Source organism: Bos mutus, chromosome 22, assembly GCF_027580195.1.
Source record: "Bos mutus isolate GX-2022 chromosome 22, NWIPB_WYAK_1.1, whole genome shotgun sequence".
NCBI lineage: Eukaryota > Metazoa > Chordata > Mammalia > Artiodactyla > Bovidae > Bos > Bos mutus.
Genome location: NC_091638.1, coordinates 10,290,321 through 10,349,637, shown reverse-complemented (window position 1 = coordinate 10,349,637; position 59,317 = coordinate 10,290,321). Strand labels below are relative to the sequence as shown.

The 59,317-nt window shown below is 41.5% G+C and overlaps 1 non-coding gene across 1 annotated transcript; it reads right to left on the bottom strand.

Moving 5' to 3' along the window:
• Positions 1-37,088: 37,088 nt before the first annotated feature.
• On the bottom strand, positions 37,089-37,194 carry LOC138984822 (U6 spliceosomal RNA). Its single transcript, XR_011462106.1, has one exon. It is a non-coding gene; the product is annotated as a U6 spliceosomal RNA (small nuclear RNA).
• Positions 37,195-59,317: the final 22,123 nt, after the last annotated feature.

The following is a 59,317-nucleotide window of genomic DNA, read 5'->3' as shown; positions in this document are numbered from 1 at the left end:
GTGGCAGGCAGATTCTTTACCACTGAGCCACCAGGGAGGCCCTCAGCAAAGCACTTTTACTGGCAGCCTGAGGGAGGGGCATGGTTAGTTGTAAAATTTTTGTTGTAAGAATTCTCTATTCTTGTAGCAGTCCACATGTTCACAATGTTCATGTAAACCTTCAACAAGGCAAATGTTATTCTCTATTCTGCAACTTCTTATCGCTATATGGATGGACTCTTAGAGGTCAGAGCCTCGAGAATAGTCTCTCCTGTATATTTCAGCCTATAGGCAACATTCTTTTACAAAAGGCGCAGGGCCACCAGGACTAAGCTCCTGGGCAACAGAACACAAAGATTAAAGTGAAAAGGAACAGATCTAATATGGAGTCAGATGTTTTCTTCCCTATTACAGTGGGTATACGGTCTGTGCAGTCACACAAGGGCCCTGCACTTGCGTTAATGCTCTTCTGTCACTATCTTGAAATTCTTGATACTTTTTGAGCAAGAGGACTTGTATTTGCATTTTGCACTGGATCCTGTGAATAATGTATTTGGTCCTGTGTGTCTGCCATAGCTTATGTCCCTTGGAAAAAACAAACTTATTATTCTTTTCATCCTGGGCATCACTTGAAAGCTTCTGTTCTAAGTGACAGCCTCTTACCTGGCACTTGGCTCTGAGAGCTCTAAATACCCCAAAGAACCTTAACCTTTTATATGACCAGGTCATATCAGCTGACCTGAATGACTTTAGCTTTCTCCTCCTCATAACACAACTCTTGTTTGCTCAATAGAGACAAAATTCTAATAGTGAAAATCACAACAGAACAGTACACAATGGCAGGAGCTGCAGAATCAACACATCTTTATCTAGCATCTATTTTGTGCCAGACCTTGTGCTAGAAACTGATAGAGCAGAGAGAAAACAGATGAAGACTGTACTCCTAGAATGTAGAACAATTGAATCTCACACACATGCACACACCCACACAGACACATTTTTCATGAACTGTGATAAAGAACAGGACAGGACTCTAGTGTGTACAAGTGCAAGGTCTGACCTAGTGTGGGACCAGAGAGGGCTTTCCTGAGAACGTAAAGCCCTCAGGTTCAAGGAAAATTCCAATCTTGTTGGGCAAGCACACTGTGGCTTACAACAAGGCATTTTTCATCTTTAGATTTTTTTTTTTTAAAAAGAATTGAAGAGCAGCTATAAAATGTCATCCTTCATTTTATAAATGCTTACCTTTGATTAACACTAGTAATTCTCCAATAGCTTAAGTTTAAATGTGGTCCCCTTGAGGGAAATGTTAAAGGAGCTAGTACATCCTTCCTCCTCACTGTACCCCCATCCTAGTAACAGAAATCTTTGGTCTGATAAATAATAGCTGTCTTTCCTAGAAGACTGTGGAATTACCCATAGCTGCTAAAACTAATCAAGCCTTTCCTCATGTATCGCTTTCACACAAATCCTTTTCCATCTCACGTTTTGTTATTTAGCTAACTCCTTTTGTTCTTCAAAACACATCCCCAAACCTTTATTCTTCTAAGTCTCCTTCCTTGACTCTTTTTTTCTGATTTAGGTTTCCAAACCAATGCCATCTTCTCACGGCATCCTTCCCTGAATAATCAATGGCAAAGTTGCCTGTCCTCCTACTGGGCTCTGAGCTCCACTGGGGCAGGACCACGCTGTGCTCATCTTGTTTCCTCAGCCCTTGGCTGATGGGAAAAGGAGACTGCTCTTGTAGCCCTGGATCTTTAAGATGGCCTAGGCATTTGTTACTCTAAGTGTCCTACACAATCTGAATGGAGAAAGACTGGGATGCTTCTAGAAAACAGTAGGATTTAAGATCAAACAAGCTGCTAGATAGCAAGGATTTTGTCTTCAATGGCTTAAGAGAGGATCTTACACTGAGAGTCACGCTATCAATGAACATGGTGTTCACTGGTTTGGGGAGGTAGGGGGTCTGCACAAAGGCTGTTAGGTCCACAGCTTGTCTCTGGGATCAGGAGTGCAGGTGGCCAGAACACCGCTTTGTCTGAGTCCGTGGGGAGAGGGCTGCTGGCAGAAATAGGATGCCCTGAGGCCTGGGTCATAGGCCACTTCCACTTTGGGACCTAGGCTACTGGGCCTGATTTCAAGTCCTGGAATGATGAGAGGCCTCCTATGTTGTCATGAAAGCCTGCCCTGACCTGGTACTAAGGGGACATTGGTATATTTAGTAGTTATGCCCTAACAGTGGAGAGGACTGATGGTCTTCATGTACTGGAGTCAGTGGGTGGTGATTCCAGAGGATACCTCATGAAGCTGACATCCCTGAGAAGTGGACTTTTTCACGTCTCCATGTGAGTTATCCTTTCAGGACTCCTAGGTATCCTGTGGTGAGACCTCAAAGAAAACTGGATGGAGGTCCTGCATTAGAAACTGGGGTGACATTTCAGCCATGGCTATCAAGATGACCTCATTTCTACCAGAGGTTGGGAAATTCAAGTTGCAGATAATTATCATAAGTCTAGAGCCTGGAGCAGGACCCTGTGATTTTCGTAGCTTCCCTTCATGGTCCATTTCACTCTGGTTACTGGTTGAATATCAAGGGAGTAGAAGTGTGAGGTGTGCAGAAATGCATCTTCACAAACTTGATGCTCCCTCTCCTGGTTCATTTATTAATTCATTAATTTGTAAAGAGAGCAAAGTCCTCCTCATTATTGCATGCAACTGTTTTTTGCAATAACACTGATAAGGAGAAGAGTGTATAATATTATCAACCTTCTCCCATTGCTGTGCTCCAAGTGTGGATAAAGAGACTGGACTTTCATTATATGGACTTTGGCTTCTTCTAGAGCCAGTAAGTAAAAAGATACCATCAAGACTACTTAACTAAAACAGCCAACTTATGAAGGGTACAAAAAAGTACAACAAGGAGGGAATCCCCTGGAGGTCCAGTGGTTAGGATTCTGTGCTTTCACTGCCGAGGGCATGGGTTCAATCCCTGGTTGAGGAACTAAGATCCCACAAGCTGTGCGGTACAGCCAAAGGAAGGAGAATAAGGACAACAAGGTAAAGGGGAAAGGGAAGATCATCAGAATGTCCTGGGAGTGGAGAATGACAGGAGAGCAGGTCTCAACAAAGGAGTGTTTCTCAATGTCTGATATATCTGAGTCATCATGGGTAATGACATATATGACTAGGGCACCGGGTTAGACGATTAGGTTGTTGATAATAACAATGGCTAATGCATATTGGGCTCCTACTATGTTATAGACATTTTCTATATTAGTTCACTTAATCTCTACAAAACCATAGCAAGACAAAGAGAATTAACTTAGATTCCACAGTGAGCTTGGGAACAGGATTTGAACTCAAGATTTGAACTCCTGCTTCTGGGCCAAGTTTGGGCTTTGCTCTGCTGATATCCAAACAACAGTAAACCCAGATCTGGCGGAGAGGCAGCAGGACTGAAAGGGAAGGACCGACACAATTGAAGAGCCGGAGGCCTATTAGAGGACACAGGAGAGTCCTCAAAAGAATGAAGGATTGCTCACTCCATTCGTTTGTCTTAAGAGTAAATAATAACCACATCTACACTTTGAAAGTGATAGCCAAGAAGTCAAGACAGACTAGGCATTCAGCTTGTGAAGGAGACACTGGGAATCCTAGCACTAAGCCTTATGCTCTGGCTACTTTGTCTGAAAACGTTTGTCTTAAGAGTAAATAATAACCACATCTACACTTTGAAAGTGATAGTCAAGAAGTCAAGACAGACTAGGCATTCAGCGTGTGAAGGAGATACTGGGAATCCCAGCACTAAGCCTTATGCTCTGGCTACTTTGTCTGAAAACCTGCCTTAAAGCCCAGAGAAATCAAAACTTTAATTTTTTATAGCTAACACGACAACAACAGCAGCTCCTACTGTTAATGATAGTCTGCAGCTCTCACAGCAACTCTGGAATGGCCTCTCCTCAGCACCAAAGTGAGTCATTAAATCTGGGGACTCTGATTGTCGGGTGACTAACATCCAGCTTAAGCATCCTCACCCTGTTTTCTCTAAGTACCGATCAATAAGAATAACGGCAATGTGAAGAGGAGATAGTATTTGTCTAGCGCCGTTTGGCTGCCTTGGAATTCATCTTCCACTGGAGATGCTTAGAAAAGGGCACAAGGTCCGCGCCTCATGTAGCTGCTTTCTGGTTAAAATCTGCCTCTTTTCTCTAGAGAGAGCATGTGTGGGCTTCTCCTAGTTGGTTATAATCTGTGAGAAGAGGGTGGCTTGAATCTTTATTCTACATCTACTGGAAAGGCCATGCCCTTGAACTCCAAACATCCAGCTCTTCTGCTCACAAGCAAAGAGATCTTAGACAACTAATTTGCTCTCTTTCAGTCTTGGTTTCCTCAAGTCCAAACTGGGATAACAATCCCTATTTCAATGGATTTCTATAAATATTAGAAGATTTATATTTATATTTATAAATGCCTGGTCCTGATATTATTAGTCCTATGATTTTGGTCAAATATATTAGCTTTGAGTTAGGTTTTCTATTTATTACAGCCAAACGCATAGACAATATCAAAAGTGAACCTTTTCTGCATTTCCAAAATTATTAATATCTCCTTTATGAAGAGTTTGGATTCAGCAGATACCTAAAGTTTCTTATAGATTTTGCCCCTTTGGTTAGTCATTAGCATTGAGCTCTGGGTATCTATTCTGAGTTCAGGGTCACAGTTTAAAAGTCCTAGAGTCCAGCTCCCTCTGGCCACTTTGCTCCTCAAACATGCCGTCTGTTCCCTTCCCCAGCTTCCCTGCAGCTGAGGAGCCCTCACCATTCCCGGTCACCACTGGGCCTCAGCACCTGCCAGCTGAACACATCCCGTGCCTTTCTCTGACTTGGTGTCCTTTACAATGTATGTTCCATGGGGTCACAGGCTTCACCTCAACTCTTCATCACATGTCTCTGATGCTAAGTGTTCATGTGATAGGTGCTCAGTAAATATTTGTTAAATGAATGAAAGAGAAAATGTCAGTGCTGGAGAGGAACTTGTAGGTCTAACGAAAAGCTATTTTTTAGCAAGAAAAACGGAAGCTCATATAGGTTACATACTTACACAGAGTCACCTAGTACGTGGCACAGTGAACCACATATTTTTATTGCTCACCAATCCCAATGGTTGTTGCATATTCAGCTTTGGAATATACAACCAAATTACCAGCTACATATGTTTTTTCCTCCAAGTCTTCAAATTTATCATGATATTATGCATGGAATTCCTGAAGATTCATTTCCAAAACAATAGCTTTATCATTAATCAGGCAGTATTCAAAAAGAATAGTGAAGAAAGTAAGAACTTTCCAGAAATCCACAACCTACTGGTAATTATTATTAGCATTTTGGTAAGCCTCCTTTCACGTATTGCTGAAGCCTGGCTTGGAGAATTTTGAGCATTACTTTACTAACATGTGAGATGAGTGCAATTGTGCGGTAGTTTGAGCATTCTTTGGCATTGCCTTTCTTTGGGATTGGAATGAAAACTGACCTTTTCCAGTCCCTGTGGCCACTGCTGAGTTTTCCAAATTTGCTGGCATATTGAGTGCAGCACTTTCACAGCATCATCTTTCAGGATTTGAAAGAGCTCGACTGGAATTCCATCACCTCCACTAGCTTTGTTCATAGTGATGCTTCCTAAGGCCCAATTGACTTCACATTCCAGGATGTCTGGCTCTAGATGAGTGATCATATCATCATGATTATCTGGGTCATGAAGATCTTTTTTGTACAGTTCTTCTGTGTAGTCTTGCCATCTCTTCTTAATGTCTTCTGCTTCTGTTAGGTCCATACCATTTCTGTCCTTTATTGTGCCCACCTTTGCATGAAATGTTCCCTTGGTATCTCTAATTTTCTTGAAGAGATCTCTAGTCTTTCCCATTCTGTTGTTTTCCTCTATTTCTTTGCATTGATCGCTGAGGAAGGCTTTCTTCTCTCTTCTGGCTATTCTTTGGAACTCTGCATTCAGATGTTTATATCTTTCCTTTGCTCCTTTTGCTTTTTGCTTCTCTTCTTTTCACAGCTATTTGTAAGACCTCCCCAGACAGCCATTTTGCTTTTTTGCATTTCTTTTCCATGGGGACAGGCTTGATCCCTGTCTCCTGTACAATGTCATGAACCTCATTCCATAGTTCATCAGGCACTCTATCTATCAGATCTAGGCCCTTAAATCTATTTCTCACTTCCACTGTATAATCATAAGGGATTTGATTTAGGTCATACCTGAATGGTCTAGTGGTTTTCCCTACTTTCTTCAATTTAAGTCTGAATTTGGTAATAAGGAGTTCATGGTCTGAGCCACAGTCAGCTCCTGGTCTTGTTTTTGTTGACTGTATAGAGCTTCTCCATCTTTGGCTGCAAAGAATATTATCAATCTGATTTCGGTGTTGACCATCTGGTGATGTCCATGTGTAGAGTCTTCTCTTGTGTTGTTAGAAGACGGTGTTTGCTATGACCAGTGCATTTTCTTGGCAAAACTCTATTAGTCTTTGCCCTGCTTCATTCCGTATTCTAAGGCCAAATTTGCCTGTTACTCCAGGTGTTTCTTGACTTCCTACTTTTGCATGCCAGTCCCCTATAATGAAAAGGACATCTTTTTTGGGTGTTAGTTCTAAAAGGTCTTGTAGGTCTTCATAGAACCGTTCAACTTCAGCTTCTTCAGCATTACTGGTTGGGGCATAAACTTGGATTACTGTGATATTGAATGGTTTGCCTTGGAAATGAACAGAGATCATTCTGTCGTTTTTGAGATTGCATCCAAGTACTGCATTTTGGACTCTTTTGTTGACCATGATGGCCACTCCATTTCTTCTCAGGGATTCCTGCCCGCAGTAGTAGATATAATGGTCATCTGAGTTAAATTCACCCATTCCAGTCCATTTCAGTTCGCTGATTCCTAGAATGTCGACATTCACTCTTGCCATCTCTTGTTTGACCACTTCCAATTTGCTTTGATTCATGGACCTGACATTCCAGGTTCCTATGCAGTATTGCTCTTTACAGCATCGGACCTTGCTTCTATCACTGGTCACATCCACAGCTGGGTATTGTTTTTGCTTTGGCTCCATGAACTAAAAAGCCTCTTGATGAAAGTGAAAGTGGAGAGTGAAAAAGTTGGCTTAAAGCTCAACATCCAGAAAACAAAGATCATGGTATCCGGTCCCATGTATTCATGGCTTAAAGCTTAAAGCTCAACATCCAGAAAACAAAGATCATGGTATCCAGTCCCATGCATTCATGGGAAATAGATGGGGAAACAGTGGAAACAGTGTCAGACTTTACTTTTTTGGGCTCCAAAATCACTGCAGATGGTGACTGCAGCCATGAAATTAAAAGATGCTTACTCCTTGGAAGGAAAGTTATGTCCAACCTAGATAGCATATTCAAAAGCAGAGACATTACTTTGCCAACAAAGGTCCATCTAGTCAAGGCTATAGTTTTTCCTTTGGTCATGTATGAATGTGAGAGTTGGACTGTGAAGAAGGTTGAGCGCGGAAGAATTGATGCTTTTGAACTGTGGTGTTGGAGAAGACTCTTGAGAGTCCCTTGGACTGCAAGGAGATCCAACCAGTCCATTCTGAAGAAGATCAGCCCTGGGATTTCTTTGGAGGGAATGATGCTAAAGCTGAAACTCCAGTACTTTGGCCACCTCATGCGAAGAGTTGACTCATTGGAAAAGATTCTGATGTTGGGAGGGATTGGGGGCAAGAGGAGAAGGGGATGACAGAGGATGAGATGGCTGGATGGCATCAGTGACTCGATGGACATGAGTCTGAGTGAACTTCGGGAGTTGGTGATGGACAGGGAGGCCTGGCGTGCTGCGATTCATGGGGTCGCAAAGAGTCGGACACAACTGAGCGACTCAACTGAACTGAACTGAAGCCTCCTTTCTAGAAGCACAGTCATATACGAGTACATTTTAAATTTATATATAGTTACATAAAAATGATCTTGGGACACTAAGTGTTTTTGTAACTTCCTTTCCTTAACATGTCATAGATAGTTCTGTGTCAATAAATATATGTACATATTACCATTTTTTAATGGATGTGTATTCCACTGTATAGATGCATCATGATTTATTTATGAAGGCTCATTTATGCTTTTTGCTAGGAACTGTTAGAGGGCAATTAAAAACTCATTCTCGGGACTTCCTTGGTGGTCCAGTGGTTAAGAATCTGCCTGCCAATGCAGGGGACACAGGTTCAATCTCTGGTCTAGGAACTAAGATCCACATGCCGGGGGGCAGCTAAGCCCCTGTGCCACAACTACTGGCCCACTTGCTGCACCTCGTGAAGCTCGCACCCTAGACCCATGCTCCACAACAAGAGAAGCCTCCTCAATGAGAAGCACCTGCACCACAGCTAGAGCGTAGCTCATGCAGCAATGAAGACCCAGTGCAGTCAAAGGTAAATAAATAAAAATACAAAACAAAACAAAACTCATTCTCTCTTTTATTGCCAAATGTCAACCTGGTGAGGCAAGTACTATTAGACCTATTTTGCAGATGAGGTCATTCGAAGTCTGAGCAGCTTTATGACTCCCCCAGTGGGATACGGTAAGTGGAGAGTAGAGATTTGGGCCACATCTTCAGATTCTAAAGCTCAGGCTCTGGACAACATGTAGGCAAACCATAAAACTTAGTGAGACTGCTGCTGTTTAAGAAGCCTGAACAACACATTCGGGAGCATAGACGGGAAGAACGGTGCCCACCAAGGAGGGAGGGTGTTTGGGAAGCTTCCAGTGGAATCTGAAAAGTGACTACAATTTTTCTGGAAGGACTCTGTGGCAGAATGTCTAGTATCAATACAGACATGAAAGGGTACTTCTGTAGGATCAGTTCCAGCTTGTTACAAAACAGTTGCTTTTCTTCATGAGTAACATTTACCAATCACATAGACAATGCTTAACAAAGGGAAAGGCTAGAGAAATTCTCTGCCTAATAGTTTCAAGTACTTTTATAAATTGCCCTGGGGGGAGTTAGAGCTCAGTCAGTCTGGGAGGAACAGTATTGGTCAGTATTGCAGAGAAGAAAAAAAGCTACCAAAAGGGTTTCTGGAAGGTTAAATGGGTCACAGAGTAAGAAAGGCCAGCATTCAGAGTTCTGAGACACACAGAGAATCATCACACCAGGAAACCAGGCACAGGGAGCCCTAATTCCCTCTGAAGCAGGAACCTATTCGATAGATTCAAAACATATGTGTAACTTGCACATTGTAACCTCTAAAGGATTATGAATATTCAATTTGTGCTCTGTTGATCATGATGTATCTTGGGTTTTTATATGTGTGTGTGTTTTTAGATTTATTTTTAATTGGAGTAATATAATGTGCTTCCTGGGGCTTCCCAGGTGGCACAGCAGTAAAGAATCCACCTGCCAATGTAAGAGACACGGGTTTGATCCCTGGGTTGGGAAGGTCCCCTGGAGTAGGAAATGGTAACCCACTGCAGTATTCTTGCCTGGGAAATTCCATGGACAGAGGAGCCTGGCAGACTACAGTCCATGGGGTCACAGAGTCAGACACGACTGAGCGACTGAGCATACATGCATAATTGCTTTACAATATTGTGTTATGTAAGTTTCTGCTTTGACATCCCTAGAAGTGAGCAGTAAGACTGATGTTCTAAAACACAGACTGGGAACTCCAGCAAAAATACCCAATAGTTCCTGTTCTTTATCCATAAAGCTTTGCACTTATTTTGAAATATGTTCTCAAAGCTTGTAGAGTCATGCTGTGGGCAAATGAATCTCAAATAATTCTCTTTACAGTGTTTTCCAGGCAGGGTTTATATTACTGCTTTGTCCTTCTGCCTTTTGTAACCCTCTGTGTTCCTCTAATAACTCACTTGGCAGCCCTAAGCCATCCATCAGGCACTTGACAATTGGCCTGGAAAAGATGACTCAGGCCTTAGCTTTAAATGCCACTTTCTTCCTCCATAGCCAAGGCAGACTTAACCATAGAGCCTGGACTTAGCAAACATACCTATGTTTCATCTGTCTTTATTCTTGCAGAGATGGCCAGGAAAATGGGGATTCTGTCTCCTCAGTTAATAATGATAACTTATCTGATGCAGGGTATAGTGAGATGGTATCGAGGGAGTTGTTATTCAATAGACCTTTGGAGGTGGTTGTTGTTTACAGCAAGCTAAAATGTCCCGTGTCTACCAAGCAATGGCCAAGAACATTGAGGAAGCCCAGGCCGGCTAGTAACTCTACTGTGCGGGCTCACTGAGTTCCTTAGAATGCAGTTAGAGTTGCTAATGTATACAATGAGATGAATACCCAGATTTTAAATAAGATTGCCCCTAGTTTACCATTTGCTTATCCTCAAAGCTCCCTCCCCGCTCCCCTGATTTGTGAGTGACCGTGTCTTGTTGCCGCTACCTCTTACATGGTCTTGGAGTAGGGAGTTATTAGTCAACTTTAGATATTTGAGATCATTATAAAGTAAGGTAGAGATGTCTACATAAATGAAGTCCTTATTTTATTCACTGACTTACTTATCAACAGTTGCGGAGAACTGCTATGTAGCAGGCACTTTATTGTTCCAGCATATTTCCTGACCCAAAGGAAAAATCCAGCTTTGTGAGGATGGCAGAACTGGGGCAAAGAGTAACCCCTGTGTATGACCAGCAGGCTGTAGGAACCAGAGGAAGAACGAGCTAATTCGGCTGAGAATCAAAGGGGAAGATTCCCCAAAGGAAAGCAAAATTATCAATAATGCTGTAAGGTAACAGTAGTTTTCCAAAAGGAGCAGAAGAAGGTCATTCTTGGTATCTTAAGATAAGTGTACTTTTCTGCTTATATTTTCTGTGACTATTTTATTATTATTACTTTGAGGCTTTGAGGGGGTAGTGAAGGGATCTGGAATTGTCACCATCAATTCTTGCAATTCTCCTTTCTCATTGAGTTTGTTTTAGTTATTGTCCTGATATAACCCAATTCTCACTCAAAATTCCCTTCCTTCCATGACACCCACTACGATGTTTTTAAAGCATATATCTTAGATCTGTATGCATATTGGAAAAGTATGGGCAGTTAATTCGTGTGTATGAGCATTTTAAATTGCATAAAACATATTGCACTGCAGCATATTTCCTCTAACTTATCTTAGGAAACACAGTTTGATTTTTAAAACCAGATTAAAAGTAAAATATGTAAAAATCATTTAAAATGGATGAAGACCCATTCTATCGTAAGACTGCCATGACTGACTTAATCCATCCTCTGTGGATGGTTAGGTTATTTGCACTTTGCTTATCATGAAGAGTGCTGCTTTGAATATTCTTGTTTATGACTTTGGGTGCAAATGCATAAGCATGAATTACGGGTTCCAGTTGTTTTCCCCAATGCGGACACTGCACTATTTTTAAATTTTATCATTGTGGCTTTATTTGCATTTCACCATCACACTCTAATTTTCACACTGTCAGTATTCCTCCCGTTGTCAGTCATTATCTCTTTCTGGTAACCAGATATGGGACTGACCCCCTGCAAAGGAAGCTGTTCTCCACACTGACAGAGACAGCAGACACTTGCCATATTGTATTTTGCAGATGTGTTCAGACACCTGAGTTAACACACATCTCTGGCCATTGTACTCAAATCCATGCTGCATCTCACCTCAGCTCCTCCTTTCTTTCTTGGACCTTACATCCCCATGATTTCATATCATAACAGTCCCAGACTATATAAAGCATCATATAATAGTCTTTGGTCCCAGACAGCCTGACATGAGATCACTGAGTTTAGTCAGCCTCTGTCTTAGATGAGGGTTCGACTACACTGACTCTCGTGACTCATCCTTAAACAGTGATCTAAGCCATGGCATTTAAAACACAGGAAACATTCAGCAAGGGTCAAACGCACCACTCAAGAGCAACAAGCATGTACTGAGTGCTTTTATGACCCAGTCACTGTTCTAACTGCTTTAACATGCATTATCTCACCTAAGTCAGGAAGGTAATAATATTATTTACACTTTGCAGATGAGGGCCCTGTGACTCAGAAAGGTGACATATCTTGCCCAAAGAGCACAAAACTAGTAAGTGAAGGCACTCTGATTAGAGTCTTGCTTTTGTATGCTATACTCCCTCCAAATTGAGCACCCTGTTAGTATTCAAAATACAAGGGGGAAATTCAAATACACTCTTGGGACTTATCTTTCATTTACAGGCACATACAGTTAGGGCCTATGGTATGAATTAGTTCAAACAAATTGGAAGAACTGAGGCTATGAACAAGGCTCTTATTGAAAAACTCCCTCAATTTCAGTTTTGTAGCCCTTATGCATGTTCTTAGAAACATTCATCTTCTAGGTTAAGATGGAACTCAGACTGAAGATTCTATAATCTTCAGTTGTCTACCATTGTTTAACAATCTGCTGTTGTCTAGCAGGAAACAGCCATCTGTAAATGTATTATTGAAGATTTTTTTGATTTTAAGGAGGGATCTGTTACCTTGAACAAACTTTTACATTTCAGAATTACTGCAATTCAGGGGAGTACTGAGGGTCAGGTGGAGCTTGGTTCAAAGGTGTGAATTGTTAGCTTACAACTAATTCAAAAAAAGGAAAAATATAAAAATGTAAGTATTGTACAGTATAATTACAGCTAGTTTAAATTTATGTCAATTTCTGACTTCCATTGGAATATGAATGCTCATGGCTGTCAGATATTACTTGAAGTTACTTAAAGGGGTAAGTAAATTAAACCTACATAATTGAAAAGGGAATGTTCACATATTTTCCTAATTGTGTTCCATTAGGACAGAATTTTCATTTTTAGGAAATTAATTCCATTGAACTTGATGTTTAAGACAGAGAAGTGGAAAGAATCAAACCACTTAGCACTTAATTTTTTCAGGCCATTAGCAAACCCACATATCCTTCCTGTGATGTACTTGTATATTACATTCCCCATGCTTCCCCCATGGGAGATGAATCAGAAGATATTATGTGCCACTGAAGTCACAGAAAACAGAAACTCCAGCTGCTCAGACTTTGTTGTGCAGAGTTGTTGTTCAGTCACCAAGTCATGTCTGACTCTTTGCAGCCTCATGGACTGCAGCACACCAGGCCTCCCTGTCCCTCACCATCTCCTGGAGTTTGCCCAAGTTCACATCCTTTGAGTTGGTGATGCCATCCAACCATCTCATCCTCTGTGGCCCCCTTCTCCTCCTGCCCCTCAATCTTTCCCAGTGTCAGAGTCTTTTCCAATGAGTCGCTCTTCACATCAGGTGGCCAAAGTATTGGAGCTTCAGCTTCAGCATTAGTCCTTCCAGTGAGTATTCAGGGTTGATTTCCTTTAAGATTGACTGGTTTGAGCTCCTTGCAGTCCAGGGGACTCTCAAGAGTCTACTCTAGCACCACATTTCGATGGCATCACTTCTTCGGTGCTCAGTCTTCTTTATGGTCCAACTCTCATATCTGTACGTGACTACTGGAAAGACCATGCTGCTGCTGCTGCTAAGTCGCTTCAGTCGTGTCTGACTCTGTGCAACCCCATAGACGGCAATAGACCTTTGTTACATTGTCTAGGTTTGTCATAGCATTCTTTCCAAGAAACAGTCATCTTCTAATTTCATGACTGTAGTCACCATCCACAGTGATTTTAAAGCCCCAAAAGAAGAAATCTGTCACAGCTTCCACCTTTTCTTCTATTTGCCATGAAGTGATGGGAGCTGATGCCATGATCTTGAGGGTTTTTTTAATATTCAGTTTTCAGCCAGCTTTTTCACTTTCCTCTTTTGCCCTCATCAAGAGGCTCTTTAGTTCCTCTTCACTTTCTGCCCTTAAAGTGGTATCATCTACATATCTGAGATTGTTGATATTTCTCCCGGCAATCTTGATCCCAGCTTGTAACTCATCCAGCCCTGCATCTCGCCTGATGTGCTCTGCATATACGTTAAATAAGCAGGGTGACAGTGTACAGCCTTGTGTACTCCTTTCTCAATTTTGAACCAGTCAGTTGTTCCATATAAGGTTCTAACTGTTGCTTCTTGACCTGCACACAGGTTTCTCAGGAGACGGGTAAGATGGTCTGGTATTCCCATCTCTTGAAGAGTTTTGTGATCCACACAGTCAAAGGCTTTAGCGTAGTCAATGAAACAGAAGTAGATGTTTTTCTGGAAATCCCTTGCTTTCTCTATGATCCAGCAAATGTTGGCAATTTGACCTCTGGTTCCTCTGCCTTTTCTAAACCCAGCTTGTACATCTGGAAGTTCTTGATTCAAGTACTTCTGAAGCCTAGTTTGAAGGATTTTGAGCATAACCTTGGGAAGTGGGTGCAATTGTCTGATAGTTTGAGCATTCTTTAGTACTGCCCTTCTGGGGAATTGGGATGAAGAATAACCTTTTGCAGTCCTGTGACCAGCGCTGGGTTTTCCAAATTCGCTGACATATTGAGCGCAGCACTTTCATAGCATCATCTTTTAGGATTTTAAGTATTTCCGCTGGAATTCCATCACCTCCTCTAGCTATCGTGGCAGCAGTGCTTCCTAAGGCCCACTGGACTTCACGCTTCAGGATACATGGCTCTAGGTGAGTGACCACCCCATTGTGGTTGTTCCAGTCATGAAGATCTTTTCTTATACAGTTCTTCTGTGTATTCTTGCCATCTCTTCTTGATCTTTTCTACTTCTATTAGTTCTTTACCATTTCTGTCCTTTATTGTGCCTATCTTTGCATGAAATGTTCCTTTGCTATTTCCAGTTTTCCTGAAGAGATCTGTAGTCTTTCCCCTTCTGTTCTTTTCCTCTGTTTCTTTGCATTGTTCATTGAAGGAGGCCTTTTCTCTCCTTGCTCTTCTCTGGAACTCTGTGTTCAGTTGGGTATAACTTTCCCTGTCTCCCTTGCTTTTTGCTTCTCTTCTTTCCTCTGTTATTTGTAAAGCCTCCTCAGACAATCACTTTGCTTTCTTGTATTTCTTTTTCTTTGGGATGATTTTGGTCTGTGCCTTCTGTACAATATTACATATTTCTGTCCATAATTCTTCAGGCAAATCTGTTTACCAGATCTAATTGCTTGAATCTGTTCATCACCTCCACTATATAATCATCTGGGATTTGATTTAGGTCATACCTGAATGGCCTAGTGGTTTTCTCTGCTTTCTTTAGATTAAGCCTGCTGTGCAGAGACAATGGTTAAAAATAAGAAAAAGTTGTATTTAGGGGGGAAAACCCCACAGAACCATAGTACTTCACCAAATAGCATTTAAAAGCTTATTAACTGATGTAAGAAATGCCCAAAATAAGCTGAAAAATCAATCAAACAAAAAAATCACCATTGTTTATTTTAAAAACATGTCCCAGGAAATTTTATGACTTTAGTAATTACAGAGCATGAAGCACCCAAAGACCCACTCTTGACCTCAGGAAAAATTAAATACTAAATATAAGCATGTAATTATACTATTAGTCACTATCTGGTCACTATTTTATAAGTACTTTCTATGCATTATTTTATTTAATACTCTCAGCAACCTAGGAGATAATTACTATTATGATCTCCATATTATAGAAGAGGAGACCCAAGTTTCAAGAGGTGAAATAAATTATCCAGAGCCACTGAATATACCAATTAGTTTCTATTCTACAGCATACTTATTCTATAATAAACAGCTTCATTTATTCAGCTCAGAAGTCTGTGGGCAAGTAATTGGGGTGGGCTTAGTGGGCAGTTCTACCACTAACCTTGCTGGGCTCACACACACCCCATCTCATAGTCTCTGATCAAACGATAGGCTATTGGGCCATGCACATGGCAGTCCCAGGAAGCCAAAGAGAGGACAGTCCCAGTGCTCAAGCTTCTGCTTGTGTCACAAAGCAAATGACATGCCAAAGCCAGATGCAAGGAGTAAAGAAAGAGACCCTTATCTTTGACTGAAGAAGCTGCATAGTTACAGTGTGAAGAGGAATAGAAGGATTTTTGGCTGCTTTGAAATCCCTCAGTCAGAGCCAGCCTTTGTCCAGATTTTGACAAGTAATAGAGCCAGCCTTTGTCCAGATTTCAAAATCCAAGTCCCTAATACTGATCCTACAGTGTCTCTCAAAAGTGGATTCCTTCAAAGTTTTCAAGATGACTGTCCCACTTTTTGAAGGGTACTTGACTTCTCTTCTTTTCTAAGTCCCTGCTAGCATTGCTGAGTCAATGGACATGAATTTGAGCAAACTCTGGGAGATAGTAGAGGACGGAGGAGCCTGGTAGGCTATGGTTTTGTAGAGTCGGACATGACTGAATAATTGAACTACAACAATAACAACAATCTTCCAACCCCTGACAAACATTAGTTCTGTGCATCCATTCACTAGAGCACTTATCACATTATAACAAAGCATTTATCATAATACAGTGTTTACTCTCTAGACTAGGCAGGGATTATGTCTAATTATTTTCTATAGGTATGATCCTTGACCCAGTCTTTAGTACAGAGTTTGTGCTCAAAAACAACTTGCTGAAGAAAGTCATGATGATTTACATGTTTATAATCATTCACGTCCATTATAATTGACAATGGCATCGAATAGCTGGCAGTGTTTATTGCTATTGTCTTCAGTTAAACATTTTCAAATCCTTTGAAAAACAGCAATGATAAACATTTTACTTTTGGAAAAGTTTTCAGTTTCTTTGTTATTTTAGGTGTCCCTGATAGTATCAGTGGGCTTCCCACATGCCCCTAGTGGTAAAGAATTCTCCTGCTGGTACAGGAGACATAGAGAGACACAGGTTCGATCCCTGGGTTGGGAAGATCCCCTGGAGGAGCACATGGCAACTCACTCTAGTATTCTTGCCTGGAGAGTCCCATGGACAGAGGAACCTGGCAGGCACAGTTCATAGGGTCGCACAGAGTTGGACAAGACTAAAGCGACTTCCGAAAGCCCCTAAAGGGCTTCCCTGGTGGCTCAGACGGTAAAGCGTCTGTCTGCAATGCAGGAGACCTGGGTTCGATCCCTGGTTTGTGAAGATCCCCTGGAGAAAGAAATGGCAGCCCACTCCAGTACTCTTGCCTGGAAAATCCCATGGGTGGAGGAACCTGGTAGGCTGCAGTCCATGAGGTCCCTGGGAGTCGGACATGACTGAGAGACTTCACTTTCCCTTTTCACTTTCATGCATTGGAGAGGGAAATGGCAACCCACTCCAGTGTTCTTGCCTGGAGAATCCCAGGGACGGCGGAGCCTGGTGGGCTGCCGTCTATGGGGTCGCACAGAGTCGGACACGACTGAAGTGAGTTAGCAGCAGCAGCAGCAGTATCAGTAATATTAATTTTTTTAAAAAAGAAAATTAGATGCACAGAGTAAGAAAGGAATTTGGAACCAATTTCACATCCAGTTTAGTAATGTCGAGGATGGAGTGTACACAAGGTTCCCCACCTTGTCTGAGCTTTTTAAGAAAGCCACCCTCAGCACCCCAAAAGAAACAGGTGGTCAGAAGCCCCCTCCCTTCCTGGAAACTGAGTGGTACCCTTTGAAATACTGCCTGGAAGTCCCCATGGCTTGACTGAAAATCACTGCTTTTCTCATGAATTCCTTCTCTTTAGTAGCCAATGAAACTCTGGGCTGCTTCCATGGACATTTAAGTTCTTTTCTCCCCCACACTCCTCCAACTTCTCCATGCCACCCAGGGCCTCACTCCTCATCTGCACTCTGTTGTTTGAATGTTCCCTGTATACTCTATGTGCACTCAGAGGAATGTTCCCCGCACACTCCATGCACACTCAGAGGCAGGTGTATGGGCAAGTAGAAAGGAATAGGAAGTTGGTGCAACTCACACCAGGTGCAGGAGTGAGAGAGGTGTAAGAGAAAAATACTGAGATCCGAAGCTTAACTTTTCTTTAGTGTTTCTAATACCACCAAAAAGCTGAGAATGCTGATTTATCTATGTTCCCCAGATGATATGAACCAATATTTACTTTGACTGTTATACACATAGCACATCTGTACTCAGCACTTGCCAGCTGGGAGCCCTTGGCAAGCTACTAGTTTGTGAGCTTCAATTTTCTCCTATGTATCTTGTGGAGCACAGTATTGATGGGATGATTAGACAGATTATGCATGTAGAGCAGGCCTAACCCAGGGGAAGTGCTCAGCAAAATGGACTACTGGTTTTTACCATTGTTAGTATTAGTACACCAGTGTTCCCAAGTACATCTCAGTTCTTGGCTTAACTGTCTGTATTTTATTATTTTTGAGTTATAAAGATATTTTAAAGAACAGATTAAAGTGAATTCTTTGGCTGTCCAATGGTTACAACTCCATGCTCTCTCTGGCACGGACATGGGTTTAATAAGGAAAAAAACAGATTAAAGCACATAAAAATAAAAAAAGTAGAACCCAAATTTCCATACCATTAGCAAATCCGATTGTCTTCATTTTCCATGCTGCTGTTCAGTCCTTATCCATACATACATGTAGTTTTTTCCTAGTCGCAATCATTACGAAGGGAACTACTTGGGTGTATGTAATTTTTTTCACTAGTGTTATACCCTGAAATATATTTCAGTTGCCTGAATTTTAAAGGTGCAAGTACCAATAGCTGGCCTGAATGTTAGTTTTGTCATCTACAGTAAGTGACATAGTTCTTTATGTTTAGATACCACTTTGCAATTTTTCATATATGCATTTTTATTTAACATGGTAATCTTGGAAGATTATAATAATGGAATATGAATTACTATAAATAACACTCCTAAGTGCTCACTATGTGCCAAGTATTCTCATCATTATTATCCCTGTTTGACTCTCAGGGAAGCCAAGTGTCTCAGTCTCACAAATCCAGTGAAACATTGAAATGAGTCTAAAGATCCAGATCCTCTAGCTACTACTCCAGTCTTCTTTCCAATTTACCAATTTACCCCCTTCCAGGAAATCCTGCTTGTTGGTCATTAAATCTGGAGCGCTCTCAGTGTAAACAACTGTTTTGTTTGTTCCTATAAAACAAAAGTCAAATTAAACCTAGGAACTCTTTTGAACAAGAAAAACGGGTTTAGGAAGCTTCATTGAGGCCTTCTCAATGGGCCTTACAGATGGTAATAAGAACAATTAAGAATATCAACCAAAAACTTGAAAAAAAAACAAACAAAGAAGCTATTATTTCAATGAGGTAAAAAAATTGTTTTTTTCTTTTAAAAAAGGAGTTACCACAAATGAATTAAACAAATTCTTTGGAAGGTTACTTAGAATGAAATAAATAAGATAGACTTTTATGTGATTAAAACAAGATTTGATATTATTATACTATCTAAAGTTGGCTTTCCTGGTAGCTCAGACTGTAAAGAATCTGCTTGCCAATGCCTGAGTTAGTTAGTTCCCTGGGGCCGAAAGATCCGCTGGAGAAGGGAATGGCAGCCCACTCCAGTGTTCTTGCCTGGAGAATCCCACGGTTAGAGGAGCCTGGCAGGTTACAGTCCATGGGGGCACAAAGAGTGAGACACGACTGAGCAACTAACACACTTTCAGATCCTTTACGGCATACAGTCCCTCTGGGCACTTTTAAAGTTTGCCTTGGCCACACATCTTGGGCACTTATGTTGCCAGGATTAGTTGGTCTAACCTGTAGGCACTTATGGTAGCATTTATCGTCCTGAATCTTTTAGACAAGTACAAGCCCAGTGAGTAAACCAAGAGCAGAAAAACCAAGCATGTCAGCAGGAAATCTAAGTGGAATGGTCTACCCTTCATTTTAAATATGAATGCTCTTTCTGTGGGTATCTTTTCTACATTTCTTTATCTAGGGGCACACTAAGTCCAAATATCATCAGGTCAAGAGTTCTTTCTATGTGCAGTCTTTTCTTCTGGCATTATTAAAACCTCACTAACCAGCTGCTGCTGCTACTGCTAAGTCGTGTCAGTCATGTCTGACTCTGTGCCACGCCACAGACGGCAGCCCACCAGGCTCCGCCGTCCCTGGGATTCTCCAGGCAAGAACACTGGAGTGGGTTGCCATTTCCTTCTCCAATGCATGAAAGTGAAAAGGGAAAGTGAAGTCGCTCAGTCGTGTCCGACTCTTTGTGACCCCATGGACTGCAGCCTACCAGTCTGCTCCGCCCATGGGACTTTTCAGGCAAGAGTACTGGAGTGGGCTGCCATTGCCTTCTCCTAACCAGCACTTCAATCCAATTATTCTAGTAGTAGTAGTATTCTAGTATGGATGTGAGAATTGGACCATAAAAAAGCTGAGCACTGAAGAATTGATAACTGTGGTGTTGGAGTAGACTCTTGAGAGTCCCCTGGACTGCAGGGAGATCAAACTAGTCAACCCTAAAGGAAATCAACCCTGATGAAGCTCCAATACCTGATGTGAAGAACTGACTCATTGGAAAAGACCCTGATGCTGAGAAAGATTGAAGGCAGGAGAAGGGGACAACAGAGGATGAGATGGTCGGATGGCATCACTGACTTGATGGAAATAAGTTTGAGCAAGCTCTGGGAGTTGGTGATGGACAGGGAAGCTTGGTGTGCTGCAGTCCATGGGGTCACAAAGAGTCAGACACAACTGAGTGACTGAACTGAACCAGCATCTGTCAGTCTTGTTTAAAAGGTTCTAGACAGGGACTTAGAGTTGTGATTGCTATTAACATAAAGTCAAAGTTAACTGCTACGGCATGGTGTAAAAACATGACAAATCTGTTCACTGACGTTCATCCCTGTCTCCTTTGGTGAGATGTTCTTTACTTCTTTACTTGCATCCTTCCTGTACTATTCTTGTTTCCTGAGGTATTCACCTACCCACAACTACCTACTTTATTAACTGTCTAGTTGAAATTTAAAAAAATTCTGTAAGTGCCATCACAAAGACATTCCCATGGGAGCATCACATGTGCCCATTTTCCTATTAATATAACTACATTAAAGTGCCATTCAAGTTCTTTAGACTCTCTCTGTGTGGGTGCCTAAAGTATCTTATTCATTCACTCAACACATGAATTAAGTATTAGCATTGCTAAAATTATAGACACAGTGACTAATGCCCAGAGGAAGATATATAAAATAGCATAAATTCAAAAAGGAGACATAACTTCTAAAACTAAATGCTTACAAGTATTTGGCCTTGTAATTTCTACTTTAAGATCCTCAGAAACTGGAAATTTTAGATTTTATCTTTTGTTTGTAATTTACCTTTGGTTGATCTCTCTTACGAGATCGAGAGATTGTCCTATTAAATCCATCAGACTTTTTGAACTTACTAATTTGAAAAAGATAAATGTGGTACTTTTATAGCAATAGAATATATTAAAATGATGCATTAAGTATGAATTCTCTTAATACTGCTATAATTAGGAATTATTTTATGCTTCAAACAAGCGTTAGTTTCTATATATTCTTTGTTTCTAAATTTACCCCAAATTCTGCAATCCAGGTTCTATGAATTCCATTTTAAAATTCAAGAAATTGAGATTTAATGAGTGACTTGAAACACTGATCTCAAAATTGATATCAAAGAGTAATTCAATTTTTCTTTATGAACTGGTATAAAGAAAACCACCACCTGTTTATTAACTGGTTGTATTTTGTTTCCTTGGGTATATTTTTTAGGTCCTTCCCCCCTTTCTTTCCCTTTCCTTTCTTCCCTTTCTCCCTCCCTCCTTCTCTTCCTAAATGCATATAAGATACATGACAAGGATGGCAATTATAAATAAAAATAATAACTACAAACACATGTACAAGTGATTCAGCTTAAAAACAGCTCTATCAACAACTTCACTGACTCTCAACCTACTGCGATGGCTTTCTGGGGAGTTTCCGAAGACAAGTTAATAGAGAAGGAAAATGATAGTATCTTAGTCTGTTTGCACTGCTGTAACAAAATAAACACCACAGCTGAATAGCTTTTAAACAATAGACATTTGCTTCTCACAGTTCTGGAGTCTAGTTTCAGAGAGGGCTATGACTGAATTGACATTACCCAATGATGATATGACAGTTTTTGTGATCTCATGAATTCCCTATGTTAGAGTTCCACACTCTTCTACTTGAAAATCTGGGTGGACTTAGGCAAAAGGGGTGAGTTCATGGCTACGTCAGTCTGTTTCACCTTTGCCCCCCTGTCTCTTATACTTTCCATCCTGCTCTCTGCTCAGGGAGGCTGACCTGTATGGAATTTATCAATGATCTATTATCTAAGATTGCACATAAAATACATGACATAGAGTTAATATTTGAATTTCACATAAATAACAAAATCTTGGTATGTCCTATACAGTATTTAGGATCTATGAAAAATTCATTTGTTGTTAATCTGAAATTGGAATTTACCTATGTGTCCCGCACTTTTAATTTGCTTAGTTGGGTAACCCTACTTCCATCCTTTTTGGTTTTTGGCTGAGATCCTCCCCTGGGGAACGTCAACAGGAGACCGACCCATGGGAGGTAGGGGAGGGAGTCCAAAACATGTACTTTCCTGCCCCTGTCTGTGTGAGTTCCTTCACTGAAGCCCACTGCTCCTTGTAAAGAGACTTTTTCCATGGGACTCTCCTTCCAGGCTCCAGGGACCAGTTTTTCCCCTTGATCCTGAGAGATGGAGATAGCTCTACTGGTGTTCACGGTTTTGTGTTACTGTACCATCCCTGGGATCACCTCAAATCTCATCATAGCTTTGTAGATAGTCTCTTTGTAAATTAACCCTCCTTAAATTATCTTACCAAAAGAGCACCGACTAGACCGAAGTCAAGGTATTTCCAAAAAATTGATTCTGTTGCAGAGTGAAACATAAATAGAATTTAATTTTACAATTTCTTGGTTTCCCTTTGGATCTATTGGAGTCCTTGATATGTTTAGCCAGAGGATGTGTCTCCATCCTCATGGAACTTAAGATCTAATACAGACATCGAATAGGAAGGAGACCAACTTCAGTTCATCTCCAAAGGAAGGTAACTTTTCCAGTGAGGCTCAGAAAGGTTAATAGGAAATTTAAAGCATATTTTCCAAAGATTTACCACCAGAACATGCCAGAACCCTAGTTCTCATGAGGTTCACTTTCTAGGCACCATTCTAGCCAAGATTTATTGAGCATATACTATAAGTCAGGTGTTGTTCTTAGTACTTTTCATGTATTTACTAATTTAGTCCTCTCTAAACTCTGTGATGCAGGTACAGATATTAAAACTATTTTCCAGCTAAACAATTTAAGCAGAGAAAGGTTATTTTCCCAAGTAGTTTCACAAGCAGGACAAGTGGTGGAACCAGAGTTTATGTCCATTTAGATAGGCTCCGGAGCTCACATGCCCACGCATCATGACTCAGGGTCATGTCCTGCTCCAAATGAGGGCTGCTCTTAATTCTTGTTGCCTGATATGGGTATCTGGAGCAGTAGTCTGCCTGGTGTTGGGCAAAGGGTCTGTCTTTTGTGCAATGAGATGCTGAGCAAGCCCACTTATGGCTGCTCCCGGAGTTCGTCTGCACAGGTGATGGATGGTCTCTAGTTTGCCGAGAACAGCAACAGCTGAGGGCCTTGTTTTCCTCTGGCTTTTCAGAGGAGTTGGTTGGCCTGTTGCCTCCAACTCTCCCAGCAAGACTTCACCCTCCAAGCTTATTCTTCAGAAATTGGCTACAGTGAATCTTCTACCTCCCTCCCTTCAACTCCTAAAAGTCACCATGTTATGGGAACTTTGAATTTTTCTCTGAACCTCAATTATTCCCATTCCAACATACAGAGAACATTTTCTTTCTAACGATATGAGACCATCCAATTAAGGAAGGTAGTTAGAACAGGGAAAAGGAGGAGGATGTAAGAGGGAGAGATGTAGAAACAAATTAAATTATTAGTATTATTGTTTTCAGATAGCATAGTTGTCTACCTGAAAAGCACAAGGGAACTAATTTAAAGACTATTAAAATCATTAGAAGATAAACAAGGTCCTACTGTATAGCAAGGGAACTATATTCAAAAGCCTTTAATAATCATAATGGAAAAGACTATGAAAAAGAATGTGTGTGCGTGTGTGTGTGTTGTGTGTGTATCTGAATCACTTTGCTGTACACCAGAAACTAACACAACACTGTAAATCAACTACAATAAAAAAAAAAACGGTGTTGGGAAAGTTGAACAGCAGCATGTAGCATGTAAATAAGTGAAGTTAGAACACGCTCATTCACCAAACACAAAAATAAACTCAATATGGCTTAAAGGCATAAACAGAAGGCATGACACCATGAAACTCCTACAAAACCTCATAGCAAAAAATTCTCTGACATAATTTGTACCAATGTTTTCTTAGGTCAGTCTCCTAAGGCAATAGAAATAAAAACAAAAATTAACAAATGGGACCTAATCAAACTTACAAACTTTTGCACAGCAAGTGAAAGTGAAAGTCACTCACTCGTGTCCAGCTCTTTTTGACCCCATGGACTATACAGACCATGGAATTCTCCAGGCCAGAATACTGGAGCGGGCAGTCTTTCTCTTCTCCAGGGGATCTTCCCAACCCAGAGATCGAACCCAGATCTCCTGCACTGCAGGAGGATTCTTTACCAGAGGAGCCACAAGGGAAGCCCTTTGCACAGCAAAGGAAACTATAAACGAAACAAAAAGACGACTTACAGAATGGGAGAAAATATTTGCAAACGATGCAACTGACAAAGGCTTAATTTACAAAGTATACAAAGAGCTCATATAACTTGACAACAACAACAACAAAAAAAAACCAAGCAGCCCAATCAAAGAATGGGCAGAAGACCTAAACAGACATTTCTCCAAAGAAGAAATATAAGGGCTAATAGGCACATGAAAAGATGCTCAACATAGCTAATTATTGCAGAAATGCAAATCAAAACCATAATGAGGTATTACCTCACACAGGTCAGAATGGCCACCAATAAAAATCCACAAATACATGCTGGAAAGAGTGTGGAAAAAAGGAACCTGCTTATACCGTTGGTGGGAATGTTAGTTGGTGCAGCCACTATGGAAAACAGTATGGAGGTTCCTCAGAAAGCTAAAAGTAGAGCGACCATATGATCCAGCAAGTAGGCATATATCCAGACAAAACACTAATTCAAAAAGACCCATGCACCCCTGTGTTCATAGCAGCACTACTCACAGTAGCCAAGACACAGGAACAACCTGAATGTCTATCAATACATGAATGGATAAAGGAGATGTGGCACATATATGAATGGAATACACCTCAGTCATAAAAAAGAATGAAATGATGCCATTTGCAGCAACATGGATGGACCTAGAGATGATCGTACTAAGTGAAGTCAGTCAGAAAAAGACAAATGCCAAGATCACTTCTATGTGGGATCCGAACTATGACACGAATGAACCTATCTATGAAACAGAAACAGAACCATGGACACAGAGAGCAGACTGGTGATTGCCCAGAGGAGGGGCTGGAGGAGAGATGGAGTGGGAGGTTGGGATTAGCAGATGTGAGCTTTCATATACAGAATGGATAAATAACAAGGTCCTAATGTATAGCACAGAGAACTATATTCAATATCTTATGATAAAACATAGTAGAAAAGAACAAAAAAGAATATACATAGTGGACCTAGTGGTAAAGAATCTGCCTACAATACAGGAGACCCGCACACATACAGCAATAACACCGTTTCCTCCATGCCTGACACACACACTAGGCACTTAGTCTATAACTGCTGAAGCAGTAAACAGAGGGCAAAACTAGAGATTTTAATACGTGGTGAGAGGTGTCTTGTTTCTGAATGGGAAGACATATTATCAAATAGATGTTGAGTGTCACCAACATAATTACCAATTTTATTTTCTGTAGTGCAATGTTTGCAATGTTTGAACTCGGACAAGACAATGAACTCTCCTGAGTTTTCATTTCCTTGTCTTTACAATTTAATTCATCCCCATGTGGTTGTCAAAATGACTAAATAATAAAATTGCCTTTGAAAGCTCTATTTATAATGTGGCTAATTATACATACGCTCTTTGGTAAGAGAAATCAGACCTCGTGCCACAGAAAGGGGTCATTCTGTGGATCCACACTAAGGTCCTGTTCTTTCCTGCCGGGACTCAGGCACTCACGCATGCTGCCACGACTCCCACGGCTGCGCGGGCAGCCAGGAAAACAGGCGTCAGATTTGGGCTCCTTGATGCTGCTTAGAATGACCAGGTAGAACATGCGTTCAGTTTGAGGACCGCCTCGGGGATCTTTGTGCTTTGATGTGCTGCTCTTTCAGCCTCCTCGTGAGTGACAATGGCAGAACATCCTGCAGGCGACGACCCACCCCATGCACATTAAAAGAGAATTGTGACCCACCCCTGCCCAGAGTCACAAGGGGCTTCCCTTGTGGCTCAGAATATGCCAGCAACGCTGGAGACCAGGGTTTGATCTCTGGGTCGGGAAAATCCCCTGGAGAAGGGAATGGCAACCCATTCCAGTATTCCTGCCTAGAAAATCCCATGGACAGAGGAGTCTGGTGGCTCCATGGAATCGCAAAGAGTCGGACATGACTGATGAACTAACACTTTCACTTTCTTTTGGAGCTACTGGGTTTAGTAGAAAGCATAGAGGAGTATGACATCACAGGCAGATATTTTTTAACTTTTTAACATAGGGAAAAAAGTGGGCAGAAGAGTTTGAGAGTCCTGTGCAGAGAATCCAACTGGAGTTTACATGGCTCCTAAACTGTGCTACCCACCCACCCTCCTCCAATCTCCATCCTAATTCCTGCTTCAAGATTTAAGATCACTGGGGAAAGCACTTCCTTGGAGTTGGTTGTGAAAAAGCAGCCACCCCTGAAAAGAAATGGAGCACATCAAATGCGGGACTGTTCCAAATTAGTCTTGAAGCTGGGAGCTGATAATGTAAATTACCTTGGTAGGACCACCTAACGGGAGCTTTCTTTGGAAAGTCTATTTTTAACTCAGAGGCCTAGAGCAACAAAGACCCAGCAAGAAGACTGCTCCCGCCTGACAAATGATGGAACGCACACACCCTGGAGTGGGCTTCCCATCCCCTTCCTCCAGCACCACACCGGGAAGGAGGAAGGTACAGCCTAAGGATTAAGGATGTCAGGAAAGGCTGCACAGCCTCAGTTTCTGGCACGGTTGTGAGGATCCCAATTCTTCTCCATTTCAGTGGCAGAATTCTGTATTTTAAGGGATTGGAGAGTGGTAGGGAACTTCTCAGCTGAAGCGCTGTCTAAACACAGTATGCCATCCCAGGACATGATCGGCATGGCGGTTGCCCCTTTCTGCACCTCAGCAGCTTTCCTCACTAGCAAGTGAAGGATGATTCTGTCTTTGCATATTTGTGCTTTCCCAGCCCCTTCACCCTTCCTGTGACCACCTCGCCTCCCACCCTCTGTCCCCCTAAAAGTTAAACAAAGAAAAACCGGTGAAGGAAAACAATACAGGACACCATCTCTTGCCTAAACTATTAAAACCAACTCCCAGATGGTTTTTCTTTTTCTTGTCCTGCTCATTCTTCTGAAAAAGTGCCGAAGGGATATTTCCAAAACAAACTGACTGTGAACCCCTTGTAAGTCCGCAAGCTCCTCCAAGGAAGTAATCATCTTTGTGTCCTTGGCTCTGGACCTAGCGCCTGGCACACGGTAGATGCGGAACCAATGTTTGCTTAATTGGGACAGAACTGAAAGTCTGTCATTCATTAACATGCATGACCAAGCTTTCTCCTCAACCTGAGTGGAGGTCTTGTGTGGCTCCCCACTTCCACCAAATTCCCACAGGCTGCATGACCTCACAGCTAGTCCATAAAACACATTGTTCTACAAGTGATTCCCTGGCAAGAAACTGGAATTACCTAACAAGGCATTAGTGGAAAGACTCAAGCTGGAAAACCTTTGAGTCCTGTGTTATAGCCTTCCACTAACCCATGGGAGGTGCTCTGCTGAACAACCCATATGTCAAAGGTGTGCCTTAAAGGCTCTTCTTCTAAATTGCTAATATTAGACATTTTATGACAAACAAAGCAGTAATTTCATATAGTTCAATATATTTATTAAAAGCCCACTAAATGCTGAGGCTTTAAGGGATATAGAGGGAGAATAGGCAGACCCATTTCTGCCTTCATGGACTTGACAAGCCTCACATATAGCATGTGCCCTGAGCTCTGTGACACTGGACTGCCAGGTGCCCAGAAGAACATAATGGAAGGCGAGCAGAAGGGAGCCCTATGGCAGGACCTGCTACCTTGCCAAAACCCATATTCTCCTCTTATTCCTGCGAATACAACAGGACGAGACTGCCCCATCTCTCTTGCAGTCAGGCATGGCCCTGTGACTGATGATGGAATGTGCAAAGATGTGATGTGTGCTGATGTTCAGTTTGGCCCATAAAACCACCCATATACACTCCTCTGTGCTCTTACTCTGATCCAGCTGCCTGGGCTGGAGGTCATCATGGTGATCTCGGAAGCCGCGTGTTGAAGGAGTTGATAACTACATGAGCCTGTGTACTTGAATGATCCTGCCTTGCATGGCTACATGAGAGAGACACACAGTTCTACTGGGTTTGAGCCATTTTTGTGCTGAAGTCTGTTTGTTATACATAGCAGCTAGATTTACCCTAATAATACAAGAGACTATTTAGTTTAAGTCAGAAGAGGCTTGGTGGAAGTAACGTTTGAGTTGGGACCTGAAAGATGAACTAAGGTTATCTGGGCCATGCCTGAAGGGCAAAGTTAGAAGCCTGCAGGATCGTGTCTGTAAAAGTGCTGAGGAAGGATCTGGGGAGTGGAAGGGAGTTCACTAAAGTTGGGAAGCAGGTGGCCTGAAATACACTCAGAGCAGAAGGCTGAGGCCAGATTCCATAGGATCTTTCAGTGGTATTAAGGATTTTCAATGATATTAAGAGTTTTTTTCTGAGGGAAGAGCAGGAACCCTCGAAGGAGTTGAACCAGAGAAGTGACCTATTGCTCAGCTACAAGTAAGCATTTTGTGGAAACATACATGTAACACTGTCCCCTTGGTGGCTCTGGTCCCTGATACTTGCCCTTGCATATAGTTCCCTAACCCTGAGAAAGAGTGTGCTTGTGAAAATGAAACACAGTCAAATTACTTTCTCCTCCTTCACCAGTTCCTCCTCTCTTCTGCCTTGCAGCTTGAGATTTGTGAAATTTTAAAGCAAAGGAATAAGGAATTACTTCCTTAGACAGACAGAGGATCAAGTCCAAGAAGGCAGAAGTGTTTCTGCCTTTGTTTGGTGTTTCTGCATTCTCAAATTTCCTTATCTTAGTCTTATTCCTAGAGTATACTTCCTCCACTTCTAGTGTCTAGTATAGGAACACAGTATTTATTTAGTTTTTCAATAATTTAATAACAAAAATTTGGAGAGGGCCTACTTTGTGCCAAGAACTGTCTTAGCCTCTAGAATTGATATAACGGTGAATGGAGGAGGCAAAATTCACATTTTGTGAATTTTACATTTTAGGGTATGATATGGACAATAAGAAATATCATGCCATCATGCCAGTCAGTATAAATATTGTGGGAAAAAATAAAACAAGGAAGCAACCAAAGAGGGGCTGCTATTCTACTAATATATAGATTTGCCAGGGAAGGGTTTTATTTGGAAATAACATTTGACTCAAGACCTGAGTGAAATGAGAAAGTAAGCCATGGCAATATCTGGAGGAAGAATCGTAGAGAAAGAGGGAGAAGCAAAGGTGAAATTCCCTGGATGGGAGTGTCTGGCATACATGAAGTTCATGAGTGTGTCAGGGAAAGAGATGGTCAAAGAGATCCCTAACTGAACCATTCTTATTTCAGGCAACACTGCACCTCACTGAGGACCAACATCAGAGGCTTACCACTTTAGGATAGTGTTAAAGGGGGACAGACTTCACTAAAATAATCCAGTCAGTCACTAGACAAATAAAAAATCAAATAATAATAATAGGTTCAAGAAGGGGTACCGATATCCAGCCACAGTTGTTACAATATTTTATCAGAAATATCTAGTTTCCAATAAAATTTATAAGGAAAGCAAAGAAATAGGAAAATATGATCCATATATCATAAAAATGCAGGCAATGGAAACTGCTTCTAAAAGGGACCAGATGTCATATAAAAAAACTTCAAAGTAGCCATTATAAATATGTTAAAGAACCAAAGAAAAGAATGTTTAAAGGAGTAAAAGATGGTAGGATGATAATGTTCCACCAAACAGCAAATATCAATAATGAGACAGAAATCATATTAAAGGGCAAAGTGAAGCTTCTTAAATTGAAAAGTAGGGTAAGTGAAATAAAAAATTCACTTGAGGGACTCAACAATAGATGTCAACTGTCAGAAGAAAGAATTAGCAGACTTGAGGATAGAGCAATAGAAATTATATAATCTGAAGAAGAGAAAAAAATAATAAAAATAAACAGAGCCTCAGAGAAACACTAGTGCATTAAGTATGCTGACATGTATATGATAACACCAGAAATAGGGAAGCTGAAAACAGTAGAGAAAATACTGATGAAATAATGGGGATGAAAACATCCCAAATTTATGGAAAAATGCTAACTAACTTAAACATCTAGGAAGCTCAACAAACTTAAAGTAGAATAAATGTGCAAAGAGACACAAATAGATACATCATAGCCAAAATGTTGAAACCCAAAGACAAGATCTGGAAAAGCATTAGGAGAAAAATGATAAATTATTAACAAGGGAACCCAATGAGATTAACATTTGACTTCTCAGTAGAAACAATAGAGATCATAAGGCAGTGGAGTAACAGTATTCAAAGTGCTGGAGGAAAAAAACCTGTCAGTCAAGAACCCTAGGATTCATGAAAACTAGAAAACTAAGATCATGGCATCTGGGCCCATCACTTCATGGGAAATAGATGGGGAGACAGTGGAAACAGTGTCAGACTTTATTTTGGGGGGCTCCAAAATCACTGCAGATGGTGATTGCAGCCAATTAAAATTAAAAGACGCTTACTCCTTGGAAGGAAAGTTATGACCAACCTAGATAGTTATTGAAAAGCAGAGATATTACTTTGCCAACAAGGGTCCGTCTAGTCAAGGCTATGGTTTTTCCAGTAGTCATGTATGGATGTGAGAGTTGGACTGTGAAGAAAGCTGAGCACCGAAGAATTGATGCTTTTAAACTGTGGTGTTGGAGAAGACTCTTGAGAGTCCCTTGGACTGCAAGGAGATCCAACCAGTCCATTCTGAAGGAGATCAGTCCTGGATATTCATTGGAAGGACTGATGCTAAAGCTGAAACTCCAATACTTTGGCCACCTCATGCGAAGAGTTGACTCATTGGAAAAGACTGATGCTGGGAGGGATTGGGGGCAGGAGGAGAAGGGGATGACAGAGGATGAGATGGCTGGATGGCATCACCGACTCGATGGACATGAGTTTGAGTGAACTCCAGGAGTTGGTGATGGACAGGGAAGCCTGGCGTGCTGCGATTCATGGGGTCACAGAGAGTCGGACATGACTGAGGGACTGAACTGAACTGAACTGAACTGAACTGAGGAGTGATGTTACCAACATTTAACGACATAGGTTGTTCCTAACCTCACTCCTCCTCACAATAAGAACAAGTAACAACTATTCAAGAACATTTTCACCACTGAGAGACTCATAGATCGTGAAGCTGAGGCTGAAGCACTGCCCTGCACCACAGAGACCAAGATAGACAGCGTTGGAAGGGTAAGAGAAGTGGTTATCTCCAGGCTGGATGTCGAACATTGAAGCACATCTCCAGCGAGAAGCTCATGTAGCCAGGTGGTTGTTTACAAGAAGGAAAGACAAAACTAAAGAGCCTTCCTGAAATGTATTACTTTCCAGTCAGGTAGACCTGAAAAGTGCTGTGAATAAGCTGCAGAGAGCAGGCTGGGGGCTGCTCAGCTCTTTAATTTTCAGTTGCTTTGTGGTCTAGACTGCAAAACAGATTGCTGGAAGGCATTTGTAATGCCTTTCCCATGGCCCTTGCTGGGACTCTGGGAGAGAAAACTGACACTTTTCAGGACACTGCTTTGTGGTAGGTACTGGGCTAAATTCATGAGTCCAATTTTAAAGAGAAGAAGACTGAAACTGAGAATGTTCAAATGGTGTACCTAAGGACAGACAGCTAAGAAAACCAAAGGCAAGGTTTATACCAAGGCCCAAAGCCCCCTGATATTTCTACCAAACCATAGTCTTCTTTTATAGATTAGGTAAAGTTAAAAAGCAAACCAAGCTTATTTCTTCAAATCTGTCCCCAGATGTCTGTTCTGTAGAGGAACTATATTTTCTCAGGCAAAACCCATTGTGTGAAAATACTGAACATAAAGCAGAGGTTGGCAAACTCTTTTATAAAGGGCAAAACAGTAAATGTTTTAGGTTTTGTGAAGCTTACCATCTCTTATCCTAACTACTCACTCTGCTGCTATGCTGTGAAGGCTGCCTTATGGCAGATAATATGTAAACAAACAGGTGTGAATGTATGCCAGTGAAACTTAAGGACACTGAAATTGGAATTTCATATAATTTTCACTTGTCATGGTATTTATTTCTTTCCATGCCTCTCAACCATTAAAACAGCTTTTCTTAACTCCTGGACTGTACAAAAACAGGATGAAGGATTTGGTTTGGTGTGCAGGCCATAGTTTGTATGAACAAGTTCTGTTCCGAGAGTGAATTCATGAGTCCAATTTGTTCTAAGTCCAACAAAATTAGCCTAGGTACCTAAGTAACACAACCACTATTAAAGTACTGTAATAGACTTATAATATTTCTCACACAAATAATATATAAAAACAAAAAATAAAGAAAACATTTTTAATCTTGCGGTAAAAAGTGAAAGTGAAATTCGCTCAGTCGTGTCTGACTCTTTGTGACCCCATGGACTACATAGTCCATGGAATTCTCCAGGCCAGAATACTGGAGTGCGTAGCCTTTCCCTTCTCCAGGGGATCTTCCCAACCCAGGCATTGAACCCAGGTCTCCCACATTGCAGGCGGATTCTTTACCAGCTAAGCCACAAGGGAAACCCAAGAATACTGGAGTGGGTAGGCGATCCCTTCTCCAGCAGATCTTCCCAACCCAAGAATCAACCCAGGGTCTCCTGCATTGCAGGCAGACTCTTTACCAACTAAGCTATCAAGGAAGCCACAATCCTGCGGTGTGGTACCTTGGAAAGTACAGTGATACAGTACAACAGCTGGCATACAGGTGCTGGCATCCAGCAAACAGGAGAGAGGAGTTACTGACTGGGGGAGGGAGAGGAGGCGGGAGAAGGTAGAGCTCAAGGATCATCAGCAATAGGAGACACAGGGCAAGCTGCTGTAAAGATTCTATACTATTGCACTCTAAATAGTGCTCTACACTGAAGCACAACCACTTGTAGAGGAGTTGTGCACGTGGCAATGTGTGCCAGACACGGGAACTAACTTGTGTGACTGGACATGTGAATGAATGTTCACACCTTTGAAAGTTCACAACTTGAAGGTTTATAAGTAGGGAACTTACTACACACACACATACACACACACACACACACACACTGTTTGATGGTACTCTGATCATTAAATTCCTTGAATCTAGAGGCTCTTTCTCATGCTGAATTTCATTTTTAACACAACACACAGTGCTGAAATAGCAGTGTTTCAGAATATGTAGAGGAGATACAGAACATGATATCAACAGTAGGAAACAAATGACAAGCACCAAGAATAAAAACGAGATGTCCTGAACTTCTAGAACACAGGTGGTTATGCACAGGTAATGTATTTATCAGTTTGTTGAAACAATACCAGGTTTCTGCGTTTAATTTAAAACAGTCTCAAATAGGATTTTATAGGATTAATTTTTAGAGCAATCATTCAAAGATTGAATAGAGACTCTTGTTAAATGAGTATAAGAGAAAAAAGCCTTTTATGGGATTCAATTATTTTGCTGTTTGGATAGTAACTTTGGAGTAGACTTCATGGTTAAAGGAAAAAAAGAAGGAATGAGTTTTACAAATGATTGAGTGACAAGGGTTGTCTCTGGTTGGAAAACCATTTCTCATATTTCATGTTCAAAGAATTGAATTAATGAAAATAACACCTAGCATTTGTGTAATATTTCATTATTTACCAAAAAAGCTTCCCCATATGGCATCTTATTTAATTCATGTATTGATAAATGCTTTGCTGAAGTGGGTGTTTCACTAGCTTAATAATGGAAACTGAGGTTTGTAAAATTTAAGCGATTTTCAAGTTCACTTAAGAACTTGTATTTAGAACTGGAACTCAAATATTTTCCGATTCTTAGTTGACTGTCCTTTGGGATGTTGCTGGTATTGCATGAAAAAGAAAGTTCTATAACCAAACTATTTGAAAAATGCTGAGATAAACTGGTGTCTGCCTCAGGACTCCCCAGAACGTTTCATTAACTAACATGAAATGCAAATTCCCAAAAGGAGAACATAGGAGGTGGTGTTTCCCAAATTTATTTGGTTCTAGAATCCTTTCTAGAAACAGTGATGAAGCCCCTGTGTTTCATGTGGCCCTGAATAAGAATTAAGATTGGGCAAATTACCTAAACCTCTCTACATCCCTGTGTCCTTGTCTATAAATGGAGGGATAATGATAGCTTTTCCACAGGGTGGTTGTGAGGGTTCAAAGAGTTGATGCACTTGGACCAGTGTCTGCTATATGTAATTGCTTAATTACAAGTAATTGCTGAATTACACATAATTGTTTGATAGCCACATATACATCTGGCACACACATCGGCAAATCCAATCTCTCTTTAAAGATGAAGAGCAATTCAGGGAAGTGAAATGATTCTCTCAAGGTCATGAGGCCAGCAAGAGGAAGCTGGAATACAGACAAGTCTTCTAAACCCAAGGGCACAGATTTTTTTATCAAAACAAGAAAAATGAAACCATATATCCATTTTGACATTCAGGTCCAAATGAAAACTGGAAGATCATGGTCCTTACCTGAAATTTTTAAAAAGAGATAAAATAAACATCAGAGTATCTGGCGAGAGAGGGATGTCTGGCTGGTACTTTTGCTCACTTTCTGTCTGAGGGATGCATTTTCCTCTTTGATGAGATTGATCTGTAACTCCCTGCACTGCTAAACCACTGATCTCAATTTAACTATACAACTTGGAAGAGCTGGAGCTCTGCCATTTTCCCAGAAAATGATTAAGACCAACTCTAAGAATATTGTGAACTTTATCAGGAAAATCAATTCCTCTAACAAGGAAGTGAATCACTATTGATTTTTTTTTCCTCTCTAATTGGACTCCGAGCCCCGATAGCTTTTCATAAGTGGTGGCAGCTTGCTTTCAGCAAATGCATTTTCACTCAGCAGTGGAGCATAGCATGCTCTCCAACACCTGTGACATTCTTTTCTTTCTCTAATTTGTATTCCAACTTGAAGGTGAACATGGAAGCTTTCAGACACCTGCTATTCACAGCAACATGATGTTCATGAGACTTCTGTTGCCCTAAATGGACAATTTCTGTGTTCCTGTAATATGTAGATACATGGGGGTGGTGGAAAGGGCTTGGTACAACGCAGATGATGCACAATGAGAAAATGGCTAAGATGTAACTAAGGTGACTGGTGAAGCAGCAAGCCATACACTCTCAATCCAAGACGCCTATAGGAATGTGCCCCATAATTTATGATATTTGAATTATTTAAAGTACAAAAAAGGAAAGTTTCCGAATTATTTTTATCAGGTGGATACACATTTTCTAAAAACTCTGCCAAAGATAGCACAATAGAAAAAAACCAAACTACAGACCAAATCGAGTTATAAATATCCATGCAAATGTCTTCAAGTACAAGTGTATTCCAGTGTACTTGCTGTGTCTGATGCTTAGGAGATGTAGTAATGGTCAAGTTGCAGTGCCTGTCCTCAAGTAGCCTAAATTTAGACTGGGGTTTCAAACCAGAAAAATGATTTTACTACACAGTCAGGTAAGATAAGGACAACTGCAGATGACCCGTAGATTGCTAGGAAGGCTCAAAGGAAAGCAATTGGTAATATTTGGTTTGGGCATATGAATGACAATTTGGAAGAGCTGTTCTTTGAGTTGAGGGGTGAAGAAAATCATGGCTAAAGGTCTCAGTTCTGCCCTTGTTCTGCCAAGTCCAAATCCCAAGTCTGGGACTTAATTATTTTATGCTATTTAATTGATGTATCTTCAGATGTGGGCTCATCTCTAGAGTCTGGGTACCTTGAATAATACAGGGACATAGTAGGTTATTCTTGTTGGGACAGATCACTTTCCTCAGGTAACTGTAATAGATAGCAAACATGACCAAAATTGTTTGTAGCATCTCCCATCAAGAAGTGGAATCTGAGACTTCCCTGGCTGTCCAGTGGCTAAGACTCTGTGTTCCCAATGCAGGGGGCCCTGGTTCAATCCTTGGTCAGGGAACTGGATCCCACACACCACAACTAATACCTGGAGCATCCCCCAAAATAAAAAAAGTAAATATTATAAAAGAAGCAAAATCTGTTCCCTTACCCCTTGAATCTGGGTTGGCTTTTCCATTGACTTGGATTAGCAATGTGATGAAAACGGCAGTGTACCGGTTTCTTGCCTGGTCTTCAAGAGGTCTTACATTTCCACTTACAGTTCTTTCTTTGTGTTTTGTTTTGCTAACGTTTGTATTTATTTTTTAATAGGATTACAGAGCTGGAAAGGGCCTTGGAGATCTCATCCTCACTTTTTAAAAAAAATTTTATACTGGAGTATAGTTGATTTACAATGTGGTGTTTGTGTCAGCTGTCCTGCCACTTGATTCAATTATACCTAGAGATGCTGCTGCTAAGTCACTTCAGTCGTGTCCGACTCTGTGCGACCCCATAGATGGCAGCCCACCAGGCTCCACCGTCCCTGGGATTCTCCAGGCAAGAACACTGGAGTGGGTTGCCATTTCCTTCTCCAATGCAGGAAAGTGAGAAGTGAAAGTGAAGTCGCTCAGTCGTGTCCGACCCTCAGTGACTCCATGGACTGCAGCCTTCCAGGCTCCTCCCTCCATGGGATTTTCCAGGCAAGAGTATTGGAGTGGGCTGCCATTGCCTTCTCCGATACATAGAGATATATCTGTTCTTTTTTTTTACTCTTTTCCCATATAGTTTATTACAGTGTTGAGTAGAAGTCCCTGTGCAATACAGTAGATCCTTGACTCTATTTTTATATAAAAATATGGAACACTTTCCAAATTTGCATGTCATCCTTGTGCAGGAGTCATGCTAATTTTCCCGTATGGTTCCAACTTTAGTATATATGCTGCCAAAGCAAGCACTCGTCCTCATTCTTTTAAACTTGTGAGAATCTTCTAAATTATAACCAATGCTCTTATGACAATTTCACATACACACTTCCCAGCCATAATTTGGTGCAGGCTCTTTTAAATTTCTGGAACTGTCCAGCATTCCCTTTCATTGAGGAGAAATTCACTGATTTTTAAAAGATTTATATGTTATTGAGGTACATAAGTTTCATGTGTACAATACTATATTTCTACCTCCATATATCTTAGTTTGCTCATCACCAAAAATTTAGTTTCCATACATGACCATACAGTTGATACCCTTTACTTATTTGCCCTATCTCACTCCCCCTCCTCATCTGGTAACCACCATTCTATTCTCTGTATCTATATGTCTGTTTTGATTTTTATTGTTCATTAATTTTCTTCTTTTTTTATATTCCACACATGCATGAAGTCATATGGTATTTGTCTTTTTCTGACTCATTTCACTTAGCAAGGTGACCTCAAGATGCATCCATGTTGTCACAAATGACAAGGTTCATCTTTTTTTGGTGGCTGTCTACTCACTCTTGATGGAGCCACATGAACAAGCCTGCTGGAGGATGAGGCTGGGTAGAGAGGGAACTCAGTCACTCAGTTGTCCCAGCCCAAACCCAAACATGTCAGCCTCACAAGTCAAGCCTGGCTGCTGTCAGAAATTTCCAAAGATTTTCCACCTTTTTGTTCACGAGTACTGACTGCATTTAAAAGCTATTGTGTATTCTCTGAAGTGTTCTAGCTGTGTGTGAGACACAAAGTTGATGGGCTTAAGTGAGCAGTTCTCATTAAGACTGTGAGGCAATCTCATTCACCATTGCAACAAAAAGAATAAAATACCTAGGGATAAACCTACCTAAAGAGACAAAAGACCTGTATGCAGAAAACTATAAGACACTGATGAAAGAAATCAAAGCTGACACAGATGGAGAGATATAACACTGCGAAAATGACTATACTACCCAAAGTAATCCACCAATTCAGTGCAATCTCTATCAAACTGCCAATGACATTTATCATAGAACTAGAACAAAAAATTTCACAATTTGGTAAGGAAACATAAAAGACCCCGAATAGCCAAAGCAATCCTGAGAAAGAAGAGTGGAGCTGGAGGAATAAACCTTCCTGACTTCAGACTATACTACAAAGCTACAGTCATTAAGACAGTATGGTACTGGCACAAATACAGAAACATAGATCAATGGAGCAAGACAGAAAGCCCAGAGTAAACCCATGCACCTTATTTTTGACAAAGGAGGCATGAATATACAATGGAGAAAAGACAAGCTCTTCAATAAATGGTGCCAGGAAAACTGGACAGCTACATGTAGAAGAATGAAACTAGAACACTTTCTAATGCTTTACACAAAAAATAAACTCAAAATGGATTGAAGATTTAAATGTAAGGCCAGAAACCATTAAAGCTCTTAGAGGAAAACATAGGCAGTACTCTTTGACATCCATCACAGCAAGATCCTCTTTGACCCACCTCCTAGAGTAATGGAGGTAAAAACAAAAGTAAACAAATGAGACTTAATTAAACTTAAAAGATCTTGCACAGCAAAGGAAACAATAAAGAATATTAAAAGACAACCCTCAGAATGGGAGAGAACAATTGCAAATGAAACAACTGACAAAGGATTAATCTCCAAAATATACAAGCAACTCATGAAGCTCAATACCAGAAAAACAGACAACCAAATCAAAAAATGGGTGGAAGACCTAAACAGACATTTATCCAAAGAAGACATACAGATGGCTAATAATACAGATGGCTCAATATCACTCACTGTTAGAGAAATGCAGATAAAAACTACATCAGGTATCACCTCACATAGGTCAGAACGGCCATCATCAAAAATTCTACAAACAATAAATGCTGGAGAGGATATAGAGAAAAGGGAATCCTCTTGCACTGTTGGGAATGTAAATTGATACAGCCACTATGGAGAACAGTATGGAGATTCCTTAAAAAACTAGGTGTAGAAATACCATATGACCCAACAATCCTACTACTACTGGGGATATATCCTGAGAAAACCATTGAATGTACCCCAAAAATGTTCACTGAGGCACTTTTTACAATAGCTAGGACATGGAGGCAACCTAGATGTCCATCAACAGATGAATGGATACAGAAATTTTGGTACATATATACAATGGAATATTACTCAGCTAAAAAAAAAGAATGCATATGAGTCAGTCCTAATGAGGTGGATGAACCTAGAGCCTATCGAACAGAGTGAAGTAAGTCATAAGAAGAAAGACAAATATTATATACTAATGCATGTGTATGGAATCTAGAAAGATGGTGCTGATGAACCTATTTGTGGGGCAAGAATAGAGGCACAGACACAGAGAACAGATTTGTGGACACAGTAGGGGAAGGAGAGGGTGGGATGGAGAGAGCAGCATGGAAACATATACATTACCATGTGTAAAAAGGCCAGTGGGAATTTGCTGTGTGACACAGGGAGCTCAAGCCAGGGCTCTGTGTCAACCTAGAGGGGTGGGATGGGTGGGAGATGGGAGGGAGGTTCAAGAGGAAGGGGATATCTGTATACCTGTGGCTGATTCATGTTGATGTATGGCAGAAACCAGCATAATAGTGTAAAGCAATTATTCTCCAATATTAAATTTTAAAAAAATCATAAAAAGAGATATGTGAGGCGTGTGAAAGCTATTTCCTGACTTCAAACGGAAGTCAGAAAATCTGGTTACAGTACTGATGAACTACAGGGATTCAAGTAAGACATTTGGCCCAAAGGGTTTTGGTTCCCTCATCATGAAATGAGGGAGCAGAATTGGGTCTCCTGAGTTCTAGACTTCCTGCATGCTGAGTCACTCTCCAGGACCTCTGGGCACTAGGATTAGCAGCAATTCTCTGCTATAAGAGAAAATGATTTCCATCTTCAAGCTTATAATATTTTATTTAGCTTTATGCTAGTTACTCATATACCAGTGATCCAGTAGTATTTAGAAAATAGAGTATTCAGATATGGAAAAAAATAATATTCCCATAATTCAGCTGTAAATTATGTGAACACTGTTAACAGTCCATCCTTATTTCTAATCACCTGCCAGTGCTGGAGCCATAATAGACTTGGGTTCAATACCCTGGATGGGAAGATCCCCTGGAGGAGGGCATGGCAACCCATTCTAATATTCCTGCCTGGAGAATCCCATGGACAGAACAGCCTGGTAGGCTATGGTCCAAACGGTTGCAAAGAGTTGGACATGACTAAAGTGACTTAGCACAGCACAGCACACGTGTATTAAAACATAAATTTGTAAAGTACATATCCCCCTGCCAATTGGTTTTTCAGTATTCTAGCACAAGGATAGAGATTAAAGGGCTGCACTGTGTTCCAGAGACAGACACCGTGTCCATGGCGCCGCAACCAAGTTATGCTGATTTTTACTCTTATCAACAATGTGACAAACAAGGCTGAATTCCCCAAATCTGGGGAATAAATATTTGAAAAGCAGAGGATCAGGCAGAGCTTTGGTGAAGATCTAGTGCAAATAGTGAAAAGTAAATCTTTATTTTGATATGTGTCATTGTGACATCACTTATTAGCCACAGTTTCCTAAATCTGTGTCTGAAGTGCAACACTGAAAAATTCTACAGACGATGAAACTGTGTAGACTCCCTGCTGAATCTGATTAAAGCGAGGGTCTCCAGGGCAATCTTCAGATGCACAGCTAGGAAAAGCTTGCAAAGATAGCATTTCTTTAGTATACTTGTTTATTGACCTAATTAGAAAAGTGTCAGAGAACAAACCACTTTTAAAACCTTGTCCCCGTTAGCTATAGATGATGAGAGGTCCCCAGACTCAAAAACACATTCTGAGATCAATGAAATGAGCATCCAGAGAAATAACCTCCTGCTTCATTTCCAGACAGGCAGCAGGATTTCATTTTAGTCACAAAGAAGATTTAGAAGCCTGGCAGAAACGATGGAAGTGGGAACTGCCCCTGAGGACAATCCGGAAAATCTGAACATCTACACATTGAGTGGCACATCGCTCCACAGATGGTCACAAGTGGCCTCCCGTCACACCCTGCAGACCTTTACCTTCGAATAATTTTTCTTCATGCTGAAGAAATTTTGTGTACCTCACATATATCTGGCCAGGTACATTTTTCAATACTTCAAGTCAAATCTACCTTACAATACACACACTCATGTCTTCTCTGTCTCTCTTACTAGAGTGTGAGGCCACTGACTGCGTCTGGCACACAGGAGTGATAAGAATTGTTACTATGTGCCCGACATCAAGCTGAACGGGTTGCATATACGGCAGGTTAATTAGAATACTTTCTTCCTTCTGGAGTTTCTGTCCTTTGTTGGTTATCTGTGGGCAGGCAGCATTTGTGTTTCTCTGTCACAGGGATCTTCACAGGACAGGAAGCGGATGTTGTAGGTATCATTGATTCTCCCTACTGATTAGGACTGGAGAGCTTATGCTTGGTATTCTGGATAGTGAGGGAACAGACTGGCGGGTGGAAAAAGAGGGCAGGCAGTTAGATTGCCCTTCCCCAGCTCAAACCATTACAGATAAGTTAGAGGGCCAAGTACCCAGAATGTGGGATATTTCATTTTTAAACCACAAAAGCCTCTGGCAAACTTGGATGGCTGGGCACCCTAGATGAGATGACAGTCCCTCAGAGAAGGCAAAGCCTTCAGTTGGAGAGCTTGTGACATTCACCTGGAGACAGAGGAAGATTCCACATACAGGTGCTCCCACATGTGCCAAAGAATCTTTTGCTCTAAGTGCAACCCAGAGATGACAAGGAAAGGCCTCTGGACTCAAAATTTCACTCTGTGCAGACACATTCACCTCCCTTCATTCCAGTGTCTGGGACCCCTGCATTTTCTTATTTCATCAATTTCTCTGTCCCTGCTGCCTAGGAACTGCCCTGAGTCATTGATGTGTATGTAGTATAAACCTCATTAAGTTGCAAGCTTCTTGAGGAAGTCTTGAACACACCCTTGCTTTCTCTCTTCCTTTCACATAAACTCTCAAGGGTAGCGATTGACAGCTACCCAGCAGCATCATCATTATCTGGGAAAGCATCCCAGCACTCCTGTCTCCAAGGAGCATGCCCTGGGTTCTTCACTCTGAAAAAGTTTTTGCAGCTTTTTCCAGAGTGTGGAGTAAATTTTATTTTGTCTCCCTCAGTCTTTCAAGTGTCTTGTTAGCCATCTTTGTATCACCAGTTCATCATGCAGTATTAGCCACAGGAGCTCAATAAATATTTGGTGACGTGAAGACATCAGAGAGGGCTGGTTTCTCCTGAGCTCCCTGTTGTCACAGATTCTAGGATGTCTTCAGGCCCAGACTCCTTGTCATCTCTGGATGGCTGAAAAGAGACTGGAAAGTAAAGTGAAAATAAACTTTCACACCTTAAAAGTGAAAGTCAATTGAATGGAGAGCTTTCATCTGGATAGCAGTCCACCCTCTTCTCTGGAGGTGTGTACTTCTCTGGAGCGAAGATGGTAGGAGATGAGACTGGCTTGATTACTTCTGTCAACAGTACAATTTGGGCCATCATGCTAGTTCAGTTCAGTTCAGTTGCTCAGTCATGTCGACTCTTTGCAACCTCATGAATCCCAACATGCCAGGCCTCCCTGTCCATCACCAACTCCCGGAGTTCACTCAGACTCACGTCCATCGAGTCAGTGATGCCATCCAGCCATCTCATCCTCTGTCATCCCCTTCTCCTCCTGCCCCCAATCCCTCCCAGCAGCAGAGTCTTTTCCAATGATTCAACTCTTCGCATGAGGTGGCCAAAGGACTGGAGTTTCAGCTTTAGCATCAGTCCTTCCAAAGAAATCCCAGGGCTGATCTCCTTCAGAATGGACTGGTTGGATCTCCTTGCAGTCCAAGGGACTCTCAAGAGTCTTCTCCAACACCACAGTTCAAAAGCATCAATTCTTTGGTGCTCAGCCTTCTTCACAGTCCAACTCTCACATCCATACATGACTACAGGAAAAACCAAAGCCTTGACTAGACAGACCTTTGTTGGCAAAGTAATGTCTCTGCTTTTGAATATGCTATCTAGGTTGGTCATAACTTTTCTTCCAAGGAGTAAGTGTCTTTTAATTTCATGGCTGCAGTCACCATCTGCAGTGATTTTGGAGCCCCCAAAATAAAGTCTGACACTGTTTCCACTGTTTCCCCATTTATTTCCCATGAAGTGATGGGACCAGATGCCATGATCTTTGTCTTCTGAATTGAATTTTAAGCCAACTTTTTCACTCTCCTCTTTCACTTTCATCAAGAGGCTTTTGAGTTCCTCTTCACTTTCTGCCATAAGGGTGGTGTCATCTGCATATCTGAGATTATTGATATTTCTCCCGGCAATCTTAATTCCAGCTTGTGCTTCCTCCAGCCCAGCGTTTCTCACAATGTATTCTGCATAGAAGTTAAATAAGCAGGGTGACAATATACAGCCTTGACATACTCCTTTTCCTATTTGGAACCAGTCTGTTGTTCCATGTCCAGTTCCAATTGTTGCTTCCTGACCTGCATACAAATTTCTCAAAAGGCAGGTCAGGTGGTCTGGTATTCCCATTTCTTGAAGAATTTTCCACAGTTTATTGTGATCCACACAGTCAAAGGCTTTGGCATAGTCAATAAAGCAGAAGTAGATGTTTTTCTGGAACTCTCTTGCTTTTTCAATGATCTGGCAGATGTTGGCAATTTGGTCTCTGGTCATCATGCTAAGGACTCTTCAAATTTTGCTCCAAAATTCAGACAAGATCAGTTGCCTTCAAATTTGGTTTCCAAGAGGGTGGTTCCAGGTCTCACTCCCTTGATTCAATCAGAACAACTCTATTTTTTTCTTGTTGTTATGTTTTACAGACTTAAATCAGTTTTATTGATGTTCCAAGAAAGATGTTTGAAATCTACTCTAAAGATGAAAGCCTCCACACTGGACCATGACTGTGTCCTCCCTGGGAGTGGAAGTAGTTTCTGGTTACGATCTGTGCCAGCATGGAACCTGTCCTGGGGAAGCCCCATAGCCCCCATCCCAGGAGTGCAAGGGCAGGTCTGGGCATGTGGAGCTCTGGGAGAAGTCAGATGAATGGAAAGACAAAGGATTGGCACAAATTCCTTAAAAACACTGGCCATGCATCTCAAAATGTCTAATTAAGCAGAGCAGCGCTGTCCTCAGTCAGACAGAGAGAACTCTTCATAAACAAGGCTGCCACTTAGAAATGCATTTCCTCCTCACGAATTACCAGTGAGATAGGCTTCCCATAGAGCAGCTCTTGGGATCTAAATGGGCCCAACGTTTGCGTCAGCACAGCTCTCCTTCTAATAACATTGCAGTTGTTTGAAAATGGGCTGAGACTCACTCAACTGAATCCTGTAACAACTCCCTACAAATGTTACTAGCACTACAGCCCTTTCTTCCCTTTCCTGAAATTCCCTCTCTAACTCAAATAGATCAACAGTGCACATGTGTAATAATTCAGGGATAAGAAAGCAAAAATATGTAATCAAATGCCCTTATGAACACCTTCCTGTTAGTGCCCTGGCAGGTGAGCTGATCCTGCCTCCGACTGCCCATGGCTGTGGAGAAGTTCATGGAAGCCTGCCTTTGGAAGCATCACCTCTGTGGGCCTGAAGCCCAGGATCCTGTGTGGGGCTCTGGGCCACTGTTGGTTTGTAGGACCAGCATTGGGAAGAAGAGCTGGACAGAAAGCAGGTGGAGGGCTAGGAGAAACAGGCCCCATCAGGTCCTCTGCACTGTGTGATGACCACATGTGACAACTTTGACCTTCTCATAGTGGTATCCTCAGCTCTGGACAATTACATGTGTGTCAGGAGGTTAGGGGAGAAATATGCACTTAAAAGTAGATGACTGGCTCAGATCATGAACTCCTTATTGCCAAATTCAGACTTAAATTGAAGAAAGTAGGAAAAACCACTAGACCATTCAGGTATGACCTAAATCAAATCCCTTATGATTATACAGTGGAAGTGAGAAATAGATTTAAGGGACTAGATCTGAAAGACAGAGTGCCTGAAGAACTATGGATGGAGGTTCGTGACATTGTACAGGAGACAGGGATCAAGACCATCCCCATGGAAAAGAAATGCAAAAAAGCAAAATGGTTATCTGAGGAGGCCTTACAAATAGCTGTGAAAAGAAGAGAAGCAAAAAGCAAAGGAGAACGCGGAGTTCCAAAGAATGGCAAGGAGAGATAAGAAAGCCTTCCTCAGTGATCAGTGCAAAGAAATAGAGGAAAACAATAGAATGGGAAAGACTAGAGATCTCTTCAAGAAAATTAGAGATACCAAGGGAACATTTCATGCAAAGATGGGCTTAATAAAGGACAGAAATGGTAGGGACCTAACAGAAGCAGAAGATATTAAGAAGAGGTGGCAAGAATACACAGAAGAACTGTACAAAAAAGATCTTCATGACTCAGATAATCACGATGGTGTGATCAGTCACCTAGAGCCAGACATCCTGGAATGTGAAGTCAAGTGGGCCTTAGGAAGCATCACTATGAACAAAGCTAGTGGAGGTGATGGAATTCCAGTTGAGCAAAGAGTGACTGAATTGAACTGAAATCCTAAAAGATGATGCTGTGAAAGTGCTGCACTCAATATGCCAGCAAATTTGGAAGACTCAGCAGTGGCCACAGGACTGGAAAAGGTCAGTTTCATTCCAATCCCTAAGAAAGGCAATGCCAAAGAATGCTCAAACTACTACACAATTGCACTCATCTCACATGCTAGCAAAGTAATGCTCAAAATTCTCCAAGCCAGGCTTCAGCAATACGTGAACTGTGAACTTCCAGATGTTCAAGCTGGATTTAGAAAAGGGAGAGGAGCCAGAGATCAAATTGCCAACACCCACTGGATCATTTAAAAAGCAAGAGAGTTCCAGAAAAACATATATTTCTGCTTTATTGACTATGCCAAAGCCTTTGACTGTGTGGATCACAATAAACTGTGGAAAATTCTGAAAGAGATGGGAATACTAGACCACCTGACCTGCCTCTTGAGAAATCTGTATGCAGGTTAGGAAGCAACAGTTAGAACTGGACATTAAGCAACAGACTGGTTCCAAATAGGAAAAGGAGTACGTCAAGGCTGTATATTGTCACCCTGCTTATTTAACTTATATGCAGAGTACATCATGAGAAACGCTGGGCTGGAGAAAGCACAAGCTAGAATCAAGACTGCCAGGAGAAATATCAATAACCTCAGATATGCTGATGACACCACCCTTACGGCAGAAAGTGAAGAAGAACTAGAGATCCTCTTGATGAAAGTGAAAGAAGAGAGTGAAAAAGTTGGCTTAAAGCTCAACATTCAGAAAACAAAGATCATGGCATCTGGTCCCATCACTTCGTGGCAAATAGATGAGGAAACAGTGGAAACAGTCTCAGACTTTATTTTTGGGGGCTCGAAAATCGCTGCAGATGGTGACTGCAGCCATGAAATTAAAAGACAGTTACTCCTTGGAAGGAAAGTTATGACCAAACTAGATAGCATATTCAAAAGTAGAGACATTACTTTGCCAACAAAGGTTCGTCTAGTCAAGGCTATGGTTTTTCCAGTAGTCATGTATGGATGTGAGAGTTGGGCTGTGAAGAAAGCTGAGCACTGAAGAATTGATGCTTTTGAACTGTGGTGTTGGAGAAGACTCTTGAGAGTCCCTTGGACTGAAAGGAGATTCAACCAGTCCATCCTAAAGGAGACCAGTCCTGAGTGTTCATTGGAAGGACTGATGCTGAAGCTGAAACTCCAATACTTTGGCCACCTGATGCGAAGAGCTGACTCTTTGGAAAAGACCCTGATGCTGGGAAAGATTGAGGGCAGGAGGAGAAGGGGACAACAGAGGATGAGATAGTTGGATGGCATCACCGACTCAATGGACATGGGTCTGGGTAAACTCTGGGAGTTGGTGATGGACAGGGAGGCCTGGTGTTGTGCAGTCCATGCAGTCGCAAAGAGTTGGACACAACTGAGCGACTTCACTTTCACTTTTCACTTTCATGCATTGGAGAAGGCAATGACAATCCACTCCAGTGCTCCTGCCTGGAAAATCCCATGGGTGGAGGAACCTGGTAGGCTGCAGTCCCTGGGGTTATGAAGAGTTGGACACGACTGAGTGACTGCACTTTCACTTTTCACTTTCATGCATTGGAGAAAGAAATGGCAACCCACTCCAGTGTTCTTGCCTGGAGAATCCCAGGGACAGGAGAGCTTGGTGGGCTGCCGTCTATGGGGTCGCACAGAGTCAGACATGACTGAAGCGACTTAGCAGCAGAGCGACTGAACTGAATTGAACTGTGAGTCAGCACCAAACTGATTAAAGATGGAATGTGAAAGGGAGAGAAAGAAAAGTTGAGGAAGGGGCAGAGGAGATGGAGTGTCTCGACAGGTGAGCAGAACCATTTCCAGTGACACCCCAACACCAAGGAGAGAGGTTCAGGGAGGATCTGCCATCAGCAGAATCACGTGTAGAGTGGCCTGAGTGAGGCCAGGGCCAGCCGGGCTCAGCGCTGCCTCAAAGCCAACTTACCGCTCCAGAGTTCTCAGCACCTTCCTTCCAGGACCCAGTATGCAGCAGAACCTTGCTAAGAAAAGGCAGCAGTGTGCAATGTTTGGGTTCAGATCCACTGAATTTCATTATAAATATCTAATTCTGATTTAAAAAATTTTGAAAAGTGTCCTGATCTTTTCCTATTTACTAAATTAGTCCATAGCTGTTTATCCTGAAACTCCCATGTAAGAAATCTCTGAACCACATTTCTGAGTTCAGCTAAATTAAACACACACACACAAATACACACACACCCACACACACTCTGATATGAGGATATATGTACACATATACAAATATAAAGAATGTAATTTTTTTCTAGCCATAATATTCATCATTCCTTCACCATGCCATTAAGATCATTTGGTTTTAAAATAAGAAAACCCTAAGTATCTATTTGAATGTTTTTCATAGACTTTGAAAATCTTCTCTGCGGTGTGTTTTAAAACGTGCTCAATCACGTATGCTTCCACAAGTTACGTCTTTTCCTGCTTGATTCCGAGCTGAACATTTGTGCTCCTAGGTACTTTCTTCCATAATTATAAAACAATCAGAATCAGGCTCTGCAATCTAGTTTAGCTAGACTTTTTAAAAAACTTGTAAATAAAGAACATCTTAAAATAAAAACCAAGCATGATGTTTCTTCTGCTACGAACTGCCCTTTTGAGCTTTGTATAAAGAAGTGCTAGAGATCTGTGCCTAAACCTCTAGAGAAGAGTTGTTGTTCAGTCGCTGAGTCGTGCTTGACTCTTGGTGACCCCATGGACCACAGCATGCCAGGCTTCCCTGTTCTTTGCCATCTCCTAGAGTTTGCTCAAACTCACGTCCATTGAGTTGGTGATGCCATCTGACCATCTCATCCTCTGATGAGAATGGTTAATGAATTCAGAACCACACCCTTAGCAGTTTTTCGCTCTCCTTTCTGCTGTCACCTGAGGCAGGACCCCTCTGTCTCACTGATGTCCAGGAGGTGTCCCCTAGTGTATTCATTATACCTGGCATAGTCCCAGGAAGCTGATGGATTCTTTACACATGTTGTTCTCCTACATATTGTGACTTTACTTATTTCATGCATTTGATTTGTTGGTCTATAGATCCTGCCTATTTTAATAAGGAGAGAACTAGAGTAAAATTATTACTTTTTTCTTTATAGAATTTTATTAGGAAAAGTTAAGTACAAAAATACCTATAAACTATTCTTCAGGATTCAAAAATGTTTTTGTTACATTTTTGCATATTTAAAAATATAAGGCATAAAAACATGACTAATAAAATGAAAATCCTCTCTGTACCCCCTTGGATTCCATATACGATTTGCCTGTTATATACCAAATTCCCCTAATGAATTATTTTGTTTCTGGATTATTCATTTAGACTTACTGCTTCAGATTCTTCTAACTATTCCTCCACTGGTGATGTAATTACTGGTGATATTTTAATTACTATATGTTTATTTTAAGCTTTGATATTTTTGCTTTTTGCTACATTTTTTAACCTTGAATTGCCATTTCTAGACAATGTTGTCTTGTTACTTAGAATAGTGATATTGATTACATGGATGAATCTGGGGAGAATTTATCTCTTTAACATATTGAGTCATTTCATTCATGAGCACAGCTTACCTTTCTCTTTATTTGTGTATCTTCATTTGTCCTTTATCTCCTACCATAACACTAGGTGATTTTTTCAATAAGGTCAGATTTATCTTTTATTAGATATGTTCCCAAGTACCTTATGCTTCTTGCTCTTATTGTGAATCGGAATTTAAAAAAAATTTACCTTTGGCTACTATTGAGTGAAAAGAATGCTGTTATCTTCTGTATCATCTTGTACTCAGAAACTCACTTACTGGTTCTGACACTCCGTGTAGACAAACACAACACCTGAACATACGTGTTCTGCCTTTTTATTTCTAATTCTTGTTCCTCCCACTCCCCTGCCTACTGGCTCTGTCTTACTGAATTGAGGGGTGCCCTTTCAAATTGTGCATTTTCTGGTCTTGAAGTCAGATGTCTCCCATGTGGGCGTCTGTGATGTCTGTTGCTCAGGTATTTTCTCATGTCTGTCTGTGAGCTCATTTCTAACAAGAGTCCTCTTCTGTGTGGGTTTTGTGTGGGTTTTCGCTTGTGCAGATATTCCTATTGGAATGACAGAGTTACCTTCTGAGTCATATCTCTTCAGGCCTCCTTCATAGTTCACAGGTTCTGGACAACATTTTGCATCAGGTCACTTTGTGTTTTCACATCACAGAGGTTTTGGAGACTCTGGATCCCCAATATCCTGGAATTTACTCAAGAAACTTTGCTTTCTTGCTGGCTTGCTATGTTTCTACCCAGTCCTAGGGCCCTCAGCAGTCCCTGGGTCCTATCTTTGGGCTGATCATGTGACCTTTCATAGACAGGAACACACCACATGACTCCCAATTTTTTTCTCATTGAAGTACAACTGATTTACAATGTGTTATTTCAGGTATACAGCAAAGTGTTCAGTGTGTGTTTATGTGTTCTTTTTTCTCCAGTTCTTTTCCATTATAGGTTATTACAAGATATTGATTATAGTTCCCTGTGTTATACAGTAAATCCTTGTTGTTTATCTATTTCATATATAGTAGTGTGAATACTATATAAAGTAGTTAAACAACAAGGATCCCAGATTTATTTTTGTAGGGAGCTCACAGAGGAATTGAGCTCTTGACTATCATAACCCAAATGCATCCTTTAGGATAATTATTTTTTAAATGAAAGCAGCCTCTACAGTTTGTAACTGGTTTGGTTACTCTGACAGACCACGTGATTTTAGTTTCACTCACAAGTGAAAGATTTTCTCTCTAACTTTCCGGCACTAGAAAAAGGTCTTTTCTTAATTTTGAGCAGGGCTTTCTACTTTAAATTTTTAAAATATATTTCACAAGCATGTGTGTGTGTGTGTATGTATACTGTTTTGAAGATAGAGTCTCATCAAACATCAGTTTCTTTCAGAAAATAATCTAGTGCCAGGGAAAAGACTCCAATAGCAGAGACAAAAGGTACTTCATAAGAGCACTGTAATCTTTGCTCCTTGGAGGTGGGGCAGGAAGAGAAAAAGACCAGGATATTTAAAGACTTAATGCATAATTTATGTGCAGGGCTATTTTTGCAGGCTGTTGTAATAGCAAAGGAGATGAGAAGGCATCAGCAAAAATCAAACGCTAGTGGAGCTTTGATTAATCTCAAAATATGTCTTCAAGAAAGAAGCCCCAGGAATTCCATAGTTCCTCCCTCAACAATTATGGGAAGGTGTATCTATTTAAAAGCCTCAAATAACTGTGAAGAAAGAAAAACAGGCAAAACCCCATTAGTTCTTCGGATGAAGTCACTGTAAACGTCAGTGATATCTCTGGCATTGGTAATCTGCAGGGTAGAGATGGGGCATCTTGAAGCAGAAAACTGGAGCTCTTTAACCCCAAAGCTAAAGTTTGACGAGTGCTAGGCATTTATCATGCTGCTGCTGCTGCTAAGTTGCTTCAGTCGTGTCTGACTCTGTGCGATCCCATAGACGGCAGCCCACCAGGCTCCCCCGTCCCTGGGATTCTCCAGGCAAGAACACTAGAGTGGGTTGCCATTTCCTTCTCCAATGCATGAAAGTGAAAAGTGAAAGTGAAGTTGCTCAGTCGTGTCCGACTTCTAGCGACCCCATGGACTGCAGCCTACAAGGGTCTTCCATCCATGGGATTTTCCAGGCAAGAGTACTGGAGTGGGGTGCCATTGCCTTCTCCGAGGCATTTATGATAGGCAGTGCACAAATCACTTGTTGGTGAGTAATAAAAAAAGCTTATAAAAATCTTTCAATAAATGAGCTACGACCGTGCTCTCAGCAACACCTATCTGTTGAGTGCCTTCTGGGTCTCCAGCCCCACTCTAGGTTCTGAGTGTTGGGCAGCCAATGAAATTCCTCTACATTTCCTTCTAGCTGTGGGGGAGAGATGATAAGCAAGTAAATAACTCTATCAATAACATAATTCTTGGAAGTGGGAAGTGGGAAGGTGGAGGGTTTCTAGATAAGGAGAGTAATCCCAGCCAAAGCAGACAGAGGAGCTTGCTATGGACAGGAAGAGTCATTTGACCTGAGTCCTGTGTTATGAGAAGTAGGGTGGTGGGGAGAGGAAGAACGAGATGCAGGAGGTAGTAAGGACACTGGCCCTCAGATCAGAATAAGCCTAGTTCTAGACCCTGAGAGCAGCCCAGTGCAACTGGAATGTGCAGGAGGCCTGGGCAGATGGCACAGCGTAGCGTGATGGAAGACATGCATCTGCTTGTCTAAACAGGACTTGTATATACAAATCTGGATTTCAAGGGTGAAGCATAGAGATTATTAAATAACTGCAGGAAGGGTGGTGGGTATTTGAAAGACTTCCTATAGGATTCCTTTAAATAGTAATGTTCCTTACCCACCTAGAGGGAAGGATGTAATTCACTGCTGTTGTTTAGTCACTCAGTTGTGTTCAACTTTTTTGCGACCCCATGGACTGTAGTCTGCCAGGCTCCTCTGCCCATGGAATTTCCCAGGCAAGTATACTGGAGTGGGTTGCCATTTCCTTCTCCTGGAGAACTTCCTGACCCAGGGATCAAACACACGTCTCCTGTGTCTCCTGCATTGGCAGCAGGTTCTTTACCACTGAGCCACTAGGGAAGCCCTAATTCACTGTGCATGTGTCCATCCGACTATAGTTTCTTGTTTTATGTTTTAGGGTATGGTTATTTTCTAGGCTGTGGGCAGCCCATGGGATTGCAAAAGTTGTGTCGGACACAACTTAGTGATTAAACAACAACAACAATGATGTTGAAGCTCAATGAGGTGAAAGGACTCCTCAAGGTTGTAAACCAGGGCTGGTGTACAACCCTGGCAGATGTCAGCCCCCTCATGAAGGAGGGCTACGGGACCGGAGGCAACTTCCCTGCCCCCAGCTCATGGATGGTGAACCATCCCACTGGGCATGATGTCCCAGTCCCTTCATGCTTTGTAAAGGAAGCTGTGCTCATGAAGGCAGAAACACACCAGCAGTGCCCATGACAGTTGCAAGAACCTCACATTTCTAGTGTAAACTGTCCTTTCAACAAAATAATTTCAAAGATGAAAATATGAACAATATAGTTGTCCAAACAAGGAATGTACCGAATGCCAGGCTAAGGACAAGGAGGATTTGTCTCTTTAAGAATTCACTCATGAAATAAAAAAGGACTTAGTGTTTGCTGAAATGACCCCACAATGTGTGAGAACAAGAGCAGTTTGAAACCTACTTGACAATCAATTTCAATAGTTTTAAAAGTGTTCAGTCTTTTGACCCAAGAATTTTCCTCCTGGGAACCTAAAAAAATTTGAAATACTGTAAGAATGTTACTTACACATGAGTATATAATTTACAGCACTATTTATAATGCATGAAAATAAAACAGAATGTAATATCCTCAAACAAGGCAACTGGTAGACTGCTCATGGAACTGGCTCTTGATGAATTACTGTGCTGACATTTACATTAATCCTTATGAAGATGACATAGCTCCATGAAAAATGACCTAAAATGTAATATTTAGGTGAATAAAGCAGAAAAGGAAAGAATGAGCTAACCTTAATAGCATTCTAAAAAATGTATCAGCACATTTAGAAGACCAAAAATGAACAAGAAGAAAATGTTAAAACTGGCAGTCTGTACCTACGCTGCCATTTCAAGAATTTCCTTTTGTCATCCTGCCTTTTATTCTATTTCTATAATACATAAAACACCTTCTAGCAAATAATTTGTTTGGAGACTCGCTTTTATCTGGACGTTGGGAATCGCATCCTTCTACCACAGTCCTATCTTCTGTCTTCAGGTCATCCTGCCCAGAGCTGTGAGGCACAGGGAACAGAGGCAGCAGGCAAGGGAGTTGGGTTGGGGGAGGCCCAGCATGGTCTACTCTTGCTCAGAATCATGGATGGAAGCTGCTGGCAGCAGAACTTGAACTTCTTCTGATGGAGGTCATTCATCCATATCCTGAGGAACCTTCCTCCCTTGAAGATTACAAAGGAGATGCTATCGTGACAAAGTACTGCAGACGGTCTGAGACGACAAGCCTTCCATTTGCACCTCCATTTTGTAGAAATAAAACTCAATGCCAGAAGAACTGTCAGATATAATGGGCCAACAGAAAGGCCATGTAAGATGTTTGTTTCTTTGGCATGGATGCATCCAAAATAATTGCACTCCCTCTTTTTCTCTAGTTCATAGTTATCGGCCCCAGTGGGGTGAAGAGTACAAAGCAACTCATAATCCTAAAGCCCTGAATGCCTCACTTGTAATTGTTAGCAGATTTAGCTTCCTACCGATCTTGTCATTGACATATCTGTGAAAACACACATACGGACACAAACAAAGTCTTGCAATGTACTGGTAATGCAGGATATTGCTCAGCAATGGACTGCATTTTTGTAAAAATTCCCCAAAGGAATTGAGAAATGTTGGAAGTTCAGTCATCCCTGAAGCCTGTCAAAGCAAGAGATAATGAGAAGGGCTTTTACTCCCGCCACTCTCACCCCTGTATATCCTCACGTTAGAAACTCAAGGTCTGTGTTGCTGAATATAACACCTGACTGAATATCCTCCCTTCACCCAGCAGCACTCCAAGCCATCCACAGGCATTTGGTCCTCCCCTGAACTACCCCGCTGGCCCAGCGGTACCACCCTTTATGTGCCAGAGACGACTCTCAGGAATGTGAAGCAAATGAGGGTGAGAAAAAGGAAACTAACCAGTGCCTCCTGGAAGAAGAAGCGGCAGCAGTGAGGAGGGGGGGATAAGAAGCCCACTGGGAACAGTGTGATAAGGGGATTTCACATCTGCTCCTTATACTGCTTCTTGCATATGATTTTTATAATTATTTCAAGATAAATCAACTCTCCAAGAACCAGGTACCATTCAGTCCAGTAGCGCTGCCCTAGATATGGTTCAACATTTGTTAGGAGCTGGGCTCAAACCCTTGCCCTCAACTGACTGAACTAACTGAATACCGAGGGAGAGGCTGATAGGAGCCGTAGAAACACTCCCCAACCCCCGGTGTTGGAAAATGTGGTCCCTGCTCAGAGTTCCCTCCATCCAATCTGAGGACACAGAAATGCAAGTTAAGACTCAGAGAGAGTCTCTTACGTAACAGAAGGGACTATGTTTCCTGGATTTGCAGAGGAAAGGTAAATTTGTGAAAATTATTTCCAAAAGAAAAATCTAGAGAACATTTACTTTTTGTTCTCACTGATGTATGAGATAATATTGTTTATAAAATTACAGATTAGGAGGAGAAAGTTACAAATAAAAGTTCAAGAATTAGAACAACCTTAACTTCGTGTTGGCAAAGCTGGAAAACACTACAATGGATGAACGCCTTTAATATACTGGGGAAAGGACTTCCTACCTGGAATCTCCACCCAGTTATAAAGGTCTTGTTACCTATGTGAAGCCTCACAAAGTGACCCTTCCATACTCTCTTTTTGATAAGGCTGCTAGCACTCTAAATAGAGAAGAACCCTGAAAACCTAGTCTTTGCGATGCCTTGAATGGCAGGGTGTGGGAGACGTCTTTCCTGCCTCTGGTTCCACATACCATTCTTCACCTCTGAAGTTCATATATAACTTCACCTATGAAGTTATAACCATCGGATGTAACACGTCACCACCATTTTCACTGCACTATTTCCTGCACAATAGCTTTCTGAGAGTTCTGGTCTCTGAAAATGGGAGCAAGGAAAAATTTTAGATGCTTTAAAAAGCAGCAACCGCTTTGAATCAGCAATTTCTGGCCTAGAAAAGCATCCCCTGGACTCCTCACAGCAGGCTGCAGACACGGATGTATGAGAACCAACACTGCAGTGTTGCTTGAACAGGTGAAAAACTGGGGGTCCAACCCATCACTGAGTTCCCTCTAGGGTAATACCACACAATGAAATTCTATGTGACAATGAGAAAAGGAGGTGTATGCATAGAACAGACCTGCCTGAACGTCCTATGTTTATCAAAAGCCAGAGTTGCAGGACAGTAAATTAAACATGCCAGGGCTTTCCCGCTGGTGTTGCCCCCTCCATCCTTTCCTGGGGTCCTGGGGACAGACCTGTCCTAAAAACCTCAAACTATGTCTCTGCCCTCTGGTTCTGGTTAGAACTCAGAAGAGACTGGAAGGAAGAAGTAGAGGGCAGACTTATTTCCCTGGTTCTCTGTCTGCAAGCTGGTTGGGCCCCATGACTTGAGCTTCTGTGGGGGTGCACATTCTCTGTCTTCAGGTCTAGAACTACTCCCTCCATTCTAGGTGGGTGACGGCACCTGCTGTTAAAGTCCAAGGGGCCTGCGATTTTCCTTCATTCACGCTGCTACAGCTTCATACCTAATTCAGATACTAAACTTTTCTCACTTTGTTTTACTTTGATGTGCTATTTGGTTAATGTTCTGACTCTAACTGGTACACATAATACAATCTCATTTTTGACAACAATGCTTTTCATATATGGGCAGATATCTGGAAAGATGAAACCAAGCTGTAAATAGCTGTAAAGTGTAGAAAGTAGATTTGAGAGAAGAAAGATAAGGGACTATAACTTTTATATTACCTACTCCTATATTATTTGAATGTTTGTGATGAATCTATGTTACATTATATAAAATGAATTATAAATTTCTTATAATGAACTACTAATTTAAATAACAAAAAACGCCCACACCCAAATACAAAAAACAAAATCAGTAACTTAATTTCCTGATCAATAGACCTTGGGTTTCTGAATCACAATCTAGCTACTAAGAAAGAGCTCATTTATCCAGCTGATTTCATGTCAGCAGGCTTCTGAATTCATAAAAATACATGTTTCAAACAATTTATTGATGTTTCTGGATATAACAGGGGTAACTCAGCAATTACAAAAGTTCTTTCAGATCCTTCAATGAGGCTTGATGAATGGAACTATTGGATTTCATGATTTAAGGTTTTACTTATAACTTCTGGTTCAAGATGGCAGAGTAGAAGGACGTGTGCTCATCTCCTCCTGCAAGAGTGCCAAAATCACAACTAGCTGTTGAACAACCATCGACAGGAGGACACTGGAACTCACCAAAAAAGGTATTCCACGTTGAAGGACAATGGAGAAGCTGCAACGAGATGCTACGAGGGGAGCAATCACAATAAAATCAAATTCTATACCCACTGGGTGGGTGACCCACAAACAGAACAATAATACCAAAGTTCTCTCACTGTTGTCAAGGTTCTGAAGGCCACTTGCCAGCCTGGGGACCTGACAAGGGACTGAGAATCCCCAGGGAATCTGACTGTGAAGGCCAGTGGGATCCACAGGACTGGGGGAAACAGAGACTCTAGTCTTGGAGGGCACAAACAAATCCTTGAGCTCACCAAGACTCAGAAGAAAGGAGCACTGACTCACTCCATAGGAAACTGAACCAAAACTACCTGTTAGTGTTGCAGGGCCTCTTGTGGAGGTTTGGGTCAGCAGGGGCTCACCATAGGGATGGGGGGACTGGCAGCAGCCGTCTGGGAAGGTCGCCTGTGGTAAAAACCCTCTTGGAGGTCACCATTAACCCAACCATAGAGTCCAAAGACTCCAGGGCTGGGTGTCCTCAGGCCAAAAAACTACCAGGAGGGAGCACAACCCCACCCATCCACGGATAGTTGGATTAAAGCTTTACTGAACAAGGCCCTGCCCACCAAAGCAGGACCCAGTTTTTCCCACTACCAGTCCTTCCCATGAGGAAGCTTAAGCAAGCCTCTTAGCCTCCTTCATCAGAGGGCAGACAGAAGAAGCAAGAAGAAGCACAATCTCACAATGACTAAAACAAAACCACAATCCAGAAAGCTAATCAGCATGAAAAAGCAGAAAGTTATGTCCCAGATGAAGAGACAAGATAAAACCCCAGAAAAACAACTAAATGAAGGGGAGATAAGCAACTTTCCAGGAAAAGAATTCAGAATAATGATAGTGAATATGATTCAAAATCTTGGAAAAAGAATGGAGGTAAAGATTGAGAAAATGCAAGAAATGTTTACCAAAGACCTAGAAGAAATAAAGAACAAACAAACAGATGAATAATACACTAGAAGGAATCAATAGCAGAATGAGGCAGAAGAAGGGATAAATGACCTGGAGGACAGAATGGTAGAAATCACTGCTGCAGAAAAGAATATAGAAAAAAGAATAAAAAGAAATGAAGACAGCCTAAGAGACCTCCAGTAAAATGAAGTGAAGTGGCTCAGTCGTGTCCGACTCTTTGCAACCCCATGGACTGTAGCCTACCAGGCTTCTCCATCCACGGGATTTTCCAGGCAAGGGTACTGGAGTGGGTTGCTATTTCTTTCTCCAGGGGATCTTCCCAAGCCAGGAATCAAACCCAGGTTTTCTGCATTGCAGGCAGATGCTTTGCCCTCTGAGCCACCAGGGAAGAGACCTCCAGGACAACATTAAATGTACTATCATTCACATTATAGGGGTCCCAGAAGGAGAAGAGAGAGAGTGAAAGGATCTGAGAAAATATTTGAAGAGATAATAGCTGAAAACTTACCTAACATGGGAAAGGAAATAATCAACCAAGACCAGGAAGCACAGAGAGTCCCAGGAAGGATAAACCCAAGGAGGAATACACTGAGACACATAGTAATCAAACTGACAAAAATTAAAGGCAGAGATAAAATATTAAAAGCAACAAAGGAAAAATGACAAATAACATACAAGGGAATTCCCATCAGGCTATCAGCTGATTTCTCAACAGAAACTCTACAAGCCAGAAGGGAATGGTATGACATATTTAAAGTGATGAAAGGGAAGAATCTACAACCAAGAATACTCTACCTGGCAAGACTCTCCTTCAGATTTGATGGAGAAATCAAAAGCTTTCCAGACAAGCAAAAGTTAAGAGAATTCAGCACCACCAAACCAGCTTTACAACAAATGCTAAAGGAACTTCTCTAGGCAGAAAAGAAGAGAATGAAAAGCCCTACATAAAGAATTTTAACCCAAAACATTAAGAAAATGGTAATAGGATCATACATATAGATAATTACATTAAAATTTCAGTTCAGTTCAGTCGCTCAATCATGTCCGACTCTCTGCGACCCCATGAATCACAGCACGCCAGCCCTCCCTGTCCATCACCAACTCCTGGAGTTCACTCAGACTCACGTCCATCGAGTCAGTGATGCCATCCAGCCATCTCATCCTCTGTCGTCCCCTTCTCCTCCTGCCCCCAAGCCCTCCCAGCATCAGAGACTTTTCCAATGAGTCAACTCTTCGCATGAGGTGGCCAAAGAATTGGGAGTTTCAGCTTTAGCATCATTCCTTCCAAAGAACACCCAGGACTGATCTCCTTTAGGATGGACTGGTTGGATCTCCTTGCAATCCAAGGGACTCTCAAGAGTCTTCTCCAACACCACAGTTCAAAAGCATCAATTCTTCTGCACTCAGCTTTCTTCACAGTCCAACTCTCACATCCATACATGACCACTGGAAAAACCATAGCTTTGACTAGACGGACCTTTGTTGG